This window comes from Dipteris shenzhenensis, chromosome 21 (genome assembly GCF_047967505.1).
Source record: "Dipteris shenzhenensis isolate YYH24624 ecotype China chromosome 21, Dip_SZ_1.0, whole genome shotgun sequence".
Taxonomy (NCBI): Eukaryota; Viridiplantae; Streptophyta; class Polypodiopsida; order Gleicheniales; family Dipteridaceae; genus Dipteris; species Dipteris shenzhenensis.
In genome coordinates, this window is record NC_141616.1 from 39,455,198 (window position 1) to 39,527,286 (window position 72,089).

General features: G+C 41.8%; 2 protein-coding genes and 1 pseudogene across 3 annotated transcripts; 2 read left to right on the forward strand and 1 right to left on the reverse strand.

The window, feature by feature from the left end:
* The first annotated feature begins 31,060 nt into the window (after positions 1-31,060).
* On the forward strand, positions 31,061-31,769 carry LOC147888841 (polyubiquitin 11-like; annotated as a pseudogene).
* A 7,897-nt stretch (positions 31,770-39,666) lies between these two features.
* On the reverse strand, positions 39,667-41,287 carry LOC147888842 (epoxide hydrolase 1-like). The gene is made up of 5 exons (XM_087392376.1): positions 41,218-41,287; positions 40,738-40,946; positions 40,484-40,654; positions 40,091-40,338; positions 39,667-39,946 (listed from the first exon to the last, which is right to left on the reverse strand). The coding sequence occupies exons 1-5, from the start codon at positions 41,285-41,287 to the stop codon at positions 39,667-39,669; spliced, it is 978 nt and encodes a 325-aa protein (XP_087248502.1).
* Positions 41,288-67,662: 26,375 nt separating this feature from the next.
* LOC147888843 (pentatricopeptide repeat-containing protein At3g16610-like) lies at positions 67,663-71,789 on the forward strand. Of its 2 annotated transcripts, XM_087392709.1 has the most exons (3): positions 67,663-68,240; positions 68,317-68,392; positions 68,476-71,789. In XM_087392709.1, the coding sequence occupies exon 3, from the start codon at positions 68,574-68,576 to the stop codon at positions 71,115-71,117; it is 2,544 nt and encodes an 847-aa protein (XP_087248835.1). In that variant the 5' UTR covers positions 67,663-68,240; positions 68,317-68,392; positions 68,476-68,573; the 3' UTR covers positions 71,118-71,789. The 2 variants fall into 2 exon arrangements, with proteins under 2 accessions (XP_087248835.1, XP_087248836.1); XM_087392710.1 differs by having other exon boundaries at positions 68,317-71,789.
* The last annotated feature ends 300 nt before the right edge of the window (positions 71,790-72,089 follow it).

The window sequence follows — 72,089 nt, forward strand, 5'->3', positions numbered from 1 at the left end:
TCAGGAAATCATGGTCCCACGATAATGACCGCTACTGAAAATAGAACCTGAGATGCCTCAAAACATCGGACTCGGCAAGAAAATTTGCAAATATCTCTCTTCTGCCAGAACTCCAAAATCCCAACCGATGAGTGAGAAATGGGAGTCAACACTTATCCACTGCCATGTGGCATAAATCTAAGGTTTCAAAACCTTAGAATGAAAAATGCATAACAGAGAGACGAAATCGAATACACAGAGATCTATAACTCTGAAAATCCTCCACCGAATCGCGCAAGAACTGACAGGTAGGGGTTTTTGGGCTTCTGGAACGCAATGGGACAGACGGTTTTGGAAACCGTGGTCTCAATCACTGGGTCCAACACACGGATTGAAAAACGTTTTTAGAAATAGAGCTGTTTGTAAACTCCACCGGAGTGCGAATGATGAGCAACATAGCAGTTTTAGGACTTCCTGAGTCCACTGGAACTGACAGATCTGCAAATGGTTGCTCCAAACTTGAGTTCCAACACCCGAGCAAAAAACGCAAAAACTGACACAGTGAGTCAGAAATCCAATGAAATGATCCCAGATTCAAGAATGAAGGTGTTTCCAAGCTCCTGAAGTGAAGTGGACACCAAAAGCAAGCAATAGTTGCCTCTACAAGTCAATACGGAGTCTCTGTCATTGAATGGAACAGGGAAAAGCTCAAAAAACGACTTTTTCTTTGAAAACTCTTAACAGGCTCTCAAAACCACTTCATAAAGCCAAAGTGACTTTTCCAAAGGTTCCTCCAAGGTCTCTGCACACTTGGATGCAAGTAAAGTCACCGAGAAAGCTTCCCACAGAGCTTCTCCTTCCTCCCACAAAGCTGCTGAGCTTCTAAGCATTCACGCACGCTCAGCTAGATCACCCGGGCTCTGATACCAGTTGAGAGTGCTCTCAACGGAAGCAAGAATGGAAGAGGGAGAGAGAGAAACAGAGAGCCACACAAGTTTGGTGGGTGCAGAACCACCCTAATCTTCTTTTTCATTCATTTATATATGTGTTTGAGTATTGTACATAACCGGGGTAAAGGCACAGTGACCTTTAACCCCCATACTGCAAACATGCACAAGGAATCCTAAACTCACATGTGCATTCTTCTATGTAGAGATCACTGTCTCTGCTGTGTAGAGATCATATGGAATTGTGTCAATCTCTTTTTAGGCCTTGGAATGTCAATCTATAGGTTTAGTTTGTCTAGACAACCACTAGTGGAGAATGGCAGTGATGCCAAACTCATGGTGGCACCTACATAATGATACTGAGATCATCAGACTCACATGTGGATTGGAATCAGACACCACTCTCCTATGATCACTGGAATACCCCTCCTAGAATAGTAGGGTAAACATTTGTACAAGTGAAGAATGGCAGTGGTGCCAATCTCTGATTAGGCCCTAAGAAATGTCATTGAGAAGCCTAAACTCACATGTGCAGAGATCATATGGAATTGTGCCAATCTCCGTGGAGAATGCCACCAGTGGAGAATGGTAGTGGTGCCAATCTCATACCATGACCTGAAAACATGCACAAGGAATCCTAAACTCACATGTGCATTGGCACTTTTGCCATTATCCTACTGCCATTCTCCGCTAGTGGTAATGTGCATTCTTCTTTGTAGTGATCACTCTCTCCGCTGTGTAGAGATCATATGGATTTGTGTCAATCTCTGTGGAGGATGCCACCAAAGGAGAATGGCAATGGTGCCAATCTCATACCATGACCTGAAGACATGCACAAGGAATCCTAAACTCACATGTGCATTGGCACTTTTGCCATTATCCTACTGCCATTCTCTGCTAGTGGTAATGTGCATTCTTCAATGTAGTGGAATGTCAATCTATAGGTTCAGTTTGTCTAGATTACCACTAGCGGAGAATGGCAGTGATGCCAATCTCATGCTTGCAACTACACTATGAAACTGAGATCATCAAACTCACATGTGGAATGGAAAAGGACAGCACTCTCCTATGATCACTGGAATACCCCTCCTAGAATAGTAGGGTAAACATTTGTACAAGTGGAGAATGGCAGTGGTGCCAATCTCTTATTAGGCCCTAAGAAATGGCATTGAGAAGCCTAAATTCACATGTGCAGAGATCACATGGAATTGTGTCAATCTCTGTGGAGAATGCCACTAGTGGAGAATGGCAGTGGTGCCAATCTCACATGTGCATTGGCACTTTTGCCATTATCCTACTGCCATTCTCTGCTAGTGGTAATGTGCATTCTTCTATGTAGTGGAATGTCAATCTATAGGTTTAGTTTGTCTAGGCAACCACTAGTGGAAAATGGTAGTGATGCCAAACTCATGGTGGCACCTACATAATGACACTGAGATCATCAGATTCACATGTGGATTGGAATCGGACACCACTCTCCTATGATGATTGGAATACCCCTCCTAGAATAGTAGGGTAAACATTTGTGCAAGTGGAGAATGGCAGTGGTGCCAATCTCTTATTAGGGCCTAAGAAATGGCCTTTGAGAAGCCTAAAATCACATGTGCATCCTTCTACGTAGTCATCACTGTCTCTGCTGTGTAGAGATCATATGGAATTGTCTCAATCTCTTTGGAGAATGCCACCAGTTGAGAATGGCAGTGGTGCCAATCTCATACCATGACCTGAAAACATGCACAAGGAATCCTAAACTCACATGTGCATTGGCACTTTTGCCATTATCCTACTGCAGCCAATAAAATTAGTGGAATGTCAATCTATAGGTTCAGTTTGTCTAGACTACAACTAGTGGAGAATGGCAGTGGTGCCAATCTCACATGTGCATTGGCACTTTTGCCATTATCCTATTGCCATTCTCCGCTAGTGGTAATGTGCATTCTTCTATGTAGTGGAATGTCAATCTATAGGATTAGTTTGTGTAGACAACCACTAGTGGAAAATGGCAGTGATGCCAAACTCATGGTGGCACCTACATAATGACACTGAGATCATCAGACTCACATGTGGATTGGAATCGGACATCACTCTCCTATGATGATTGGAATACCCCTCCTAGAATAGTAGGGTAAACATTTGTGCATGTGGAGAATGGCAGTGGCTCCAATCTCTTATTAGGGCCTAAGAAATGGCATTGAGAAGCCTAAAATCACATGTGCATCCTTCTATGTAGTCATCACTGTCTCTCCTGTGTAGAGATCATATGGAATTGTGTCAATCTCTTTGGAGAATGCCACCAGTTGAGAATGGCAGTGGTGCCAATCTCATACCATGACCTGAAAACATGCACAAGGAATCCTAAACTCACATGTGCATTGGCACTTTTGCCATTATCCTACTGTAGCCAATAAAACTAGTGGAATGTCAATCTATAGGTTCAGTTTGTCTAGACTACTACTAGCAGAGAATGGCAGTGGTGCCAATCTCATGCAACTACATAATGACACTGAGATCATCAAACTCACATGTGGAATGGAATAGGACACCACTGTCCTATGATCACTGGAATACCCCTCCTAGAATAGTAGGCTAAACATTTGTACAAGTGGAGAATGGCAGTGGTGACAATCTCTTATTAGGCCCTAAGAAATGGCATTGAGAAGCCTAAACTCACATGTGTAGAGATCATATGGAATTGTGTCAAACTCTGTGGAGAATGCCACTAGTGGAGAATGGCAGTGGTGCCAATCTCATACCATGACCTGAAAACATATAAAGGAATCCTAAACTCACATGTGCATTCTTCTATGTAGTGATCACTGTCTCCGCTGTGTAGAGATCATATGGAATTGTGTCAATCTCTGAGATCATCAGACTCACATGTGGAATGGAATAGGACACCACTCTCCTATGATCACTGGAATACCCCTCCTAGAATAGTAGGGTAAACATTTGTACAAGTGGAGAATGGCAGTGGTGCCAATCTATTATTAGGCCCTAAGAAATGGCATTGAGAAGCCTAAACTCGCATGTGCATTCTTCTATGTAGTGATCACTGTCTCCGCTGTGCAGAGATCATATGGAATGGTGTCAATCTCTGTGGAGAATGCCACCAGTGGAGAATGGCAGTGGTACCAATCTCATACCATGACCTGAAAACATGCACAAGGAATCCTAAACTCACATGTGCATTTTTATATGGAGTGATCACTGTCTCCCCTGTGTAGAGATCATATGGAATTGTGTCAATCTCTAAGATCATCATCACTCACATGTGGAATGGAATAGGACACCATTCTCCTATGGTCACTGGAATACCCCTCCTAGAATAGTAGGGTAAACATTTGTACAAGTGGACGATGGCAGTGGTGCCAATCTCTTATTAGGCCCTAAGAAATGGCATTGAGAAGCCTGAAGAAACATGTGCATTCTTCTATGTAGTGATCACTATCTCCGCTGTGTAGAGATCATATGGAATTGTGTCAATATTTGCAGAGAATGCCACCAGTGGAGAATGGCAGTGGTGCTAATCTCATACCATGACCTGAAAACATGCACAAGGAATCCTATACTCACATGTGCATTCTTCTATGTAGTGGTCACTGTCTCCCATGTGCAGAGATCATATGGAATTGTGCCAATCTCTGTGGAGAATGCCAACAGTGGAGAATGGTAGTGGTGCCAATCTCATACCATGATCTTATTAGGCCCTAAACATTCTTGTCTTTAGGCAAAGGCACCAATTCCCATGTAGCATTTGCTTCCAAGGCATCCGTTTCTTCATCCATGACTTTCTCCCATTTTTCATTTCCCATGGCTTGCTCAAAAGAAGTGGGTTCTGGTTCCTGTATCACTTTGACCATATAGGCATAGTGAATGGCTGTAAATCCATCATATTTTAGCCTATTCACAGGATACCTAACCCTGGTAGACCTGCGCAAAATAGGCTCACTTCCAGGTGCTCTCAAAACATCCCTGGTCTTCCTTACTCCAGGTGTAACAACAGAAGGAATACCCAACTCATCATCAATGCTCTGTTCTGAGCCACGTTCTGAGCCACTGGATTCACCATCCACATAAGAGTGACCTGCATTCACATCAAACATGGGCTGATCTACCTTCTCTTTTCCTTTTCGTGATACCTGCGTACCACTATGTGCATTGCTTTGAGGAGATTCTCCTGATCTCAATCTGCCTGTCCATGGCGAAGTATGTGAACCACTGCTAGAGGACACTGCAGGTCCACTGATATTTTGTGATTGCTGCTGTGAATTCTGTGCAGCATTACCATTTTGTGCATCTACATCAATCATCACATTTACTGGTTTATACCAGCTGCTCATCTCATAAAAAACAACATCTCTGCTCACTGTAAACTTACGAGTAGAAGGGTTATAGCATCTATACCCTTTCTGCTGCAGAGAATAACCAATAAAGACGCACTTCTCAGCTTTTGGATCCAACTTGGACCTCAACTCATTTGGCACATGGACATAGGCAATGCAACCAAAAATTTTCAAATGAGAAATATCTGGTTTCCTACCAGTATACATCTCCTCTGGCATCATGCCATGTATTGCTGCAGTGGGAGTCCTGTTCATTATGTAAACTGCTGTAGCAATTGCTTCAGCCCAATAATAATCTGGTAGATCTTTCTCATTTAGCATGGCCCGAGATACTTCTCCAATATGCCTATTTTTCCTTTCTGCAATTCCATTTTGCTGTGGGGTATGACTGCATGAATATTGCTGCTTTATACCATGCTCCTGCAAGAACCTTGCAAACTCATTTGAGAGGTACTCTCCCCCTCCATCTGACCTTAGGCATTTTATTTGCAGGCCTGTTTCTTTTTCAACCATAGCTTTAAAAGCTTTGAAGTGCCCAAACACTTCACTTTTCTTTTTCATAAAATACACCCAAACTTTTCTGCTGAAGTCATCAATAAAAGTGACAAAATAGTGACAGCCTTCAATAGATGCAGCTTTAGTAGTCCACACATCAGAGTGGATTAATTCCAATGGCTTTTAACTCTCTTGAACATGCCTAGGAAATGGTTTCCTTGCCTGTTTTCCAAATTGGCAGGCTTCACAAACCTTATGCATTTCTGCAACCTTGAATTTAGGCAATCCTGCAACAATATTTTGGGCTTGCATTGATTTGAGTCGCTGTATATTAACATGACCAATGCGTTTATGCCAGATATCAATATCTGCAACTACACCAGTCCCGTGTGCAAACATTGCTGCACTCAATTCAGGCATGTCCGCATCCAGCGTAAACATCCTGCCCTTCTTCTTTCCTTTTGCTATCAAGCGACCATTATTTTTCATATCCTCAACAAAGCATCCATGAGGATTGAATCTGACTTGCAAGACCTGCTCAACCATTTGACCAACAGAAACCAGGTTCTTGGTGATGTTTGGGACATGAAATACATCAGATAGGTATTTCTTTTTCCCATCCTGCATAGACAAAGGAATTTTACCAATCTGCACAATAGGATGTGCAGTATCATCACCAGTCTCCACAAATCCTGGTTTTTCCATTTTCCTTGCATCCTGCATCCATTCTGCATGACCTGTCATGTGGTTTGACGCACCTGAGTCAACATACCACACATCATTTCGTTCTTCTGCACTTGTCACAGAGTTGGTCATATGCTGCACCATAAATAGATGCTCATTTCTGTCATCCCCCTGGCTACTAGAAGATGCATAGTTGCCTTGCTGCAATTTTCCATTCATAATGTCATTCTGCTTTTTGTAGCAGTCTTTAGCCATATGTCCCATTTTACCACAATAGTAGCATTCAACATTGCTGTTTGCATTTTGGCCTCTCTGCCATCCACCACGGCCTCTTTGGCTCCCCCTGCCTCTAGAGTTACCACGTCCTCCTGCATAGGACTGGTTTTCTTGAGTTTGCTGCATATTCTGATTTCTACCATGGCCTGCAGATCGGCCTCCTCTACCTCTGCCTCTACCTCTTTCAGCATTTGAGTAGAAGACAGTTTCTTTTGAAGTTCCTCCTGAAGAAGATGCACCCCCATTTCTCTGATCTTCAAAAATTAGAAGAGCAAACAACTCTTCAAAATCAGGAAATTTTTCACGGACGGCAATGGATGTCCGGAACTGTGCATAATCCTTTCCTAGACCATTCAAGGTCACAGAAACTAGATCATCATCTTCCACTGGCGACCCAATGGAAGCAAGTGCATCTGCAATTTTCTTCACCTTCATGTGGTAGTCATTTATGCTCAAATTTTCTCTCTGCACATTGTGCAACTCTTGTTTGAGCTGCATTTTCCTGGCTTGCGTATTTGTGCTGTACATTTTTGCCAAAGTATCCCATGCCTCCTTGAGCGTACTTGCATCCTGAATATGCACAATCATAGAGTCCGAAATACTGATAGACAGCCAGTACATAACTTTTCTAGCTCTCTCATGCCATCCTTTAAATGCCTGCATTTCCTGTTGATTGGGAACATTAGGAAGAACAGGTTCTTCTTCATTTCCTGTAATGAACTCCCAATAGCCTTTTCCCATAAGGAAATTCGTCATTCTAAACTTCCATGCCTGGAAGTTGTTCTTGTCAAGCTTTTCAGTGACAATCTGTGAAAGAGAATCAGATGCCATTACAGAACACTGCAAAATATTCTGTCACTGCAAAAAACACAGCTTTTGCCTCACACGGGCAGATCTGCAAAACTGACGAAGGTAGTATTTGACCACACAGTCACTTTCCTGGTGACGATTTTGCATCAACAGGCAACAAGCATGATTCTGCAACTCCCAATATCTCTGCACACAGGCATACGATGCAATTTCTGCGGCAACTTTTCACCGACTAGCCGAGCAGTGGTCGCACAACAAAAACAGGGCCTTTTTCTGAGTGCCTGCGAAGAACTTCTGCCTTCAAAACGGGCCCCAAAATGGCCTCGAATCAGAAAAATAAAGTCAAAGCATATATTGTGCTCTCGCCACACCGCGAAGGGCGTCTCAATCTGAGACAATGCACTCTTGCACTTCTGGCTGTGCTACCTATAGAGATTTGCTCCCAAACTCGAAATAGGAAAGCAACACTAGTCCTCTTACCAGGACACCACGAACTTGGTTTGCTTTCTTGAGCTCCTTACCACGAACAAGGCTCTGATACCATGTGAAGATAGTGGGAGAGAGGGAAGGAGTCTCACTTACGGCTTTCTCACATACACAGTGGGGGAATACACACAAAGGTGGAGGCTGAAAACAGTTTTCCTCTTCTTAGTTGTGAAAGCCAAAAGAACTCTTGTACAAAGAAAATAGAAGAATCCTATATGTGGGTCTCAAACCAAACTCAACTAACTAAGGTGGCATACTAACTGAGCCACGAACTATAGTAGATAAGGATAGCTGTCATCCAGCTATTATTCGTGGGCGGTGTACCAACCGCATCTCTAGCTAACAAGTCGGTGACATAAATGCACAACGGTCACCCTGGCATATCGCAAGTGGAGCTCGATATCTCAACAGACCCTACTATGTACAGGCGCATAGTAGGAAGTTTGATTTATATGACTATTACCAGGCCAGATTTGAGTTATGTTGTTGGATTGGTAAGTCAGTTTATGTAGGCTCCAAGGAAACCGCATTTGGATGCGGCTAGATGCATACTCAGGTATGTGAAGTCCACATTGCAATATGGACTATTTTATGAGGCTGGGGTTCAAATACAGTTGCATGGATACACTGATGCTGATTGGGCTGGTAGTATTTCTGATAGACGACCTACCAGTGGATATGTGTTCTCTTTTGGGAGTGCTGCAGTCACTTGGAGCAGTAAGAAACAGCCTACAGTTGCCTTGTCGAGCACAGAGGCTGAGTACAAGGGTGTAGCAATGGCTGCATGTGAGGTAGCTTGGTTACATAAGCTACTTTATGATATGCATCAGTCTACAGATGGGCCAGTTGTCATTTATTGTGACAACATGAGTAGTATACACTTGGCAAATAACCCAGTCTATCATTCTAGAACAAAGCACATTGAGGTGCATTATCACTATTTGCAGGAGAAGGTTTTACTAGGTCTTATTGATCTAGTTTTTTTCATTGAATAGGTAGATTAGGTAGTAGCATCCGCCCATCACAAAAAATCATGAACAAAAACTACAAAATCTTTAGAAATCATCAAATCTCAGTCAGCGACACTGTGTGTGACTGTCTTGCTGAGTCGACGCTATAGCCTTATCGCATCGACTAGATACCTCGCCGATCAGCACGTTAGCCATATCTCACCGATCAACCTATGTTGGCTTGACGCCGTAGTGCTTCCACGCTGACCTAACGTTTGACTACGGTCACCCTGCCACCCTAAGTTAATGTGTGTCAGATTACTTCCATGCCGATCTGATAGTTGTTGACCTGTGCTGTAGTGTTACCCCATTGAGTGTTGCTATCCTACTACCCCATCGTCGATGTGGTGAACCCACACCCACGTCCATGGTCATATTCATTCCCCTCCATCCGTTGCTTTACTTCCATCACATCGCTCATCGTTGTTTGATCCCATCGTTCAATGTTTTACACTTACCCTGCCATTGTCACTATACGTGTATCCCACCGATCATTGTCATTTTGATCCCCACGCCTATCGCTATACTATCCCTCCAACTGGTGCGTTAGTAAGATCCCATCGATTCTCTATCTCGCCACCTGATGTTATCCTGTATCCCTATGCTTGTGGGGATATCCCTTGCAACCGTTCGTGTCACACATGGCAATCATTATCATGTCGATCGTTGCGATATATCCATCACACCGACTGGTGCTATATTCTTATTTTGCCGATCATTGCTGAAAGGTTACATCATTGCTTGTCGCCAAAACCATATTACACTGCTTGTTGCTATACCCATAGCCCTCTGACCGGTGCTATAGAGCTATTCTGCTAACCGGTGCGATAGCTCTAGGGTAGCCAAGGAATTAAAAGAAAATTCTAGGACCTTGGCTTAGCTTGGGTGTCCCCAGCTAGAGGCATCCCACAGGCACTTGAGGTCCAGAAGGATTTTTCCAAGGGATCCCGTGCCAGAAGAAGGCACTTCCAGCTACATTCCTCCATCCTAGCTTGGAACTAGGAAGCTCAATTCTGACCCTCCACTCATTTGTAGGTCCTTGTCCAGAAACTCTATCTAGTTCAGACGAAATAGAGAGTCTTGAAGGAGTGATGCAAGACCCCTCGGGTCCAAGGGCCTCCGAAGTCCCCTTCACAACTGTAGCCTCTCCCAACTCTCCTGCACTATCGATTGCATCTAGGCTTAGAGGTACGTTCTCTAACATGTTCGGCCCCTTAGGACAAACAAAGTTAGTGGACATGGAGAACCCCTTTGCCGGCATGTCCGTAGAAAGGGAAGGCCAGTAGCAGATAGTTCTCGAGCCCTAGACTGAGACAGAGACTACCTCGCCGATCCAGGTCCCTCCACCTATGGCAAACCCCCTCAGTGGGAGAACATGGATGATGGAGATCCATGGATGAGGGAACTCCATAGATAAGACCCGAGTCAAGGGAATACTAGGAACTTCCAAGGTGGAATGCCTTATGATCCCCTAATAGCCTCGGCCCCATCAACCTTCGTCAACTATGGGGCACCTCAGTTCCCACCCTACCGCCCACTGCATGGAACCAACGTTACCAGCAGGCCCTAGGATCCACCGCCTCCAGAAGTCTGTCCTTGTGAAGGGAGTGGGAGAGAAGGAAGTAGTCTCACTTCCAACTTTCTCACATACACAATGGGGGAATATACACAAAGGTGGAGGCTGAAAACAATTTTCCTCTTCTTGGTTGTGAAAGCCAAAAGAACTCTAAGTACAAAAGAATAGGTGAACCCTATATGTGGGTCTCACGGGGGATTCACTAGTAGTAATAAGGGGATGTCACTACGTGCACTAAATATATGAAAACTCCCCTTATCTACCCCCTATTTATGGTACCTTACCTTATAAAATGTACCTTCCTTCCCTTATATAACCCCCCTCCCGTACACTCACGTGGTACCATATGATAAATCCTAGTGGGCCCCCCGGGGTGGGTCTCAAACCAAACTCAGCTAACTAAGGTGGCATACTAATGGAGCCACTAACTATAGTACATAAAGATAGTTGTCATCTAGCTATTATTCATGGGCGGTGTACCAACCACATCTATAGCTAACAAGTCGGTGACATTAATGCACAACGGTCACCTTGGCATATCACAAGTGGAGCTCGACATCTCAACACTCCCCCTCGAGCTCAATCCCAATTCCTACACACCAAGTAGGTCTTTGAACTTGCGCAGCTTCTCTGCACCCAATGCCTTCGTGAATATGTCAGCTACCTAATCCTCTATGCTGACATAAACTAGATCAATAAAACTTACTAGAACCTTCTCCCACACATAGTGATAATGCACCTCAATATGCTTTGTTCTAGCATGATAGACTGGGTTATTTACCAAGTGTATACTGCTCATGTTGTCACAATAAATGATAACTGGCCCATCTGTAGATTGATGCATATCATAAAGTAGCTTATGCAACCAAGCTACCTCACATGTAGCCATTGTTGCTCTCCTGTACTGAGCCTCTTTGCTCGATATGGCAACTGTACGTTGTTTCTTACTACTCCAAGTGACTGCAGCACTCCCAAAAGAGAACATATATCCACTTGTAGATCGTTTATCAGAAATACCACCAGCCCAATCAGCATCAGTGTATCCATGCAACTGTATCTAAACCCCAGTCTCATAAAATAGTCCATACTGCAATGTGGACTTCACATACCTCAATATGCGTCTAGCTGCATCCAAATGCAGTTTCCTTGGAGCTTGCATAAATTGACTTACCAACCCAACAGCATAGCTCAAATTTGGCCTGGTAATAGTCATATAAATCAAACTTCCTACTATGCATCTGTACATAGTAGGGTCTTCCAGAAGCTCACCTGCATCAACGCTCAACTTCACATTCTGCTCCAAAGGAACTGAAATAGAATTACAACCTGTCATCCCATATTTGGATAGCATGTCCAATCCATACTGCCTCTGTAAGAGCCATATCCCACTTGTGAATCTGATCACCTCAATGCCCAAGAAGTAACACAACTCTCCCAAATCCTTCATCTCAAACTTCTGCTTCAATAGCATTTTCACATGAAAGATATCCTCATCACTATCACCTGTGATGATAAAATCATCAACGTAAATGACAAGCAACATAATGCCTTTCTCTATTTTTTTCACATAAAGTGAGAAATCTACCTTGGAAATCTGAAAGCCAATAGTGACAAGATACTGTCCTATCTTGTTAGACCATGCTCTAGGTGCTTGCTTCAAGCCATACAAGGCTTTCTTCAACCTGCAAACAAACTTAGGATGAATAGCATGAACATAACCTAGTGGGTGCTCCATATACACCTCTTCTTGCAAATCACCATGCAAGAAAGCATTCTTTACATCCATCTGATGTAAAGACCATCCCTTTGATATAGCCATAGCAATGATTGCTCTTACGGTTGCCATCCTTGCAACCGCATTGAATATCTCTTTATAATCAATGCCATATGTCTGTGCATACCCCTTGACAACTAATCTTGCCTTGTATCTGTTCATAGAACCATCTGCATTGTGCTTCACCTTATAAACCCACATGCAACCAATTGCATTCTTGTCTTTAGGCAAAGGCACCAATTCCCATGTAGCATTTTCTTCCAAGGCATCCATTTCTTCATCCATGGCTTTCTCCCATTTTTCTTTTCCAATGGCTTGCTCAAAAGAAGTGGGTTCTGGTTCATGTATCACTTTGACCATATAGGCATAGTGAATGGCTGTAAATCCATCATATTTTAGCCTATCCACAGGATACCTAGCTCTGGTAGACCTAGAAAAAGAGGCTAACTACAGGTGCTCTCAAAACATCCCTTATCTTCCTTACTCTAGGTGTAACAATAGAAGGAATACCCAACTCATCATCAAGGCTCTATTTTGAGCCACTGGATTCACCATCCACATAAGAGTGACCTGCATTCACATCAACCATGGGATAATCTACTTTCTATTTTCAATTTTGTGATACTTGCATACCACTATCTACATTGCTTTGAGGAGATCCTCCTGATCTCAATCTGCCTATCCATGGCAAAGTATGTGACCCACTGTTAGAGGACACTACAAGTCCACTAATATTTTGTGATTGCTACTGTGAATTCTATGCAGCATTACCATTTTGTGCATCTACATCATCAATCACATTTACTGGTTTATACCAAATGCTCATCTCGTCAAAAACAACATCTCTGATCACTGTAAACATACGAGTAGAAGGGTTATAGCAGCTATACCCTTTCTATTGCAAAGAATAATGAATAAAGATACACTTCTCAGCTTTTGGATCCAACTTGGATCTCAACTCATTTGGCACATGAGCATAGGCAATGCAACCAAAAACTTTCAAATGAGAAATATTTGGTTTCCTACCAGTATACCTCTCCTCTGGCATCATGCCATGTATTGCTGCAGTGGGAGTCCTGTTCATTATGTAGACTACTATAGCAACTGCTTCAGACCAATAATGATTTGGCAGGTCTTTTTCGTTGAGCATGGCACGAGATACCTCTCCAATATGCCTGTTTTTCCTTTCTGCAAGTCCATTTTGTTGTGGGGTATGACTGCATGAATATTGCTACTTTATGCCATGCTCCTGCAGGAAACTTGCAAACTCATTTGAGAGGTACTCTCCCCCTCCATCTGACCTTAGGCATTTTATTTGCAGGCTTGTTTCTTTTTCAACCATAGCTTTAAAAGCTTTGAAATGCCCAAACACTTCACTTTTCTTTTTCATAAAATACACCCAAACTTTTGTGCTGTAGTCATCAATAAAAGTGACAAAATAATGGCAGCCTCCAATAGATGCAGCTTTAATAGTCCACACATCAGAGTGGATTAATTCCAATGGCCTCTTACTCTCTTGAACATGTTTAGGAAATGGTTTCCTTGCCTGTTTTCCAAATTGACAGGCTTCACATGCCTTATGCCTTTCTGTAACCATGAACTTAGGCAATCCTGCAATAATATTTTGGGCATGCATTAATTTAAGTCAATGTACATTAACATGACCAATGCGTTCATGCCAGATATCAATATCTACAACTACACCGGTCCCATGTGCAAACATTGCTGCACTCAATTCAGGCATGTCCGCATCCAGCCCTTCTTCTTTCCTTTTGCTATCAAGTGATCTTTATTTTTCATATCCTCATTAAAGCATCCATGAGGATTAAATTTGACCTGCAAGCACTGCTCAACCATTTGACCAACAGAAACTAGGTTCTTGGTGATATTCAGGACATGAAATACGTCAAACATGTATTTCTTTTTTCCATCCTGCATAGACAAAGGAATTTTACCAATCTGCACAATAAGATGTGTAGTATCATCGATGACCAGTCTCCACAAATCCTGGTCTTTCCATTTTCCTTGCATCCTGCATCCATTCTACATGAGCTATCATGTGGTTTGATGCACTTGAGTCAACATACCACACATCATTGCTTTCTTCTGCACTTGTCACAGAATTGGTCATGTGTTGCATCATAAACAGATGCTCATTTCTATCATCACCCTGTCTACTAGAGGATGCATAATTGCCTTGCTGCAATTTTTTAGTCATGATGTCATTCTACTTTTTATAGCAGTCTTTAACCATATGACCCATTTTACCACAGTAGTAGCATTCAACATTGTTGTTTGCATTTTGGCCTCTCTGCCATCCACCACAACCTCTTTGGCTCCCCTTGCCTCTAAAGTTACCACGTCTTCCTCCATAGGACTGGTTTTCTTGAATTTGATGCATATTCTAATTTCTGCCATGGCCTCCAAATCAATCGGCCTGCTCTACCTCTGCCTCTACCTCTTCTAGCATTTGAATAGAAGATAGCTTCTTTTGAAGTTCCTCCTGAAGAAGATGCACCACCATTTCTCTGCTCTTCAGAGATTAGAAAAGCAATCAACTCCTCAAAATTAGGAAGATTCTCAAGACGGCAATGGATGTCTAGAATTGTGCATAATCCTTTCCTAGACCATTCAAGGTCATAGAAACTAAATCATCATCTTCCACTGGCGACCCAATAGAAGCAAGCGCATTTGCAATCTTCTTCACCTTCATGTGGTAATCATTGATGCTCATATTTTCTCTCTGCACATTATGCAACTCCTGCTTGAGCTGTATTTTCTTAGCTTGTGTATTTGTGTTATACATTTTTGTCAAAGTATCCCATGCCTCCTTTGTCGTGCTTGCATCCTAAATATGCACAATCATAGAATTTTAAATACTGATAGACAGCTAGTACATAATTTTTTTGGCTCTCTAATGCCAGCCTTTAAATGCCTGCAACTCCTGTTGATTGGGAACATTAGACTCCCAATAGTCTTTTCCCTTAAGGAAATTCGTCATTCTAAACTTCCATGCTTGGAAGTTGTTCTTGTCAAGCTTTTTAGTGACAATCTGTGAAAGAGCATCAGATGCCATTACAAAACACTGCAAAATATTCTATCACTGCAAAAAAACACAACTTTTGCCTCACAAGGAAAAATCTACAAAACTGAGGAGAGTGGTATTTGACCACACAGTCACTTCCTAGTGACGATTATGCATCAACAAGCAATAAGAATGATTTTGTCACTCCCAATATCTCTATGCACAAGCATACACTGTAATTTCTGCGATAACTTTTCACCAACCCGCAGAACAGTGGTCGCACAACAAAAATAGGGCGCTTTTCTGAGTGCCTATGGAAAACTTCCGCCACCAAAATGGGCGTTGAAATGGCCTCAAATGAAAAACATAATTTCACCAAGGGCTTTGCCCTTACTCGTAGCATATATTGCCCTCTCGCCACACTACAAAGGGTGTCCCAATCTGAGACAGTGCACTCTTGCACTTTTCGGCTGTACTACCTGTAGAGATTTGCTCCCAAACTCAAAAAAAAAGGCAAGCAACACTGATCCTCTTACTAGGACACTACAAACTTGGTTTGCTTCTTGAGCTCCTTACCATGAACCAAGCTCTGATACCATGTGAAGAGAGTGGGAGAGAAGGAAGGAGTCTCACTTGCAGCCTTCTCACATACACAATGGGGGAATATACACAAAGGTGGAGGCTGAAAACAGTTTTCCTCTTCTTAGTTGTGAAAGCCAAAAGAACTCTAAGTACAAAAGAATAGGTGAACCCTATATATGGGTCTCAAACCAAACTCAGCTAACTAAGGTGGCATACTAACTGCGCCACTAACTAGAGTACATAAAGATAGCTATCATCCAGCTATCATCCACAGCTATTATTCATGGGTGGTGTACCAACCGCATTTGTCAGTGACATAAATGCACAACGGTCACCCTGGCATATCACGAGTGGAGCTCGATATCTCAACAGTCCCTTCCCATCTATACTGGTTGCACCAATGAATGCAAGCATGGGTACTTTTTTCCCAATGCTGGCACTAGCAACTACATAAACACCACCACCTGGGCCAGGCCTAAGGCCAACCTTGCTACTCGTCAGGCTTGCAGCAACACCACCTCCGCTAGCTACTCAAATAGTGTTGACTAACGAGGCAAGGCGTATTTTGGTGAACGCCCTAGGAAGGGGGAAAACACCACCTCCACCCACCTAGTGTTCCCTGCAGGGATAGCAAATCCCTCAAGAAGCCATCCCATAGCCATTTCCAAGCCAATGGCCAAGTTCCTAGGAGAAGGAGACCCAGTCTCCCATGTGGAACCGTTCGAACAGATTTGTGAAGCCTTTGGTGTGCCAGGTGACCTCGAGATGGCCAATGCATTTGGCCTTAGCCTACTAGATGGCAAGGCAGGCCAATGGTATAGGGTTCTCACCCCAGAAGAAAATATCAATTGGGAGACATTGAGAAAGGCTTTTATTGTGGGATTTGCCCCCATCGGCCATAAATGGAACCAATCAACCAATTTTCTGGGGTAAAACAGAACGACAAGGAATCCTTGAGAGATTACATTGCAAGGATTAAGCACCTCGATGCCTGTTTGTAAATCATATTAGTGGATAAGCGACGAATGACTATTGCCTCGCTTCCTTAATGGATTAGTCGACCCAAAGCTGCATGACCACCTCATGGTGATGAAACCCACCTCCTTTATCTATGTAGCATGGTGGCCATCCGTATACGTGACAACATGATGGACAAAGTGGATTCAGACAAGGCCTCGGCCCCTCCAAAATAGCTCCATTAGCAAGAAGGAGGCTAACAAGCCTAAAAGCTTAGATGTGAGTGAGCTGGCCTCCAATCTACTGTTGGTATATCTAGGCCAGCAATGGAGAACAGGAACCTCCAAGGAGGTGCCAAGCAACCCCCACTTATTTCATGGAGAAACAGTGTCTGGTGTGGGGTATGCAATGGCAACCACCTCTCCAATTAGTGCCCGCACCTAAAGGCAAGGCCGGCACTCTATTGTGCACACTAAGAAACCATGATACCTCCCAATGCTAATTTCTGAGGTCTCTTCCCTAGCCCATGTATCAAATGAGACCCCCATTAGCCCTAACAACCTAACACCCAGATCTCGCAAGGTGGTCCTATGGCTAGCTCTAGTCTCAGTACCAAGCTTAGCTAGCAGCTCTACTACCACCACCCATACTAGGTTCGCAACCCTCGCTACCTCGCATCACCCTAGTCAATCAAGTGTTGGTTGAAGAATTGCCCAACGACTAGGAGGAAATGGATCCTGATCATGGTCCTCATGATTACTACCCCTATGAGGAGGCGTGTGGTACCTTGATCCACTACCTCTCGCCAGAGGATGATCAAGTCCTCGTATTCCAGATTGCCCTCATAAATGCAAGGGCAAGAGATCTAAACTCAATCGGCTCGAAAACCCCTGCTCCAATGTTACACCTGCCAAGGTCCCCATAGAGCAAGTGAATGCCCCTACTGAGGCACTTCAAACCCTCTGGTGTCCTGTTTCAAATGCCAGGGCCCACACTTCTTGAAATACTGTCCATATAGGGATCGTATGCCCACCACCCCAACCACAACCAATCCCACCCCTTTGTGTGCGGGATGTGGAACAGAGCATCTATTCCAAGACTGTCCCATGAGGAGACCAACCACTCCACTCACCCCGGCGAAGAGCACCAACCTAAATCTGCTTAGCATCGAACAAGGCCATGTGGCCATAGTGCCACTACAAGTCATTATGATGATGCAAGCAAAGGCACTAGGCAATGCAATGAGGAAGCTCAAAAAGAAGGGTAAGGTATCCCCATTGCCCGGTCCCGAGATTCCCCCATAGCCTCTAACTCAATCCAAGAAGGCCATTCAAGTAGTGACGGTTCTGACTAGGTCCTCATCCATCCAGGACGGTTCCGATGAGGAGACAACTACCCTTGCCACCTCCTCTACTTCCAAACAACCTTCCACTGAGGGTGACCCTGAGGTACCCCTAATCCCAGAAGTGAACAAACCAGTGCAGGCCCAAGGCCTAGCACCCGCACCCACCTATAAGAAGACCTACCCTGACCCGATCTTAGAAAATCAATACATAAAGGATGCCCAGAACTTGGTACGAGATTGCCAAGATAAGTTTGAGCATCGACTAAAGGCAAGTAGGGGGTTAGATGCTATTCATCCCAGCTCACCTCTGATGGGCCATCAAGGGGCAAAATCGCTCAAGGTTCTAGAAAGGGTGGAGGAAGAGGAACACCTCATCTTGGAGTAGGCCAAAGCTTCGAATCTGATGCACAAGATGTTCCAAGAAGACCCAGTGTTGCATAACCTCCAAGATGAAGGAGACCTACATGGCTTCGATGATGTTTTGTCCATGGAAGAAGAAGCTTCACTAGAACCTTGTGACAGTGCTGGGTTGGCTGCTTTCCTATTAACAGAGGTGAAAATGCCAATCGCTTCTCTGAAAAGAGGAAATCCCATCCTATGATGTGATCTGTCCAATTGGATGAATAGACCGTTCCTACCTCCAACCCCTACCAGCCCTAAGCCCAACCAATCAACGCTAGAAAAGGGGTAGAACCTACCCAAGATTCCCATCAACAAGCTAGGCCAGTATTTCGAGGGTGATGACACAAACGCCTCTATCCCCATAGTCTACCAAAACCAGAAGGTGGAAGCCATCCTGGATGGGGGAGCAGGAGTGAGTGTTTGCACCAAGGAATACTAGGAGAAATGGGGAGAACCCGCACTCAAGCAGACTCATCTGGTAGTAAAGCTAGCCGATGGAGGAACTATTGAACCCCTTGGTGTGTTGATTGGCATATACATTAAGGTGTTCGGATTTACGTACCCCGTCAGGTTCGTGGTCATGGACTTCACTCGATAGCCAAGTTATGAAGCTCTCCTAGGCAGACCCTTTTTGCAAATGTCCGAACTCATGCATGACTAGCGCAATGATAATATCTACTTATGACGTGAGTAGCAAACCATGAGAGTGGACCTACACACCTACAAGGCCCACCCATTGTCAGGACACCTCTTTGCTGTGGAGTCCGACACCACCTCCGTAAAACTATTCCAACAAGGAAGAGGACGTGAAGGAGTCCGACAACTTCTGGTATGCACCTCTCCCCGAGCCTGAATTCTCATAGAATTGGATGCACATCTTAGCCAACATAGATGTCCCAGAAAGAGTAGGGTTTTAGATTACCACCCTAGAGCTTGCGGGTCGAACCTCGGTGGTTCCCCTAAGGATGTTTAACATGCTCAAACCCTAAGAGGTAAGTAAGGGAACCGTAAGGGTAAAATCAGATCTCTACTAGCTATCCTCTATAGGCGTCATGAATTGCTCACCATGAGTTCTCTTCTAACTGGGGAAACAGGGTAAGTAGGGTATGGAATCTCTATGGACCACAATAAAATCAAAGTCATCTTGGAGTTACCGCCCCCCACCAATGCCAAGGGAGTCTAACGATTTACTAGCCATACGGGCTATTACCAGAGATTCATCTTGTTCTATGTGAACATAGCTTGCCCATTATACAAACTGCTAGTATCCTTTGAGTGGACTAAAGAATGCCAAACATCCTTTGAAACCCTCAAACTAGCTCTAGCCACCGCACTAGTATTGAGGTCACCTGAGTGGAATTTGATATTCCATGTCCACATTGATGCCTCTAACTTTGCCAGTGGATGTGTGTTAGCCCAACCCGGGGAGCATAATTTGGATTACCCGGTATACTTTGTGAGCCATCAACTAAATGAGGCTGAGGTTAACTACACTACCATCGAGAGAGAGGGTCTTGCCATGGTCTATGCAGTAAAGAAGTTCAGGCACTACTTGTTAGCTAACAAGTTTGTCTTCTTCATGGACCGTCAAGCATTGTTATACTTGGTCAACAATCCCTGCATGATGGGATGCATCACTAAGTGGATGCTCATCCTGCTAGAATTCGACTTCATAGTCATTGTGTGCAAGGGCAAAACCCATGTTTGAGGATCCCAAACGGTGAGGCTCCCACAAGAGTAGAAGATGATCTCCTCGATGCTTCCCTCTTCTTTGTCGACGTCATTCCCGAACGGGCCACCAAAATCAGCCACTACTTGGCCAATGGACTACCCCTGGGCTAGGACATTAAGAAGGATAGAGCCTATAAACTCATTAAGGATGCATCACCATATCAGCTGATGGCAGGCCAACTATACCGCATGGACAAGGATGGCATACTGCAAAGATGCGTGTGCGAACACGAATACATCAAGGTGCTTGAATGTTGTGCTACCTCAAACCTCGAGGGCTTCTGCTGTGATAATCCACCTGACCATGGATTCCCTTCTCTTGGAGCCCCCTAAACATCCTTTCTTTTTTTGGCTCCCTCTAGAATCCTCCCTCCTAGCCCACAACACTTGCCACTTGGCCTCCAACTTTGGTGCCACATGTCCCACAAGGGACTCCTCTCTTTATAGCCCTCTCTAGGACTCCTTATGCACCACCTTATAAATGCCTAGACCTAGGCGTGACCCTAGATCTAAGCCCTTTAGGCTCTATTAATGCAAGTGCTATCAAGCCCTTTGGCTTCCTGCCTTATACTGTGGTCACACGGTATTATAGTTGATGTAACATTCCCTTCCCCTTAAGAATTATTTACATCCTTGAAAACAAAATTGGGAAACATCCTCTAGAGACTGCTTACCTTTTCCCATGTTGAGCTCTCTTCAGATCTATCTTTCCACTTAACCAGACATTCTTTCCATATAGTATGTCATGTTCTTTTTTCTTGTGTATCTAAAATTTTTTCTGGTTCATGTGGTAAAGATGCGGGTTCAATAAGTTCAACTAGGACTTCATTTCCTATGAGATTATCATCATCTCCTAATTTTCTTTTTAGCCTACTAACATGAAAAACTGGATGTACTCTACATCCCTCAGGTAAGGCTAATTTGTAAGAAAGTTCTCCAATCCTCTTAAGTATTGTGAATGGTCCACAATACCTAGGAGACAACTTAGGACATTTACCTGTTTTTAGAGATTCTGAAGATTCAGGTACCTTAAGGTGGACTCTCATTTACTTCAAACTCCAACTTTCTATGGTGGGGGTTTGCATAACTTCGTGCTCTATCTTGAGCTCTTCTTATGCTATCTTTAGCTAACTTAAGCATTTGATTCATATCCTCAAGAAAGTCTTTGGCCACTTGAACCTTCTCTTTTTCAAGTCCCACTGTCATTGGGGCTCTAGGTTGAAATCCATACATCATCATGAATGGACTGAGACCTGTAGCTGAATGTTTGGCACTGTTATATGTAAATTCTAATATGGGCAAATACTGTTCCCAATTAGTTTGCCATTTACTTACATATGCTCGAAGCATATCCTCAATGATTTGATTGACCCTTTCAGTTTGACCATCACTCTGTGGATGATCCACGGTGCTCATATTCAATGAAGTTTCCAACCTCTTAAACACAGCCCTCCAAAAATGGCTGTTAAATTTGCTATCCCGATCACTAACAATACCAATGGGTAGCCCATACAGTCTATAGATATGCTCCACAAATAGCCTAGCTAATTCGAGAGTTTTAACATCCTCACTGACAGGAATAAAATGAGCCATCTTGGTCAACCGATCCACAATTACCCACATAGAGTTGTGCCCCCTCTGTGTTCTGGTAGTCCCACAATGAAATTCATGGAGATGCTTTCCCATTTGCTAGATGGAATCTCCAATGGGTGTAGGAGACCTCCTACCTTAAGGCGTTCAGCCTTATTAACCTAGCATTTTTGGCACTTCAATACATAATCTTGGACGTCCTTACCTATTCTAGGCCAAAAGAATTGTCTTTTCAGAAACACATATGTCTTCTGAATTCCTGGGTGTCCAGCACTCGGACTATCATGACATTCAAAAAGGATTTGGCGCCTAATGTCATTATCATCCGGGACACATACTTTGCCCTTGTAGAGTAGGTAGCCATCGTCAATAGTATATTTTCTCCACTTGAGTCCTTTATCACCAATCTATGGTGTGTCGCCATTTCCATGCGACTCCTCAATGAAAGTCTCTCGATTAGTTGGATCCCTGTTTTAAATTGCTTTCCATATTTCAGAGAAGTGAGGATCAAACTCACATTTCCCTTTTAAGGACTCTAGGAAATCATTCTGAAATTGAGTAAAACTCAATTCATTAACAATTGGCATTCGGCTAAGAGAGTTTGCTACCATATTAAACTTCCCTTTCCTATATGTCAATTGTATATCAAACTCTTGCATTAACTCAGCCCATCTAGCTTTTCTACCTTTAAGCTTTGGCTGATTACAAATCCATTTAATGCTTTCTTGATCAAAGATGATCTCAAATTTTGCACCATATAAATAGTGCCTCCACTTCTTTAAAGCATAAACTATCGCATATAGTTCCTTCTCATTAGGGACATCTTTTTCCCTAATTCTTACTAGATGATATCCTGATCTCAAATCAAATTTAGTAAAGTATTTTGCCCCTTCCAATTGATCAAAGAGCTCATCAATGCGAGGCATAGGATACTTATTTTTTATGGTGATTTTATTTAGTGCTCGGTAATCTATGCATAAACGCACAGTACCATCCTTTTTCTTTACCAGTAAAACTGGTGCAGACCAAGGTGAACTACTTGTTTGGATTTGGCCCTTTTTAAGATATTCCATTAACTATTTTTCGACCTCATGTTCCTCCGTTTGACTAAGCCTATATGGGGGTTTACAAACAGGGGTAGATCTAGGAATTAAATCTATTTTATGATCTACTTCTCTCTTAGGAGGTAAACCATCAAGTAAATTAGACGAAAAAACATCTTTAAATTCAAACATTAAATCCTTTAAAGAAGATTTATACTTTTTAACATTGCAAAAAACAACATTACTTCTTTCCAATGCAGAAGACATAAATTCACCAATAAAAGTAAGTTCACAAAGATATACCTCGCATTCTTCTTGGTGTAGTAGTCGTTCTAATTCCATCGAACAAATAAGAGGAGAGTTAGGCACATCATGTTCTCCTTGAATCTGAAACACTCTACCCTCTTTTTCAAACATAATGGAGTTATTAAGATAACTCCTTTGTAAGCTATGCCAAAGACTATACAACCATTCTCGACCAAGCACTACATCTGTTCGGTCGAGATGCATGATTTGGAAATCCAAGGCATCCTGATAGCCTTGAATATCCATCTCTACACCATATATCATGGTGTCCCAAACATTTTTATCACTGCCCTTCGCCAAAGAGACACATATTTATGGGCACTGGGACTCTCAGACAATTTTAATTTCTTAACTAACGAGTAGTTTAAGAAATTATGTGTTGCACTATCATCGACCATCACTCTTACTCTTTGCCCCTTAATTTTTCCATGCTCTTACAAAGGTCAAGGACCACCTTGCCACCAGTGAATCCCTGGTCCATACACTCATGGACCAGGTGGACAAGGCAGAGTCAACCCTATGCACAATGCTGGAGCAGTAGGCATAGGCAGAGCAATGGTATGCTCGCTTACAGGAGTCCCATGACCAATAGATCCACTCCTTACAAGATCTCTTGGCACAAGAGAGGAGCCTACTCCAAGAAGAAATCGAAATCTAGTGCGCCATTGGCCAATCTAAGGAGTTAGGGTTGGAAGACTGCGAGCAATAGGAGTTCTAGATGTACAGGGAGGTGTCTGCACAATTAGCCACATACACACTTGCACCACGCACCATCGCCCAAACCCTTCAAATGCACTTTGATGCACTCCACACACAAAATCTTATCTTCCACCTAGACCTCACTACTCCACTTCCTCCGAATGCCCTCCAGACTATTCTCCACCGTAATCCTGACCATTGTCGCCCCATCTTAGCCATGTCATATTTCTCTCTTGACCTTTAGCCCACTTCTCTATCTCTTCTCCGCCCCTCCAATCTCAAAACCCTATCCACCCATCCCATTCTTCTTAATTTTCAAGCCTGGTGCGGCGTAATCATCACTGAGTCCCTTAATTATCCTATGGATGATGAAGTGATGCAACTCGCAAAGCCCAAGGAACTCACACCATGGGTTTGTACTCCCGAAAGTTTGCATGCAAACATAAGTTGGATGCAAACCTAACGCCGAGCCTCAATAGTCCAATATCAAGGACACCTTGCGGCCTACCAGTCCACAACCAACCAACCCCTCGGAATAATAATCTTCTTTAATAGGGTGTTGCAGGCTCTCTAAGACTCACTTGAGTCCTTGGTGAGTAATTTTGAAACAATTCACGTAGCCTACCCAAAGGAAGTAACCAAGGAAGAGGGAAAGAATGCAGTCACCCTCTTTAATACCACTATCCCCTTGCAGATATTCTATTACCACCTCCCCTAGATCCTACCCAACCCACCCAACAAGTTGCCCAACATCTCCGTCCTCAAAAAACATTGCCTGAAAACTTATCTAATGCCTCTAACACCACCACGGCATAGCACGGACCCTCCTAGTCCATCTCCTCCAATGCTCCAATAGACCTTCCTGATGAAGCCTTCAACACACTAATCAAAGCAGTAAATTTTGTACAAAGCACCGACGCCACAACTTCTACAGGCCCAATGAAGCCTCACCAGTTTCTCCCCCTGAAGATGTTCATTGGCGTTCAGACTTACAGTCCTTTCAGGAGCTACTAGATAGCATGCTAATGCACCATTAGAAGCGCTAGCTCGAGGGCTCATACCTCCACCTCTATGAAATTCTTGAGGTGCGCCCCCTCACACAGTTCATAGTTTAGTCATTCAACGACTGGCGTTGTGTGCATCCCAAGTGTACAAGAGGAGGATATAGCCTCACCCCCGATGCCCCCATCCCCGTGACTGATGTAGATGATGGTCTACAACCAAATTGGTGGCTCCCCTTCTTAAAGCTAGAGAAATTTTGGTGCTACTACTGTAGCGCGCCCATGGATTATTGGGTCCACCCCCACTCTACATGCCCATGGAATGATGTTGGACTTGGGCCGCCTTTCGAGTTCTCAAGCAACAAGACCCCAATGTGTTGTAAAATTTTCCTAAGTACAACTTTCCCAAAGAAATGACACACGAGGGTTTTTGCTTCTGCCTCCAGTCATGCAATGATACATATAGTTCAGTGCCAGATCCTATCATCGTCACCGCCGTCCATTTCAATCACCTCATTCTCTTACTCCTTCACGATCTTCCCACCCACAGCCGCCCCATTGATGACTGCATCCACAATTTGAACAACCAGATTGTCTTCAACCCTGACATTGGTCTGTTCCAGGACCTCTGCCTCTACCTCCGCGTCCACAATCTCCACGTGCATCACCTCCACACTTACGAGGATATGGGCCACACATTTTTGGAAGTACTGCACGTACCTCACTCGCCTCACGTTAAGGCAACTGGACCGCTACGCCATCCTGTAGTCATTCCTCACCACTAACCTCCTCCAGCGCGGCTGATCGAGGATGGGATCAGCAACATGAAAGAGGGCATGTTAACATGCACAGAGTACAACCACCAAATGCAGGGTAATCAGTGAGTAAAGGTGACCAGGCCGAATGATCTACTTCAACGGACAAGCTCAAGGGAGTTTTATACTCAAATACACCAAGGCCAGTGATTATAAGCAATATGCACACGAAAGGAGGATAGCTTAAACTCAGGGAGTTTGATCCCCAAATACCCAAAGTCTGCTCCAAAGTCCAAGGATTCAAGGATTCCATGCACAAGTTGTATGTTCCAACTACCATCGCCAGGAACAAGGAGATGCATACTTTAGGTCGACGTTCATAGAAGCACAAGGAGTGCAAGCGCCTTGCACTTTTTAGCTCCACATCGATGAAAATAGCCATGCCAATGAAAATAGCCATGAAAGTAGTATAGCTCAAACTCAGGGAGTTTGTTCCCCAAATATCCCAAGACAGGGTTACCATTGAGTGTCTCGTGGAAGCTAAGCTTGCCACTCTAGGTTTGAGCCTCATGCATCATGCATGACCACAAACAGGTTAAGGTGTGAGGGCGCTCAGGGAGATTGAGCCCCAAATCACCTAAGCCTAGGAGTGGCATGGCTAACACAAGCGCTATTTGGGAGTCGGTTAGGAACACCTCCTAATGTCAAGCTTGTCCCAAGTGCCTTAATATGCTTAACACAAGCGCCATTTTTGCTAGTAGGGAGAGACAGTCTCGGGGGATTCACGCATCATTGAAGGGGGATGTCACCTGTGTGCATGAACTTCAAGAAAACCCCTTGTTTAAGATCCACATAGGATGATTAAACACCCCTATTTAAGCTTATAAGATACCATATAATTCTATTATGTCCCCCCCTTTCCTTAAATCTACGTTCTTTCTCAAGAATTTAGATTACACAATAAGAAAATTTAGATTCCTATGACTATTTAAAACTATCCCACTAACTTAAATTCAATATTGGGAAAAAACAAAAAGGGCCCCCACCCCTAATGTATAAGCTTATGCCTCATTTCAAAAAAAACCCCTATTGTACACTCACGTGATATCATAAGTTTCCCCCTGTGAATCCCCCGGGGAGATGGTAAGAATAGCAATATGCCTTGGCACCCTACGGGCCCAAGAGCCCTTGGTTGTAAAGTGAGGGAGAGTGCTAAAAAGGAAAAGGGTTGGCCCTCCCTTCAAAAGGTGACTTGTATAAAAGACCAAATGATAGACTTTGGTCTTCATTGTTGTTTGCACCAAGTTGAATACAAGCTCCCTCTTCTCTTCCAAGAGAGTGTTTTGGGTGTTCTCTTGTTTCCTTCATAGTGCCTTTGTGGTTGTCACTCTATCCCCCTTCACTCCCTTTGCCTTCTTCCCTTCCTCCTCTTTTCTTCTCCCCTCCTTCTCCCTCTCCCCTCCCCTCTTCCTCTTCCCTCTTCCTTGTGTGAAACAACATTGCAACAATCTGGAGGCCGCTTGCATAACACTTGCGAACGACTCGTGCTATGCATTTCTTTTACAAGGCGTAGCTAGAGTGGAGACTCTATCAACATATCTTCAACAACCCCATGACACATGAGTCACCGCTGCTGAGACTCACTACATGGTGCTAAAATTCAAGACAAATGCACCAATTGGCAAAGCAAATGAGAGAAAGGCAACCTCTTAGAATCAAGTAACAAAATTCTTCCCAAGCTTCAAAGCTTATGCTTGCAAGAGACTCTCTTGTCCCAAGGTATATGTGTTGGCAAGAAAAATCCCCAAAGGCAACACGAGGCCTTTCCAAAATGCAAATAAAGAAAAAATTGGAAAGAACCAATGCAACAACAGATTACCCAATGATGTAGCCCAAAAGGACACCAGTGAAAGCTCTAAATATGAGCAAATGAGGGCTAGAAATGAGAATTACAGCAAAAGAAAGTGCTCCCACAAGGAGGAGAACACTTAGAAATGGGAGGAACTCACAACCGGAGGCAAAGGGATGCCAAATGAGGAAGAATGGGCTCAAAGAGTAGACTCCAGATCACTTCCACATGCTCCAAAGAACTTCAACAGTCAGCATGCAACTTGAGGCAGTAAGAAAATTGCTCCAAAGGGCTTCAACAGATGGCAAACAGCACGAGGCAGCTCCAAAATGCTGGTATGCACCATGAAATAGCTTCAAAATACTGGAAAGCTTCAAATTTGCTTGGCACGCACCTTGAGGTAGATCCATATAGCAAAGTAGCAGCATAAAATGATTCGTATAGTCCCAAAATGACCCGTACAGGTCACACATGTGAGCGAAATGATTTCGTACAATCTCAAAATGCTCCATACATCACTGCACTTGCCTTAAATGTGTCCGTACAGGTGCATAGATTTTGTACAACAGGCCGTACAGTTGTACGGATTCCATACAACAACAAAAACCTCACATGTGTGGTCGAATTTATTACAGCAGGCTGGAAGATGCTCTGAAATGCAACTCCCTTCACGGTGGTTGCTCCAAAGTGCAGTCTTCTCACGTTAGAATGAGGGTTTTTGTGATAGAAGTGCTTGGAGAGGCCTCAAACACTCTTGGGTTTGTAAAAACCAACAAGACCAGTAGGAATGAGGGCTCAAGAGGCTGCCAAATAGCTTGGGAAAGCTGTCAACGGTGGCTGAGGGAATGGATTCCCGATCTGCTCTGATACTACTATTGGCTGTGACAAGCAATGGAAGCTCAAAAAATGGAAGCAAGAAGGAGAAAAACGAGATGTAGTAATAGATTGCTGCAAAATTGAGAGTGGAGGCTCAAGGGGGAGCCAACATAACAAAACCCTAGGACTAACTACCCTAATTGGACTGTCCTAATAACTATAACTGACCTAGGTGGTATTTGGAGTAAGCTGCTATTAGATTGTCTCTTCCTGAAATTCTTCCACAGATCCATGAAAACAGATCGATCCCATGATCAAATTTGTATCTTCATGGCGTTATGCAGATCACGCAACACTAGGCAGAACTTTGAACATTTTGATGGTATCTCGATATTGCATATAGTCCACTGATGGCGACGCTACTGGCAAATAAATTGAAACAATGGCTCTCTTTGCTCCTAGTGCACCGCTACTCCAAAATCCATGACCACCTACAGTGACTCTGCTTCTACCATTACTTGGTAATCACTGTGAGCAGAATCGCGTGAACTGAGCATATTTCCAACAACCAAAGTCTACAAAGAAAAATCTTGGCTAGAGAACTGAACCCTTCATGAACTGTGAACTGGAGTTAGCAATTCTCTGTTATCACAAAGGCTTCTTGAACCTCCCTCAACGTCGACTTAGATGAGTGACAAACTTGGTGGTAGAGCAATTGGCTTCTCTTCCTTACTGATGAGCCATGTAAACCCAAACAAAACAATAATTTACTACTGAAACAAAATCGACCTCCTGTGATCACCCACAAACCATTGGAGCATTCAAACTCCCCTTATTGACTTGGCCACCTTCGTAGATCTAATGGTGCACCATAGCAAATCATATGAATAAAACCGTGCACAGGCGAGTAGATTGCTGCCTTTTCTCATACACTATAACTCATAAAAACTTCTACAAGCTATTAACAAGAGCCCACACATAGGGCTATCAAAATCAACAACTGTGATCATCCACTAGTCAAACTTTGAATAAGAATCGGCCACTCCCCTGACCTCTGAGTCAACACTAATAACCAAGCTGGGCAACTCCCACTATGAACTGAATTGAGCACAAGGCTCATGGAGAACATGATCAACTACCCTCTCAATCCGAGATGAGCTAGAAGATACTTGTGAACCAGCCTGGCTGCCTCTACTTATAGATGGTCATCTTGGTAGTACTTTTCATCCCTTGCTTTTCCATGCAAAAATCCATGGCCATCGATTGGCTCCTTTCATCCACCAATAAGAGCCATCCTTTCTTTAGGCAGGCAGCATAGTGGGATCATTTCAAAATCCAAGCCTTGGTTGAGCCATGTGGCAGCCTAATCTAAGATGTGAGCCACGTGTCATTCTAATGAAACTAATCCATGGCCATCGATTGGCTCCTTTCATCCACCAATAAGAGCCATCCTTTCTTTAGGCAGGCAGCGGAGTGGGATCATTTCAAAATCCAAGCCTTGGTTGAGCCATGTGGCAGCCTAATTTAAGATGTGAGCCACGTGTCATTCTAATGAAACTGACTAAAAATAGTACATCAATTGTTTCCTTAGAGCTCTCATTCGATCCCGTTGATCTTTCAACTTGGTATAATCCAATCTTTCCCAGACAATGGCATCATGCACGGTTGTTTGATTTCACAAAGATCTGAGAGTGGAGGATAACCCTACCCTCGTTGCAGCTGCGAGAGTGGGAACTATAATCCCCATTTTCATATGGTTTCCTGAAGATGAAGGGCAATTTCTTCCCAGGCGGGTCTCCAGATGTGGCTGAAGTAGAGCCTAATTCACCTCGATGAGTCGCTGAGGAGTCTAAAAGTGCCTTTGTTGACATGACGAGCCAGGGATGCTCTGTCTGCACTTCTAGAGATTATCAAGGACATAGGAGCAACTCAAGTGTTCTACAATCACCTGTATGGTAAGTTGTATTGTGTAATTTTGTGATTGTTTCCTGCAGGATTGAAGACTTTAGAAGGAGCTAAGTGGCAGAGAAGATTAACCTTGTGCAAGTTCTGGAACTGTAGCACTGCGAGATAGCACTGAGCAAATGCTTGATGGGAAGGAGAGAAGGCCTCGGGCCTCAGGAGTGAGTTGCTCGTTGAGGCATGCATTTAAATTAGCATGAAAGCTTGCAGGCGTAAAGGCTAGCTAATGCCAAACTCTTTCGTAACTAAATGAGTTCAAAGATGATATTCACTCCACGTTCTCCGCCAGGCCGAGATGATGGGATCTGAGTCAAAAATTGAATCTCGAAAACTAGCAGTGGATCTTTCACAGTTTAGATGACGAGTCCTGCATAAAGATCCTGAAAAACTGCTGCAAGGCAGTACGAGAGATTGGCAAATCGATAATTGTGGACATGATTTTACGGATGGATAAAGAGCAAACAAGCACGATGGAGAAGCTAAAGACAACGTTCGATTTGATGATGATAACAGTAGAAATTTGATCCAAAGCCACTAGGCATGACAAGAGGCAAGGAGAGAACGGAAGAGCAGCGGGGAATCCTTTAGGCAAGCAACATAGTGCCAAGCGAGGCAACATGCAGATCTTTGTCAAGTCCTTGACCCGTAAGACCATCACTCTGGAAGTTGAGAGCTTTGATACCATCGATAATATCAAGACCAAGATTCAGGACAAGGAAGGAATTCCTCCTTCCTCCAAACTAGCAGAGGCTCATCTTTGCTGGTAAGCAGCTAGAAGACGGTCGAACACTTGCCAACTATAACATTCAGAAGGAATCCACTCTCTATCTCGTTCTGCGCTTGAGAGGTGGGATGCAGATTTTTGTGAAGACATTGACGGGGAACATGATAACCTTGGAAGTCGAAAGCTCTGATACAATTGATAATGTGAAGACCAAGATTCAAGACAAGGAAGGGATTCCTTCGGATTAGTAGAGGCTGATCTTCACCGGCAAGCAGTTGGAGGATGGCGGTCGCACCTTGGCCGATTACAATATTAAGAAAGAAACCACTCTGCACCTCGTGCTTTGACTGAAAGGTGGCATGCAAATCTTCGTAAAGACTCTCGCTAGCAAGACCATTACATTGGAAGTGGAAAGCTCCGACACGATTCATAACATCAAGACTATGATTCAGGATAAGGAGGGTATAGACCTTGACTAGTAGAGGCTTATTTTTGCTAGGAAGCAGCTCGAAGATGGACGAACTCTTGCAGACTACAATATTCAGAAGGATTTTAACTTGCACTTGGTTCTTCGTCTTCATGGCGGACAATACTGTTGTTAGTGTCTCTCTTTATAGGTTGTGTCAAGACTCTGAAGGACTCTGGGTTCTTCTATTGGATCTTGATTAGTGTTAACCCAAAACAACAACTAGTTTTTTTAGAGTTGGATTTGCTATTAGTAGTTTGCAACTATGAGAGTCAACAGCTTCCTTTTGTGACGATGGTCACAGTCCATGTTGGATACCATGTTGACCTTCCTCATCAAAATTTCTTTAAAAAAAGACATTATGCAATGTGCAAAATACATTATGTGATTTGCAAAATACATGATGCAAGATCCCAAGGAATGCACATACATTATGCGATTTGCAAAATACATGATACAAGATCCCAAGGAACAGCACATTCCTTGGTCTTATAATTTTTGGAGAGAAAGTATGCCAACTCTCCCCCCACATAAACGTGTAGTTACACGAACATGTGGTTATATATATAATGTGAAATTTGTGCCCATATGATCATGTTTTCACATGATTATATGGTTATATATACTGCCAACTTTCTATCCACATGCCAACTCTCTATCCACATCAATGTGTGGTCATATACAACATGTGAACAATGCTATGTAATTATACATAACAATAAGAAAGCATTTCAAGTGTTCTTCGTTTCTTGAATACCTTCATGACATATCTTTTTACATTTGCAATGTAGGCGGGAGACGTGACTTATGATCAATTACACAGCTTGTCATCTACACCAATATCACCTGAATTGCAAGCAATTTATATGGGTAGTTATCTTCAAGCACATCTAAAGACCAAGAACTTTTATATTCTAATTTGTTGTCATTCATAGAAATGAAGTGACCATTTACTGAAAAGCAAGCATGTGCTTATCATAATAGTATTCGAAATAAGAAAAGACAATTATACACTAGTGTTCCATCATGGCCATTCATCGATTATATATACAATACAAAATTTCATCTCAAAATTATATATACAATACAAAATTTCATCTCAAAAAAATAGGAAAGGTTACTACCATGCTATTCACTAGATATCATCTCCTACTCTATTCGTGTGAGCTACATGTGAGTCTATTCGTGCTAGTTTCTCCTAAACATGAGTGCTCTTATCTATGATCTACATGGCATTTTCATTTGATATACAAAAAGATATTAGATGCACAAAAAAAGCCCATCACATGCTCAGTAGCAAGCGCATGTCTTATTCTCTTCTTGTCATCCTGGATCAAAAGGAAAAGATCCACTCGACCATTGCATTAGCCGAATAGAGGAGGTGGACCCTCCAGGATGAAAGACCTGCTCACTTTCCTTAACACCTTATCCTACTTCCAACTCTTTCCTTCATGATGCCATAGCCTATCATGCTTCCTCTCAACTTCAATTAGTGTATCCCCACTAGGTAACCACTTGTATCTTTCTTCCCAACAACATCAAGATATTTCTTTTTATCTACTACAATGTCTTCCTTAGTGTCATCCTTTGGAAAATAATCGTACTTTTAAGCAACTTGCCTATGTTCATCCTCTATTTCCTCCAGTAGCTACATGAAGTCAAACCATGAATCCTCTTTACCCTCCAATTGTCCCACATCATCCTCAACTTCATTGTCACTCTCTGGTAATACTGGCCTACTTCATCTCCACTTGAGTCTGTGATCTCACTTTCGCATTCACTCCCACTGGAGCTGATCTCTCCTCTTTTTCTTGTTCCTCTTCCTCAAGCAACTTCCTATCCACTATGCTAATTTTTTTCTTTAACCCTCTTTTATCCAAGAGAGTGAGTGTTCCCTTCCCCTAGTCCTGTACTGCTTTTACCAATCTCAACCAAGGCCTCCCCAAAATGAGAGGAAAGGCTCCCATCCCAAGTGGCATAACACGACAATCAATCTTTAAATCAACCCCAAATACCCTCACATCCAAATCATTGAAAATCCCCAAACATTTTACCTTGGCATGATTTGCTAGTTGGATCTTGTACCCTAATACTACACTTAGTTCGTAGCCTAGCCTTTCAACACAAGAAAGTGTAATTACACACACCTGGGCTCCACCATCACAAAATTTTGTATTTCATGCCACAACTTTTTCGAATCTTCTACCCTCCTGTAGTGCTATAAGAAAGCATGCCTTGCTAATTCAAATGTTACCTCTACTGGTGGATTATTCACCACCTGAGTGGCTTCGTAGGAATGAAACCATGTCCTAGCTTCATCATGCACACAATAAGGAAAGATCTGTAACATGAAGGGTGGTTCTTGTCGATTCTTGATCAAACACGTAATTTCCAACTGTTCCATGAATTTCTTAGCATCTTCGCTCGACGTCACATGAAACAACCGAAAGTCCTGAGTCATGACTTCTAATGATCAAACACCAATTATCTCAGTATTATAAATTGAAGGTTCATCCGATCCTCCACAGACGCACCAAAAACGTGATGAGACTAACAGAGCAACTCAGAAATGCCTTTATAGCTGGGACAACAGTCACGTTTGCAAACACACCGAGAAGAAATGCAATCCCAACACAAACTCAAATCACCATAAACTGGGAAAACAATGAGAAAACACCATGTACCAATAGATTCTAATAACTGTCGGAAACATAAAGATCACTGAAGCATATAGAAATCACATCCTTCTATGAACCATGAAGTCATAGATAGAACCCAGACTGTGGGATCAGATAGAAGAACTTTGTTGCCAAGATGATCGGCTGGATGCCAAGAAGCCTCAATGGGATCTTGGACCATCACATCCATTTCTTACTAGGCCTTATAAATCCACACAATCTTATGAAGCAAGCAAGTAATGTGAACTAGTATGAGTTTCTTCCACTATCACCCACAGCTTAACAAATACCTTTAACACTTCACACCAACTAAGACCAACTCTTGGAACTGATGGCAAGCTCACAACCAAAAATAATTTCTTCTTGTTGATGGAGCACTTTGCCTTGCTGCAATCCCCTAGAACCAAGAGCGAGCCTTCTGTGATCTCACAAGAAACCAACTTGCCATGCCCTCGCCATTCTCATGGCCCAACCTTTGGCCAGACTGTGTACCTCCTTCCTCCACAACCTTAGTGGATCACGGACGTAGCTCAATCAACTTGCAATGTCATGGACTGATCAGAACGAATGGTGCTGGAATGGAGGTCTCTCTTTACCAACCGTGACACCGACAGCAGGCTGTCAAGAGTTTCCACAAGCTCTCTCAATGCCACGAACCTTTTAGTAAGAAGAGTTGGTACACAAGAGACCACAGCCTCTTTCACAATTCCTCCGATCCCACAACCAGGGTCGCTAGTCTTCCACTCACGTAGTCTCCTTGCTCTTTGGTAGATCTACTACAAGACTGACTCTACTTGTGACACCAAACAGCACTCAAGCTGTCAAAACTATGTAGAGCTGCGCCAGATCGAACCAATTCCACGCTGAGCCTAGAAATTTACCTGGTCTCCTTTGATGCACTATTAATCGAGTCACCTCTTGTCAGTTTCTAAGCGTGTCACGACACCTCTACAATTTGGAGTAAGCTTCTATTAGATCGTCTTCTTGAACTCCTTCCATAGATCCGTGAAAACAGGTTGATCCCATGATCAAATTCATAGCTTCATGGCGTTATGCAGATCACGCAACACTAGGAAGAACTTTGAACATTCTGATGGTATCCCGAGATTGCATCTAGTCCATTGATGACGATGCTACTGGTGGCAAATAAATTGAAACAACAGCTTTCCCTGCTCCTAGTGCACCGCTACTCCAAAATCTACGACCAACTGCATCGACTCTGCTTCTACAATCGCTTGCTAATCAATCTACAAGCTACACCTTCTGTATTGTGAGCAGAATCACGTGCACTGAGCATATTTCCAACAAGCAAAGTCCACAGAGAAAACTCTTGGCCAGAGAACTGACCCTTCATGAACTGGAGTCAGTAATTCTATGTGATCACTAAGGCTTCTTGAACCTCCCTCAACGTCGACTGAGATGAGTGACAAACTCGGTGGTAGAGCAATCGGTTGCTCTTCCTTACTGATGATCCATGTAAGCACAAACGAAACAAATAATTTACTACTGAAACAAAATCGACTTCCTGTGATCATCCACAAACCACTGGAGCATTCAAAATCCCCTTATTGACTTGGCCACCTTTGTAGATATGATGGCGCACCACAGCAAAGCATATGAATAAAATCGGCAAGCAGACTGTTGCCTTTTTTATAGACTATAACTCACAAAAACTTCTACAAGCTATTAACAAGAGCCCACACGTAGGGCTATCAATCAACAACTGTGATCTTCCATCAACTAGTCAAACTCTGAATAAGAATCGGCCAGGTCCCCTGACCTCTGAGTAAACACTAACAACCAATGTGAGCAACTCCCACTATGAACTGAAATTAGCGCAAGGCTCATGAAGAACGTGATCAACTTCCCTCTTCAATCCAACGATCTAGAAGATACCAGTCTTCACTTAGGTCACCATTTAAATTTGTCTCATGCGCCCATGCAAGATCCAAGGTCCACATCCAAATTTTGATGGCCATCCAATCATCTCATCGGTGACAAGGTTCTCCTCATCATTCCCTACAATCAGGGTTCTCTATACGAGTAACATTTATTCATAAAATATATATACAATACAAAATTTCATCTCAAAAAAATAGGAAAGGTCACTATCATGCTATTCATTAAAAATATCATCTCCTACTCTATGCGTGTGAGCTACATGTGAGCCTATCCATGGTAGTTTAAAAAGTCCATCAACATGCCCTCAAATGCATGCATAGAATTGCAACGCAGTGTTTGGACAACCCCTAAACCATAGCAAAGGTACTGAATTGGTTGCTCATTTGGTTTGTGAGAATCTCAAGTAGTGCACTTTCAAATGAACAATCGATTACATATATATGTAGAACATTTATTTGATCTTTTTAAAAATATTTTGGATGACCTATAGAGTCCAAGATAATATGCCATAAGCATAATAGTTTTAATGATCTCATAATGTTTTTTATCTTAGGTCTAAGTTCAGAATGTGTATATTAGTTTAGACACAAAGGTTTTCAAATATCATTGATCAATGCACAAGTTACAAATTGAGCAAGTTATCCACATGCAATATATTCCCTCAATTTCACAGAAAATAGCTATACCCAATCATGCATTGTCCTACCTAGGGTATTCATTATGTAAGCATGTGCTTCAATGGGCATTTAAGAAGCCTAATACTTACAAATTCTTATAACCTATACCCTATGCCCCTTTATAAGAAAATTTCACTTTTTGCATTTAAAACCCGTCGATTTTTGTAACTCTCTAAGAAAATAGAACCTCTTTTGTTGTTATCTTACATATGTCATAATGAACGATACTCATTCTTTGCATGCTCTATGGTCTTATTCATAAGTGTAATACTCACCCTCTCTAACTTTTGACTTTGCACTCATCTAACTTTATGATGAATACTAACTTATTAACTCTAGCCTTTGTAAAATTATATAGTAAAAATGACAATTAGGGAGATTTGAGATCACGAAAGGACCTCTTATGGAGAAGGTAAAAGAAAAGTGCACATCCTAGAAATATTCCTCAAGCCAATACATGCATGTAAAATGACACACCAGCTCCAATGCCTTACAAAGGTTAAATTTTGAACTTTAAGGTGAAAATTAAAACTCTAATACACCTTGTCCATACTATATCAATATATATATATCACTAGAAAGCTCTTGATGAGAGGATTTTAAGGATAAAAAATCTAACAAAATTTGGGTAATTCTAGTTATAGGTTCCATGGCCACCAAAACTTTGCTCCAACATGCCTATAAATTTTTTTTGAATTTTTACAACCTCCTTAGGAGACCCTTTTGAGACCCCATATCTCCCCTAATACTAGTGGAAATTTTAGATTAATAGAATAAAAGAAATCATACCTGGACATTAGTTTCAAATTGTAAAGTTGCACATTTTTAACTTGGACTTTTATTTTGAGAGAGAGAGAGAGAGAGAGAGAGAGAGAGAGAGAGAGAGAGAGAGAGAGAGAGAGAGAGAGAGAGACGAGGAGAGACAGAGAGAGAGGGGGGGGGAGGGAGAGGGAGAGGGAGAGGGAGAGGGAGAGGGAGGGAGGGAGGGAGAGAGAGAGAGAGAGAGAGAGAGAGAGAGAGAGAGGGGGGGGGGACGGGGGGAGAGAGAAAGAGAGAGAGAGAGAGAGAGAGAGAGAGAGAGAGAGAGAGAGAGAGAGAGAGAGAGAGAGAATACTATTTGGGAAAAAGGGATTATAAGAGAAACAAGGTGGGGATCCCACTAAGCTCGGAGCATCATTAGCTCTATAAATATTTCCAAATTGTAAAAGGGAAACCATAGGTGTAAATTGGAAGTAAAGGAAAAGAGAAAAAGCAAGTGAAGGTGAAGGAATATGGGCAAAGCTAGATGAGTGACAAAGGGGAGAGAAAATAGGTGAAATAGAGGAGAGAAAAGAGGGGAGAAGCTAGATGTGTGTGGATGGGTGGTGGATGGACCATTAAATAAAAGTGGGGACTTGCTTATTTTGAGCCTATTTTGGTAAGAGTAATATAAAGGTAGTGTCATACAAGAGACAAAGAGAGAAATACCTAACAAAAGACAAAAGCATTTAGGATCTCCACAAGAGGACAAACAAAAGACAAGAACATTTAGGACATCCACAACTAAACAAAAACCTTAAACCCTAAACACATTAAAAGCCCTTAAACTACTACTAACCCACACTTAAACCTCATACTAGTGCAATTTTCATGGTCAAATTGATCAAATGAACTAACTTCAAAGCTATGAACCTAATTAACAACTCACTAACCAAGACATCCCTTAGGACCCTTGCAGAGCCAAAAAAAGAGGTTGTATTATTTGGCTTGAATATCCTTTCTTTCATTGTAGATGGGACCTTAGTTACATTGGAAAACACATTATTAAACTCATATGTGAATGGAGTTTAATTTGATTTGTCTTGATTGTGCCATATCAGTGTTTCTTCTTTCTCTTTTGTGACTCTATAAGCAGATGTGTGGATCCTCCAAAAATTTATCATTGAAGAAGGCTACACATCAAACAACATCTTATTACATCTCCACTGTGAACAACATGGCATGCCTGTGTTGATGTATGCTATTTAATGGGGATAGTGTGTAGCCCATGGCAAGCCACGGAATATTGTGCCATGCCATTTGGCCATTACAACCACAATCACATCGTCTCCAACCATATCAATGGGCACCTATAATTGTGATAGACTTTATAGTGGGTTATTTTGAGATCACACAACTAGACATCAAAGAAATAGAAATATTATAACTTACAAACCCCATGAGTATACAAATTCGGATGTTTGGGAGCTAAACGCACTTGACCTATTGCCTGCAAGTGCTATTTAAAGGGATTGAGAAAAGAACTATTGTAATTTTTACCTATGTCCACCCATTATGTTCAACTATGCTCTCCACCACTTAAAAACAAATAAAACTCTCCACCACACCTAGCAGTAGAATAGCTATTGGCAATTGTCCTCATGTCTTGTTAATTATCATCTCTGGTGAGAGTTCTTGCAAGGCTTACAAATTCAAGTTCCAAAAAGGTACGGTACATAGAATCAAAAACCCTGCACGGCCGATGTGCGTAAGCCAAGACCATGAACAGTCCGAACGATTCTTTGGCTAAGCGCATTGTTTTCCTCGTGTGAAACAATCAACGCCAACAACAAATTGACTATGGATGATTTGAGAGAAAGAGGGAGCAAGGCGGTTGATACTCATTGCATTTCACAAGGCTGTTGAGAAAGGGGGAAGGACTGCATGGAAACTGAGTCTCGAGAGAAAGTGTGAGACATGGGAGGATAGACGCTCGTAACTGTTTTGAATCCACTGGTCTACATTCATGAATTTAGATCTAAAGGCTCGCATTCATTCCATGGTCATGCATGAGGAAATCGAGGATGAGCTTGTTGACTCGTTGTGGGCATTGCTCCTGCATGAAGTGTGACCCTTCTTCTACTGACTCCAACTGCAGTTTCGGCACATCCGCCTTCATCACGGTCTCCACTGCTTCCTTGAAATGCGGGATGGCCGTGGCGTAATCACGTCCTCCCACTACCAGCAGCACTGGAGCCTTGATTGTGTAATCTTCCTCCCCGTTGTCCTCAGATTTTTTGCTCCCTTCTTGTGTAACTCTGCAGAATCACGTTTAACGCAACATTTCATGCTCCAATCTTGTCCAAAATTAGATAAAGTTTGCATGAAATTCTTAAGCTGCAGCTCCAAAATCCTAATGTCGGTGTAATATTTGGGGGGATTACAGAATTGGGTAAATATACCTTCCTATGTATAGATAGGGAACTGCAATCGGATAGGAGAATCCAGACTTCTGGTAGAGAGAAGCATATGCTTCCAAATCTTCCTCCGCGAGCCACTTTGGCAAGGGGCTTGATGCATCCACGAGGTCGAGCGTTTCCTGATCGCTGGCGGCCAAGGGCATCTCGCTTTTGCTAAATAATATGTAGATTCGCCTGAATGTAGTCTTCACATCGAACCTTCCAAAATCTGCCTCCGCTCTTCCGGGCTCCTGAAGAATTCAACAGCGGGCGGGGAGCATCAACATTTTTCAGTCACAGTACATAGCCAGCAAGGGAGAAGTTGCTAACGGCAGACCTTCAGAACCGAGGACGGAGAGAGAGAGAGAGAGAGAGAGAGAGAGAGAAAGAGCGCACCCCCCAGCGTTTTATATAATGGCCATCAGGTAAGCCAGTCATAGCCTTATTTCTCATTGTTGGCCTGAAGTGCGGAGCTCCCAACACCACAAGATGCTTGACTCGTTCAGGATGCAAGACCGCAAGATGATAAGCAAGGGCACCCCCAAAATCTTTCGCTACTACGAACACCTGCGTAATGACACCTTTTTTTAAGGAAAAGTGTTACTAGCAAGAGAGCAACGAGCGCAAAGAATAAACGTGTCTCTTAGCACCTTCTCCTCTCCGATTGCAGCAAGCAATCCGACGAGGTCATCCACCAGATCGCCAAACGTGGTTTTACTGGGATCAGTATTCTCAGTGAGGCCATAACCGCGAAAGTCAGGAGCGATGGCGCAGAATCCAGCATCTGCCAAGGCAAGGATCTGGTAGCGCCAACAGTACCAGACTTCGGGGAATCCATGAAGAAGCAAAACTACGGGACCTGAGAGCACAAAATGGTGGTACGAATTCAGAGAACATTAATGCACACAACTTAAACTTTGTGCGTAGGAACAGGAAGACGACCGATCCACGAAGCAGCAAAAAACAAACGAGACCTGAGCGCAAAAGGATGCTACGAATTCAGAGAACATCCGACGTCGTGCTTGCGTTTGAAAAGGAATTAGACGACTGCCTAAACGAAGAAGCGGGAGGCAACCCAAAATCACGCAATAGTTACTGATCCTCAGGGAGTGATTCGAAACAATCAGGACCTGAACCGAGCTGGGCGACATGCATGTTGATGCCATTTGCCGGAAAGAATTTGTGAGCGATACGATCCATATTCAAGTTTTGAGGCTTCACGTTGGACTTACGTCCTTAAAGCTCTAATAATGTCCTCCCAATAAGCTTTACTTTGTTATAGCTGTGTCTTTTGGACTTTTGTACCGTCTCTAGAGTTCCTCCAAGATGCCCAAGATGCGCTTCTATTCAAATATTTTTGGCCTGCCTTTAGGTAGTGAAGCTTCAACTTTGAGATGCCAAAAATAATTTCTATCATTTGTTTTTTTTCAAATTTCGTGATTAGACACGTAGCATTGTGGAATGAAAATAATTTCTAGCTTGTCGTTGAGCCACTTGTCACATTTAAAATTTTAAATCTCAATATTTTATTTATTATTAATGAAGGACAAGAAAATGCTCTAGCCCTATAGCTGCTTTTGCTTCCTTTGTGTTTTGTCTTGTGTGTTTGTTTTGCTGTTGTAGACGCCAATGTGAGGTTGTGCAATGGCTATGGCCTAACGCGGACTCGCAGCCACCTTCAAGATGAATTCATAGCTCGTTTTTGGGATTTGTTGACTGATTCCTAGCATCTTTCGTGTCCCTCGATCACTGGTTCTTGGCAACATTCGTGTTGCCCAATCACTAATCCCTAACAAGTTTTGCATCAACTTTAGAATCAATTTCGTTGCTTTGCCTCTCATCACCATTTCCCTGATGATTATCGTCCACCTTGGAGATCCCTTGCTTGCTGCTCAACCCCACTGGATTACTCTTGCCTCAACAAAACCCAACAATTGCTTCTCATGCCTCCCAGAAGGCTTTTGCACATTCCTACTGGGCTTGTGCAGGAATGGAAGAGTTACGAACAGCTTCACAAGTAGTACGCTAACGAACGGTAAAAATTGGATGTAATTATTATCAAAAGGTTTCAGACAAGACAGTACCAGGTATATGATTTTCTTGGAAAAATATGTCGGATTAGAGAAATAATTTATGGCTTTGGCATCAGCATGGGTGTACCCTATGGCAATGCATCGTGTCCTCTTGATTGACGATAGGAAAAGACTTGGTCATTTGCTTTGTGAGCGTTTTGTGAGATTGAGTTGGGCTCTAACAATCTCCCATACTCACAAATAGAAGATGGTTTGGATCTCTCCAAATTTATCACTTCTCAACCAAATTCAAGCATCATAAAGTTTAGTCTCTACACTGCGCCGAATGCAAACAAAATCGACCTATTTTGTGAAGAAACCTATGGCTCTCTTATGAAGGTATGGATCATAGGTTGGAGGAGCAACCTGATACTATACCCAATCTCTTCCTAGTGTTGTCCTTCTGGCAACGCATGTCTTTGGTTCTGAGGATCCAGAAGAGGTCATTAGTCGTTTCCTACTTTTCCTACCAATGAGATATGGGCAATCATACTCAAAGAGAATCAAAGCTACCGGTCACACTCCAAGATACGGGTGGGAATTTAGATTTGTCTTCACACGGTTCCAAATCTTATAGCTTTCAAATAGTATCAGCTGATTGAGTCAATCAGCCATGACGTTGAACCTTCTGGAGTTGCCAGCCCAAACAAGTACGTCATGGAAGGACTATCAGAGAAATTTTATGACATGGAGCATTTTGATATAATCTAGGATAGTCAGCAAAGCTCACCGCTAGAGGTATCTACTACTGAAGGAAATACTAGTGTCAAATACACACTGTCGTTAACAATTTTGGATCCTAAAGCCATATTTTTTGTGAGCACAGTTGTCTTGATTACCGCATAGATCTTGGTGCTACAAAGTCCACAACTTGTCCCTTTTCAAAGAGTCAAAACTCATAAGATTATAAGTCTAGTATTCCCAGTTGGGGAATGAAATCTACGGCTCAGTGTGTATCAATTGTTTGTCAATGCCATTGAATATGTATCCATGTGCTTGGAAATCTAAAGGATACAGAAAGTCTGCTCCATTGGAACGAAGTTATTGGTGTCTCTTTTGAATGTCTATAACTAAAACAAAAGCCAAGACTAAATCACATGCATAGAACCTCGTATGGCTGGTTGCTGCAGATACCAAAAGTGGTGACAATAACAGTCTTAGTTGGAATGATTACATGAAAATGTCAGATTTTGTAGCACCAGAGATGGGGATTTTGTAGCACCAGAGATGGGATACCTTCTTGATGACACTACAATATTGAGTGCAGCTCATTTCATGTTATCAAAGAGTCTAGCAAGTTCTCTAAGAATATGGTGTGAGTCACAAGAGCCAAAACGTCTAACGGGCATCAAGGGAAATTCATTTGGAAAATCAAAAAATTTAAAAGGTTAAAGGATCTTCTCAAGAAGCAAAAATTCTCACATTTATGTATCAAGAATCAAGAGCAAGCAATTTCAAGTTAGCAATCGAGATTGCTGACTCATTGTCTATTCGAGAGGTATGCATTATATTACATATTATTGGATCCTTATATAACATATTCTTAAATCCTAGCATTGCATAGCATATCTCTAAACTCTCTATGTGAGGCCCATTTTGCTGCACTACGATCATTGAATAACATACAAAGGTCTTTTCTAATTTATCGTTGGTTGTTGTTTCTTTGCTTTGCCAGAGAGAGAGAGAGAGAGAGAGAGAGAGAGAGAGAGAGAGAGAGAGAGAGAGAGGAGGTTAGATTTAGATGAAATCATCGACTATTGTGTTTTATTGTTGTTTTCTCTTTCTTATACTAAATGCAGCATGCTATGTGTCAAATTCAAATTGCTCAAAGGTAAGTTTTCTTTCATAATAGTGGTTTTTCTTTTAATTGAGTAGACTAGCCAATTGCATATACTATGGATGCCAAGTTCTATTTGTTGAACGCAAATGCAAAATTATCTATGCTAATTGCCAACTACAAATTGTTATTTACCCACTTCAAATTGCTATATGCTATATGCAAATTTCTATGTGCTAAATGCAAATCTATATGAGACCCAAGGAAGGGCACATTCCTTGGTCTTACAATTTTTGGAGAGGAAGTGTTCCAACTCTCATCCCACACAACTATGTGGTTATGTGATAAATGCAAAGTACTATAATCCAATGCAAAGGAGATGCAAAGGTGCTATGTGCCAAATTAAAATTGCTATGTTTAAAATTCAAATTGCTTTGTGCAAAATGCAAATTAAACTGAACCCAAGGAAGGGCACGTTCCTTGGTCTTGTAATTTTTGGAGAGGAAATGTGCCAACTCTCCCCCCACCCAAATGTGTGGTTATATGCTGAATGCAAAGTTCTATAATCCAAATGCAAAGTGCTATGTGCCAAATTCAATTTGCTCAAAATTTAAATTGCTTTATGCTAAATGCAAACTAAAATGAACCCTAAGAAAGGGTGCACTTTGGGTAGGCCCATTGAATACTATTCACCTTTTTCTCCCCCCCCCCCCTCTCTCTCTCTCTCTCTCTCTCTCTCTTCTTCTTCTTCTTCTCTCTCTCTTGGCAAGCCACATGAATGAAATTCATCTTGTATTCCTTTTCACTTTTCTTATTCTTGTTCCAATTCACACTCCCTAGAGTCTCTCTCTTTTCCCCAATTACATATATATAGAGGGGTGAAGAGATGGGTGAACAAGGTGGAAAACGTCGAGTCACAGCCTGCCCCCATGCCTCTCAAACATATGAGTGAAAACCCCATGCCCCCCGAACATAGGTGCACATTTGTCAAATCTGGCTAGTGTCAAAGGACCTATATATGGATCAATCTTTTATAGATATCAGTCCCCATGCCTTCACCTACTATACTTGATTGCCTGACTCCTAGGCCATCTATAGCCCCCTGCTTAGAAATCATGTAAGTTGATGTATGGCAAGGGTTGTGCAAGAAACCATCAAGCCATTAGTTGGCAAAGTTGCTAATTGACTACCTCTAAAAATATCTAGTTCTAGGGGTGGTGGGGGATACCCACAGAACCCCCTAGTTGAGGAGGGCATAGTTATATGTGGCCATCCTCAAGGTATCCTCTCATTGCATGGGGATGAGCTTTAACCCTCCAAATGGATCACCAAGACATTGGGACACACTAAGGACACACTCAATGGGGGGGACATTGAAAAGGGAAGGGGGGGAGAATGTCACTCCTTTTAGGTGAGGGATACAGGTAGGTACATGTTATGGTGGGGGGAGGGGTGAAGGTACACATTAATGAAAAGAGGGGTAAATCCCATGTCCTTTTTACCTAAGAGATGAAGCTACTTTCAATGCCCGAATTTCCCTGTTGTAGTAAGAAAGTCAAGGAATGTACCATTTGCCATGTCATTCATATTTTCCCCAATTTGAGGCCTATTCATTTATATTTGTATTTATGTTTTTAAACTTGCCCATAGCACACTCACAGACACAAGGAAGGGAGGCACAACCCAAGAAATAGCAAACACTATTATATAGTAAGTGAGAATTATTGTGTATTACCCATTTTCAAGATTTGCTCTAAATAGTGCTAGATTTTACCTAAATTTTAGCACTACGGTGAAATTTGTGTGTATCTATAAACAAAGAGAACAGTTTGACACAAAATACATTTTGGAGCTAATTTTAGACATCCTAATATCAAAAAAACTATTGCTTAAAAACGAAACATAATTTTAAAATTCTTCATGATTTTGGGGTCCTAAATTTTGATAGGATTTACTTTGTGATGCATGTTTGCTTATTGGGAAAATATATGGCAATGATTTTTCTTATAGATGGCAATGATTCTTTGCTTGACAATACTTATTGTCATTGAATCCATGAGCTTCTATACAAGCTGGAAAAAACACTTTAATGAATATAGAACGTGATACATAAAAAGCAAGTATATCTTCTTTTTTAAAAATACAATTTACTACCTTCATCTCAAGTCTATCATAGGAATTCAACTATGCATGAGTAAAAATTAAATCTTCCACTTCACATGTATTAAAACTAAGCTTTCCCAAGTGGCAACAGCATGCGGTTGCATTGATGACACTACACCTCTTTGCTCCCAATCATGTGGGAAGAATTTCCATATGAAGACTTTCCTCTCTCTCTCTCTCTCTATAGATAGATAGATATAGATATGTATAGATATATATATATATATATATATGTATGTATGTATGTATGTATGTATGTATGTATGTATGTATGTATGTATGTATGTATGTATGTACATGCATGTATGTATGTATGTATGTCTGTATATACACACACACACACATATACATATATACATACACATATATACATATACATATATACATATACATATATACATACATGTATATATATATATGTATGTATGTATGTATGTACTCTCTCTCTCTCTCTTAGACACACACACCCACTACAAATAAGGAAAGAGATATTGTATATGGGATAATCTATGGTAATTGAAATCCTTCATTCAATTGGATCTATTAATTATTTGTCCTAAACCTTAAGGCATCAAATCATGCTATACTTTTAAACACATAACCTCATACTTCTATATATACCAGTTTATGAAAAATGATATGCAAGATGCTATGAAATTATACCGATGTCTATGGATAAACATTCTTAGTTTATAAAATATAGTTTTAAAAGCATATAATAAATAAAAATAAAGCCATTTTTTGAGTGTAGATTCAAGGTTGAGTGTAGCCATTTTTTGTGAGGTTTAGGGAATTTATTGGATATAGGTAACTTGTATGGCCCATAACTTACCATTATCCAATGGAATTTGATAAACTTGGTCTCCTTGGAATTGTACACATTCCAAACTTAAATTTGAGACTAAAAAAAGTTAGAATTAATGTTTTTAATAAGATCATTAAATAATTGGAATTAACATTTTAAATGAGACCATTAAATCATTACAAGTGTTATTTTGCATGTGAAGCATGTGTCCTAAACAATATAGGATACAACAATTTATTCAAAAGCATCAATGTTGTCCTAAAAATTATGCACACCTATTCGATGACACACTCTGTAACTTTTCCTTGATATGGTGAAAACTAACAGGGATTGAAGAAATGGAACCCACACTCATGGAACTAGTGAATGGTGGTCTTAAAACATTCAAGTTCAAATGTGTTAGTGTATTTATTCACCCTATAATTAATGAATTAGAAAATCAATGCATACATGTGTAGAGGTCTTTGAATAAATCCAACAGTATTTATAATTTTGCATTGTTTCTTTTTTCATGCACTTCCTTGCTATATGGCCCATAAGCATATCAAAGTCCATTGGATTTCATACACCATAGCATCATACATGATAGCACACCCTTTGGCCTATTTGTTTTTTTGAAACATTTAAGGTCACATAGCACTTTCTTTGGGGGAAATTGGTATATCCAATTTGTTGTTGTGTATCATCAAAGGAGGGAAACACGATGGCTAAAATTTCACATCTCTTGCATGGGCTTTCAAACTTTCATGCCTCTCACTTTGACAAATCTCGGATACAGGACATGAAAAGTTGCATCTTCTTGCATCTTGCTATAGTGCAGTGTACCTCCTTCTAGCACACATTGTCATTTGATATTATGAGGATATTATCTCCCTCATTTATTAGGTAAGCTAGGCTTACTATCTTCATTTTTTGTCTCTCTTCACAAGCTAGATGGCATCTATTATATTTGTTGTCTCACTGATCATTGTCACAATATGCAACTTGTCATTGCTTACAAGAGATCCAGATAGAGGCTAAAAGATAGGACACATGAAAATGTTGGTCAAGGCATAAGGAGAAAATTCCAAGGCAAGGAAAGAAATGGCATAATATGAAACTGGAAATAGAAGGCATGTTAGCAACATTTACAAAGGGAGAAACAACATGAAGAAAAAAGACTCCTTGTAGAGGAGTAGATACACACATTCAAACACTGCTATCAAAGCGACATTCCATAGTTGGTGGGAGCATTTGAGGAAGCAACATCAAGCCATTCTGATGACTACTACTCTCGAGTATTCAAAAGCTTTAGCCTTTTAGCATTTGTAGAGTGATAACTAAATCAACACCTTGGGAGCACAAACCCAGGTGAGTTTAGTCTCTAGCTTGAGAGAAGACCTATGCAAAGTAAAATGGGTACATAGCTTAGATAAACTAGATGCAAAGAGGGTGACATTAGCTATGTTGGTGTCCCCTAAAATAAAAAAGAAATGATGGGTGCACGACATTAAATACATTATCAATAAGAAGGACCAAAGTGGGGATTACCAGAATTCGAGCGACTGCATTCGAGTGAGGTGAAAGTTTGAGTGAGGACTCTTGTTGATTTTCATATTCCAATGCCTGATTTATGTTGCAAAAGTATCATGCATTCTTATCTTTTATGTTTGATGTTTTCCCCATTAAATTCTCCCTAAATATTGAGAAATTATTGTTCCCCTTCAAGAGGTTAAAGTGGGAATGGAAGAGGAATGGAAATATTAGGTGGCAACTCAAATAATAGACCAAAAAAAAAATTGGTTCATAACAGACCATGAAGATGGGAGAGGGGGTGTTGCTTGGGAGTTGTTGATCATTTGAGCCAGGCTATTGGTAGAATTCATCCTCAATTTCAAAACAATGAGATGGGGCTATAATCCATCTATGCCCCTAACTCATCTTGGGAAAGAAACTATACTCTGGGATGACAAAAGGGTGCAAGTAAACATTGATTTTACTAGGGGATTTTTAATTTGGCGAAGTCTAGAAGAGACAGTCAGCAATGTCATTAGGAGTAGCAAGTTGACTGTGTGGAACTCACTCAAAGAATCCTTTGAGTTAGTTGATGTGTCAAAAGACGCTTCTTTCACTTGGTCCAACAATTAAATAGGTCAAAACCATAGAAAAGCTAGAATAGACAGAGCCTCCATCTTAAGAGCAATGTTAGATGAAGCTCTAACATGCAAAAGCAGTGCCCTATCTTCTCTCCCTTTCTTGAACCACAAACCCATCTTGGTTATTCTAGATAAAGGGGATGTGGGAAGAACAAGATCCTAGTTTAAAACCCTTTTTTCTTCTAGCTTCCTTACGTTCAAAACAAAGTTAGTATCTGGAAAAAGGCCTTTGGGGGATCTGTTAGTATTACTGACAAGTGGATTATAGCCCCATAAAGAACCAAGATCTTTCTCAGAGCCATTAAAAAGAGAGAAGACAAAGAAAGGGTCAAGAGGATCCAGGATCTCAAAGATCAAATTAGATCTCTTGAGGAAGAGCCCTCCAAGCAAGGGCCAAAGTCATCTAAAGAACTATAAGGAGTCACTCCTAGTGGAAGCATTGATAGAAGCATCGCAAGACAAATTTTATTTGAGGGAATGGAGAGCCAAAAAGGGAGACCGTGCTAATGAGGACATGTTCAAGATCCTCAAGAAGAAGCACGCATAGGAGAATTTGAAATGTCTCAAACAGAATAATTAAATAATTTCAAGCTCAGAGGAGATCATCTATTGTATCCCAAAAAACGTGATAAAATTCAAATGGTAAGTCATCTTCCCCTAGGATTTTGCCTTTTGCCATATTTTCAATAGCTCCCTTAAGTTCCTCTAAAGTCAGCTCTCTGTCTAGAAAGTGTGCATTAAAACTAGCTACGTTTTTTTCCCTAACATTGTGGCAAAAGCCTCTGGCCCTATCATTTTCTATAGTGATTATCTTTGGTTCTCCAAGCAAGCATTGAAAATGTAATCTTGATATCCTATGCTTAGAATGGATGCAAGGATTTGGTTGGGGTTATGCCGAATACATTTTTCATCGCCTCTTTTAGGATGGTAGTGAACGATATCCTCCTACGGGCATCATAGTTTTGTATAATAATATCCTTGAATCCCTTGAGAATATGATTCAAATGGACATAATCTAGTTTGATGATTCTCATATGGCGTACCCCATCAACTTACAAACAAAGGATATGGATGTGGCATGGAATCTATTTAGCTCCACCACCCCCTCCATCATAGCCTAACACCGCACTTGGCACCAGACCTAGCTCCAGAATTGCATCACAAACATAGGCACATGCCCCACCTCACAACCCTCCACTTCCTAGCATGGCACTATGGATATGCAACAATAACCAATTGAGGAGGAGGGAACCAAAGACATGGATACCACTCAATGGTACAAGATACTACAGCCCATCCTCTTCTCCAATATAGAGGGGCCATATGAAGAGTAAGGCCAAGAAGAGGTGGACGAGCACCATCATGAGGAAGAAGACTAGTAGCTGCAAGAAAAAACTCCCAACCATGACATGTGGTATGATGCACTCACTTATTACATGTATCTCTCATTCATTTATGTAAAATGACATGTCCGCATTATTTTATTGAATACAAATAAATCCATACACATGTAGAAGCAAGGGTCTTTAGAATGTATACCCAATATCAAAAGTACCAATTTTATTTATTTAGACATAAATGCTTCTATATGTTTCCAAAATTACATTGTATATATATCACTACTACATCATTTTGTTTTTCTCTAAAAACATCTTCAAAAGGCAGTGAAAGAATCCTCATACCAATCCCACAATCCAACCAAGTGGTGGCAAATACTTGGTTGGTTTCTACGAGAAGTGAGTGCTTGGAACAATTCTATCTTTGTCAAAGTTGCTTGGTGCATAAACTCATGTACTTTTTCACTCAATCCAAAAACACCAATGGAGATAAAGTAGGTGTGTTTGCATGGAATAAACATCCCTTTCTTTGTATCTCCTTGCATGAAGTCCTTGTGGGAGCAGAATGGAAATTGTGATATTTTCATTGTGAATGTCAGAGCCTTTGCCATACAACTTTTGGTACACACATGGAAAAGATGCATTTCATTTTGGAGTTATTGTTTTCTCTTGGACCACTTTAATTTCATTCAAACATTCAGCCTTTTGAATCCTCTCTTGAAAATCTTTACTTAGCTTGGATCTCCACTTCACTATTATATTATCCCTTTGAGCAGCCTGAACATGAATCAATAATCATGGTGCACTCCTCTGCATTTTTAATTCTTGCACATGCAAAATTTCATCTTCCTGGAGCATAAAAACTACTTGTTGAATTTATTTATTTTCATATCTTATAATAGAAGTCCAAATGGAAACCTTCCACACCCCATGTGAATGGCCAAGCACACCAAGGATAGATTGATCAACACTCCATGTATGGGCTACAGAGTAATTGCAAAACCACACAAACTGTTATTTAATACCATTAGGATGTTTTCTTCTACCCTTGAAGAAAGGTGCAAGGCACAGGGGACTCACTAGTAGTAATAAGGAGACGTCACCTGCATGCAATAAATATATGAAAATTCCCCTTATCTACCCCCTATTTACGGGACCTTACCTTATAAAATGTACCTTCCTTCCCTTATATAACCCCCCTCCCTTACACTCACGTGGTACCATATGATAAACCCTAGTGGACCCCCCGGGGTGCAAGGACACCCTTGGTTGCACTTTGACCCAATGTATTTATGAGTGCTCCATATCAAGCCTTTATGGTAGTAATGAACCCAAAGCATGTTTGTGATGGAAAATGCTCATGGAACCTGCAAATCCTTAAAAAATAGAGTAAATACTATACGAAAATATGCACAAACTTTCAAAACTCACAAATAGAAGAGACAAAACAAGTGTGCTGGGTGCAATCTCCCCCCATAGGAGTGGTCCTCTCCTTTGACCTCCTATTTATTGAATCTTGATTAATTGAATAGCTTTCGAGAAAAATCATACGAGCTTTATTTACTCTTTCCTATGGATAAACTAAGTAAATCCGCACAAGGAACTTCCAAAATAGCTTGCTTTTTCTAAAATAAAGCTTCTCACTTTAGTTTATATGCTTAGGATGAGCCTCTAATGTTCAAAATTTGAATACATGAGTATTTTGTAATATCAAATATTAGGCTTAGCCTAGTTCATCCCCACATCATTGGAGTTGCAAAAATATGGCAAATCATGCTCATCTAGTTCATCCCTATATCACTGGAGCTGGACCTATATGCCAAAAATATGGCAAATGATGCTTGCCAAATGCCATCGCCCGATCAATTACTCTTCCCCTAAATTCACAATAATAAAAAATAATGGAATATTTGAAGCATAGAATATCTTTGGAACACACAATTAATTAACCTTTCAATATTTTGATGACACAAAATCAATAAATCATAGATGGATGGTGCACACATGTGATACATGCCATCAGATGGTGCACACATGCAACACATACATAAAATCGCATGGATGATGCACACATCCTACATGTACCATCATCATGTAAGTGGTGCACACAATGCCACACACTCATAAAGCCATAGTTGGATATCCAACCATGTGGGAGCACACATGCATCACTACAAACAACGAGCACACATGCATCAGCTAACGTGACAAAAGTGCTAAGTCTCCCTCACCTAAATACTAGAGGATTAAATTAATGGGATAACTCCAATTATGATAGCATCCCTCTTGCTTAAAATCACAATTTCCCTCAATTGCATGACAAAATGGTAGTCAATAAATCAAGGTGTCAGAAAAATTAGCGCTCGGGCATCCACTTAGCATTCTCAATGGGGTGATTCTTGAATGTAATAAGATAAATGGGATAGGAATTTCCATGTCTCGTCTAGGTTTTTTTTCTATCAATGATATGGTCTTGCTCTAACAACTCAGTCTCTCCTTGGAGAAAAGTTGCATCCCCTACGATGCGTTGAGTCGGTGGGTCTCCATGGAAAGGTGTCAAGAGGTGCACATGAAAAGAATTGTGAATGTGTCAATGTGGGGGTGATTCTAGCCAATAGACATTGTCGTTAATACGCTCCAAAATCTTAAAGGAACCATACGATCTATTGACAATCTTAATTGTAGGATGGGTCTCAACACTCGAGTCAATGCTTCTCAATACATATCATGACTAAGTTACTTTCAGCAAACTCTCTTTTTACCCTTGTTTGCTCTTTTAGTGTAGACTACTTGAGTGCTTGATGTTTAAATAGAAAGTAGTCAAAATGCTAGAGAAATCCTCAATGAATTGGTCAGCAGCTTCTACTCGATGCCTAAGATGGGTCTATGGAGTAGGAATGGCCTTGCCATAGACAATTTGAAATGGAGATTTGCCTATAGTGGAGTTCTTAGTGTTAAATATAGCGATTTGCCTTGCCATATACAAATTGAAATAGAGATTTGCCTATAGCGGAGTGCTTAGTGTTGTTGTATGAAAATTGTTAAATATGTAAAAATTTGCCCCATTTTCTTGGCTGACTAGGTACGTGACAATGTAACATGTCACAAAGAGTATTTTGTGTGACCTCTGTTTGACAATTGGACTCAAGATGAAAATTGGTGGATAAGTCTAACTTCATACAAAGATTGTAAAAGAGTGCGATCTAAAAGTTACTATAGAATTTACTATCTCAATCTGACAAGATTGCTTTTAAAAGGCCATGGTGTACAAAGACGTGCCTGATGAATAGATGAGCAGGGTGATGGGTAGTCAAAGTCTTGTTGCAAGAGATACAGTAATAGTGTTTGCAAATTTTATTAATGATAGTCCAAATCATATCGAAACTTGAGCTAGTCGTAGGGAATCCAATAACAAATTCCATAGCGATATATTCCCATGAATCGTTAAGGATCAGTAGAGGCATAAGCAAACCTTGATATTTGCCTTGTAGCTCTTGAATTTCTAGCAACAAAATAAGACATTGTGCAACAAAAGATGCAACATCAACTTTAAGCTTAGGCCCAAAAAATCTTGAATTATAGTCCAAAATGTCATAGCAACACCCCTATGCCCCATGTAGGGTGGTAGATGCACCTCTTCTAGTACCAAGTGACAAAACAGTGTAGTGATGCAAAGCACTTTTTGTAGAATAGGTAACCATCATGAATGGAATACAAGGGAAAAGGGATTCCATTGGCTTGCATAATTGTACGCCAAATTATTGATAAGTCTCAATCCACTATGGCATAGGTCTCCTTTAGAGTCTCAAAAGGTTGCCCTCGATGATAGAGATATTATGTACACTAGGTCGTTCTCTTAGTGCAAGCAGTTGCCTTTGCTTGGCTAATACTAAATCATTGGTTTAAAGCCATCAATAAAGGCAACCCATTTACTGTGTCTTAATGAGTAACTTGGAACCCATAAGATGGTGCTTCCAGTGTTAAGGGCATGAAGCACAATGGCTAACTCTTTGCCATATGTGGAATAGTTTATCTCTATTGGTTTTAACTTATGTGACCGAATGCAATTGGATGGTTGTCTTGCATGACCAAAACTTCAAAACAGTGCCTAGTAGCATTTGTAGTAGTGACCATGACAAAGAAAGATTTTGTGAAGTTCAGCATGGTCAAAATTGGTGTTTGGGTTGGTTTCTCTTTAAGTCCTTGAAAATCTAAAGTGTGTTGCTGACCCTAAGAAAAAACATGAGTGTTATGTAGGAGTTTGTTCAATGAATGTTCCTTACACAGGAAGTTCATAATGAACCTATGATAGAAACTACACAGACATAGGAAAGATCATAACTCATGGATGTCTTTAGGCTATGGCTAGTGCACTACTATCATCCCTACCTTCTTGCGATCTACTCAAATGGCTTTAGCTGAAACAATGTGACTAAGATATTCAATTTTAGGCTGGAAAAATGAACTTTTCTCTAGGTTGGAATATTGTTGGTTCTCGCATAAGAGAAAGAAAATTAGATCCATGTGTTTCTCGTGTTTCTCTCATCTCTTGCTATAGGCCATGATGCCATCAAAGAAAACTACCACGATGTCCTGATATGGTAGGAATATATGTTTCATTATACAACTAAATGTGGCAGGTGTGTTGGTCACTCCCAAAGACATAACAAGGAATTCATAGAGGCCTTTTTGAGTCCTAATTTAAGCAGTCTTGAAAATATCAAGCTTTGACTCTCTCACCTGATGGTACCCGAATGGAGATTGATCTTGCCAAATATTGTGGCTCCTTTCAACTTATCAAGAAGTTCATCAACTCTCAAAATGAGGTATCAATTCTTCACCATGATTTTATTCAAGGCATGATGATTGATGGACATTCAACAAATTCCATTTTTCTTTTTGACAAGAAGAATGGGTGCCCCAAATGGTGAACTGATAGGTCAAACTAATCCTCGAGTTAAAATATCTTCTATTTGGGATTGGATCTCTTGCTGCTTGGTAGGATTGTGTCTATACGGCAATGCACTACCTGGCATAAGGTCAATTTTATGGTCCTTGGGGAAAGATTGAGGAAGACCAGGGGGTAAGTCTTCCACAAAGGAGTCAATGTAGGTAGCTAGGATGTTTCTTAGTCTGGGGACTAGTCGCAATCTTGTTGACCATAATAAGATATGTCTTCTCACATTTATGCAAAGCTCTTTTAGCTTGGTTATGTGACAATAAAGGCTAAGAGGGAAGGTTCTTATCGCATTCTAAAGTCATGGTCTTAGTTCCCTAAGTCACAGTAATGGTGTCCTCAAGATGGTTAGGATTGGCATTGTGATTGACATACCACGGCATCCCGAGAATGAGATCTTGCTAGCATAAAGGAGCTATTAGGAAATCACACCTCTCGACTAATGGCCCTAAAGTCACCTCAAGATTCTTAACCATTTGCAAACAATTATAATGCAATCCTTGAATATATAATTTGACTTTATATTTCATTTTGATGGGATGAAAGCCCTAGTTTTTCAACTAAACGATGCGAAATGAATTCATGGGTGCTTCTATCATCAAACAAGACATTATGTTCTTTTCTGTGCAAGAATGCAGTCATGCATAACAAAGAGGTACAGAAAAGAGATGCACTTTTATCTAAAGAACACTTACTTGAAGGGGTGTAGTCGGCATCTTTGGTGTCATTGCCCTCTTCTCCACCCTCTTGCTTAAAAGATTCATCCTGGAATCCTTCAGCAATATCATCAATGTACTTGATCCATGCAAAGTTGTTGTGCTAACCATTTCCATTGGTATGGCCACTGGTTCATCCTCCATTGCCTTTGTTTGCTGTTGGTGGCATCCTTTTCTTGAGTACATGGCTTGCGTGAAGTAAGTGGATATTTTGGGCATTCACAACAGTAGTGACCCTTCTCTTTGCAATTTTAACTTGTGAGTGGTAAATTATTTCTTCAATTTACATGTGAATTAATAGGTTTCCAATTAGACTTGTCATCATAACTACCAACTTTACCAGTTATGCCCTCCTTCTTGAAGAATGGAATATGTTTCTTTGCTCAGGGGTGTGAGTAGCAAAGCTTCTTCCATAGTTTCTTTTCGACTCTAATGCTAAATCCATAGCATCATAAGCTACAGATGGTTGAATCATATGCACATCTACGTGAATAGGGCATAAACCGTCACTACAGGTATGGCATTTCTCCTTCCATGGCACTAATGGTTTGCAATTGAAGTAGTGCCAAAAGTTTCAATACATACATCCATACTTTCATTGACCATCTACCTCATTCTTTTCCATTTCTTGCGAGTATCCTCTTTGAATTGTGTAGATAGTAAGTGCTTCTTAATTTTATCTTTGAATTCTTCCCATATCTTTCATTGTCCATTTGCCTTATTCTTTGCCATTTCCTGCAAGTAAATTCTTTGAAGTGTGTAGGTAGGAAGTGCTTCTTAATTTTACCTTTGAATGCTTCCCATGTCTTTGGAATGTATCCACCATAATTGTGCACTACTTGTAATGTGACTCACAATAAGTTCCACATTCTCAATCTCTTGGTATCATTCCCTCAAAAAGTATTGGTTGGAAGAACTAACCCAAGAAAGTAGAGCCTATCCATCTCTTTTACCATCATATTTTGGAAAAGTAAAAGTTGTGCGGTTAATCTTACTTGACTTCTTTTTATCACATAACTTGAGTGTTTTCAAGATGGCCTTTCCCACATTGTCTTCATCACTAGACTTGTGCAAAGGAGTAGTGTCATGGTATCACCGTTGTGAAGTCTTCACATGACGCTTCTTCTTTCCATCATGTCTAGTCCTACTTCTTCCACACTCACTACGGTGGTGTCCAATGGTTCACTGCTTCCACTTTATGTGAAGAGAGTGGGAGAGAAGGAAGGAGTCTCACTTGCAGCTTTCTCACATACACAATGGGGGAATATACACAAATGTGGAGGCTGAAAATAGTTTTCCTCTTCTTAGTTGTGAAAGCCAAAAGAACTCTACGTACAAAAGAATAGGTGAACCCTACATGTGGGTCTCAAACCAAACTCAGCTAACTAAGGTGGCATACTAACTGAGCCACCTCCTCTGCCCCCTTTGTTCTAGCATTTGCGACCCTTGTAAGAATCTGGGTCCAAATCCATCCCCATAGGATTGTCTATCATCAAAGAATTTGTACAATGGGGTTTGATTGCCAGTAGGTATCGTGGGACTTGGTTCCCTGAGTATTGCTTGTGATATCGGTGGTTGGGCCAGCATTTGAGGCTTTATCATTGCCCTAGTCTACTTAGCAAATGGGTATAGCAATTCTGCTGGGTCTGTCAATCCAAACCTTCCCATGATATTGGAAAAGGTTTCCCTTAATCTAGCTACTGCTGTAGATAGGGTAGGAAAGTGGAGATCATTGGGCATGGAGTTTAGAGCCATTGAGGCTCTAATATTAGAGGGTTCACCTGTGTCTCTATCGTGACTCATGGACTCTTCCTTGCATGGATTGAGAATCAACTTTTGCACTTGCTGACCCTGAGGATGCTAAGCTAGGTATGGAGGTCGACAAGATGGTATTTGAGGCACTGCTTCAAGCTCAGGGTGAGCTTGTAGGACTCCTCCTAATCTCAAGATCATGTGTTCATTGGTGTAGTTGAGGCCCCAATTCTAGGTTGGTTCACCTCGATGCGGTGTCAAGGGGCGGTAAATTTATTTCAAAATGGGGTTTATTTCAATGCATATTTCATGCAAATTTCATCATTTCTCGATTCTTAGGGTCCCAACTTTCAGGTTCTAGATTACACTTATATCCTTGCTTTTTTCTGATTTTTGTGTTCCTAGAGCTATCCCTCTGGACGGGGGGATAGAGGCCTACATCTGGCGAGATATAGATAAAGCACCGACCCAATGGGATAGCACTAACACACTGACTTGGCATGATAGCATGTCGGCGGGACGATCAGTATGGCTCCGATCGATGGGATAGATGAAGGGCACCAGTCGATAGGTTACACAGCTATGCCTCTGGGTCGGCAGCTTAAGGCCTTATGGCATCGAGTCAACGCCTATTAGGTTGGCAAGATAGCTAGCTGACAGAAATTAATTAGGGCGACAAGTTAGGTAACTGACATGTGTCAATTGGTGGGATAGGGGGCTATCCCTCCGGTTGGAGGGTTTGGGGGGGCTAAGCAGCTGGGTCAGTGGGATAGGGACTGATAGAGAACTCGTAGTTTTGCCACCTAGTTTTTGTTGGTTTTTGATAATTTTGAAGTTTTTGTTTAGGTTTTTTATGCTAAACTACCTAGTCTACCTACTCAGTGCAAAAAACAAAAAAAAAAGAACAACATTTGAATGGCAAATGGGGTGTTTTGCAAAAAGTGACAGTTTCTTCTTCCAAACCACTTCAAAAATCACTTCAAGCATCCCTTTTGGATGTTTTTGATGGAGTTTGCTATCTCACACACACACCTTAGCAATCCTCTAAACTATCTTTCTATCAATTCAAAACACTAAAAAACAAGCTTAAAATGATCCAAAATGCTTTCCAAAAGAAAATGAAAGCTTCTTTTCCCTTCCAAAACTCACACTTCTCCACTCATTCTTCTCCTACAACTCCACTATCAATGCTCCTAGTTAAGCTTGAAAGCAAGTGCAATGCAAAAGCATACCTTGAACTCCCCGACAACGGCACCAAAGATGTGTAATCTCGACGGTGACTCACTTGTCGTGGGGGTCTTGAAGGAATACCGATGGAGCCTCCACTCCAAGATACTCCTTGTGAGAGCAATGCAAAAAGAGGGGAGAGGAGAAGATGGAGATGAGAAGAGAGGGCACAGCTAGAGAGCACACCACAAATGACTAATTGTACACTAGATTTAGTTGAAAATGTAGAATATATACAAACCCATTTAGGGTTAGGGTTAGGGGATCTAACCCTTTCCTTTATAGAACTCTATTGGGTTAGTGCTATGCACATATGATCACGTGATGGTGCTATGCACACATAATAACATGATGTTGAGCGTGAACTCTCAACACTTTCCCTCAAGATCAACATCATGAAGTAGGCCTTCCATCAAGATGATGATTCTGGGGAATCGAAGAAGGAATGAGCATTACATTCCATCACACCCTTTTAATGGGAGTGTCCTTCCTCTGCGTCAAACCAAGAGCTAGTCGGTGTTTCTCAAAAAGCTCTTTACCGAGTGGTTTGGTAAAGATGTCTGCAACATTCTCTTTGCTATCACAATGTTGCAGTGTGATGTCACCAAGTAACACTCTTTCTCTAATGAAGTGCTCTCTAACATCAATGTGCTTTGTCCTGGAGTGATATAGTGGATTCTTGGCCAATGCTTGAGCCGATTGATTATCACATTCTATTGTTGTTGGCTTTGACTCATGAAAGTAATCTATTTCTGACAATAGTCTTCTGAGCCATATAGCCTCACATGCACTTGTAGTGAGTGCTCTATATTCTACTTCAATCGAAGACAAAGAAACAGTTGGCTATTTGTTTGACAACCATGATATAGCACCCTGACCAAGGAAAAATGCATATCCTTTTGTCAATCTCTTGGTCTCATGATCTACGGCATAGTCACTATCACAATATCCATGCAACCGTGGATGACTTTCTCTGTATTCTATCTCAAACTGTCTTGTACCTCTGATGTATCTCAAGACTCTTTTGGCTACATTCCAGTGAGTCTGTTTTGGATTTGCCATAAACTGTGCTAGTGAGCTTACTGCATAACAAATATCTGGCCATGTGATAGTCAGATATATAACAGATCCGATGAGCTACCTGTAGTATTTGTCATTGACTGTAGGCTTTTCTGAATCTTTAGTAAGTTTCAAACTCTATTCCATGGGAGTGGCTGCAATCTTGCAATCTGCCATATGAAACTTCTTCAGGAGACTATCAACATACTTGAGCTGAATCTCTCCAGAACTCAATACCAAGACAATAGTGCATAAGTCCAAGATCTTTCATGTTGAACTTTGCAACAGATCAGTCTTGTTTTAGTTTTCTGATGAAGCTATCCTTGCTTCCGGTTACAATCAGATCATCTACATACAAAAGTGCAATAGTAATGTCTTCCCCTGAACTTTGTAGTAGAGAGTATGATCTGCATTGGACTTCATGTATCCCAGATCAGCAAAATACTTGTCAAATTTGATGTACGTTGCTTCTGGGTGCTTGCTTTAAGACGTAGAGACTTTTCTTGAGATGGCAAACCTTATTCTCCTTTCTTGGTTCAACATAACCTACTGGTTGTTGCATGTAGACTTCCTCGTCTAGGTAACCATTGAGAAATGCATTCTTGACATTGAGTTGATACATATTCCATCTATTGAGTGTCACTAGTGATATCAAGAATAGTATGGAATCCCATCTTTGCTACTGGAGCATAAGTCTCATCATAGTCTTGACCATATTGCTGTGCAAATCCTTTTGCAACTAGTCTGGCTTTGTATCTTTGAATACTTCCATCTGGATTGTACTTCACTTTGTATACCCATTTGTTTTGCTATGGCCTTCTTTCCTGGTGGAAGGTCACGTAATTCCCAAGTGTTATTCTTATACAAAGCATCCATTTCTTCGAAGATTCATAGCAGTTTGCCATTCTGGCTTGTCTACTGCATCTTCGAAGTACACTGGCTCTTCTATAGCCATGACGGTAGTCATACGAGCATAGTTGGTGGTTTCCACCTAATCGCTTTGCCTTTCTGAGCGTATGTCAATCTGGCTGGAGGTCTGCTTTCCCTAGTAGACCGTCTGAGCTGCTGTGGCTCTGCCTAGGGTGTTTCTGGCAATTCTTGCTCTTCTTCATCAACCTGTTCTGTAGATGACTATGAAGTCGATGCTTCTATCTCGTATGTAGGTGAGGTTTTCCATTCTGATTCCTTATCAAAGATTACATCTCTGGAGATAATGACCTTGTGGTTGATGGGATCATACAATTTGTATGCTTTGCTTTCTTCAGTGTAGCCAACCATGATGCATTTGCATGACTTCACATCCAATTTCCTGCAATGATCATCATGTATGTGGGCATATGCTATGCAACCAAATATGCGGAGATGCCCACTGTGTGGCTTATGTACAGTGAATGCTTCATAAGGAGTCATACCTTGTATCAGTTCGGTAGGAAGCCAATTAAGCAAATAGTTTGCAGTGGCTATTGCTTCTACCCAATACTGATTCGAAAGATGCTTTTCACTAAGCATTGCTCTAACACTGTCTGCTAAAGTACCATTCTTCCTTTTAGCTCTTGCATTCTGCTGAGGAGTATCTGCACAAGTGAATTGTCTTCGAATGCCGTGATTTCTAGAAAATTTCATGAATGTTGAAGACATGTATTCAGCTCCTCGATCTGATCTCATGGCTTTGATCTTTCTGCCTGCCTGGTTTTCTACCATGGCTTTGAATTCTTGAAATCTAGAAAACACTTCAGATTTCTCTTTCAGAAAGTAGACCCAACAATATATGCTGTAGTCATCGATGAAAGTCAAGTAGTAAAGTGAACCATTGATGCTGCGGGTCTGCGGGTCTAGGCATAACCCCATTTATCTATATGTATCAAATCAAGAATACCTCGTGCACGAGAGGTACTTCTGCCAAAATTGGTTCGCTTTTGTTTGCCAAAGCAGCATGCTTTGCAAACTTTTCCAAGAAACTGTAGCTTCGGAATCCCAATTGCCATATTCTGATTCCTGAGATCTAACAAGTACTTGAAATTGACATGAATGGATCTCTTGTGCCATTTTGCAGATAGTGGCATCTATTGTGGTTGAGATGACATGGCATGCTTATCTGGTACTATAGCTAGCATTCTATATAAGCGTCCTTCCTTGACACCTTTTGCTACTACTAAGCTGACATCTTTTGTATGTATCTCTAATAGTGCATTCATCTCCATCGAAGATGACTGTTGCGGTTGAGACGACATGGCGTGCTTATCTAGTACTATAGCTAGCATTCTGTATAAGCGTCCTTCCTTGACACCTTTTGCTACTACTAAGCTGACATCTTTTGTATGTATCTCTAATAGTGCATTCATCTCCATCGAAGATGACTCAATAGTTGTGTTCCATCATTTGACCTATTGACAAAAGGTTCTTGCTAAGCTTCGGAACATAGAGCACATCTTTTACCAATCCTTTCGTATCAGTGAAATTGTTCATAGGGATAACACCTGTCCCTTGAACTAGATTCGGTGTATTATCTGCTGTGTAGATGACATTTTTCTGACCTTCTAATGGTTTAATCTCTGTGAACCATTCCTGATGATTTGTCATGTGAGATGATGCACCACTGTCGATATACCAAGGATCCTATTCTGTTTGGTCGACTTGATAGTTGAAACCCTCTTTGGGATTGCAATGAGTGTCTAGGTACACTGTATCAGTTTGCTACATTTCCTTGCTTGCAAGAAACATATTCCTATGTTCATTTGCAAAAATGACTGTGACTAGAATGTCCACCACAATAATTTCCTCTGTCGTGAAAATTCCCTCGATTACTACTGGATTGACCGCCTTGGTCATACTATTTCTTGCGGCAATCTCTTTCATAGTGTCCAAACTTGTGACAGTAGTTGCATTGAATGTTTGACACGTTGGTGGATGCATTCCCTCGTCCTTGGAATCTTCCTCAATTGGAATGATTTGCTCTTTGATGATTCTGATGTTACTGAGGATGATGCCGATGTTGATTCTGACTTTGTTGATGACTCTGTTGCTAATGATGACCACTTTTCTGGAATGATCTACCTCTGCCTCTGCCTCTACTTCTGTTTGAAGCTGTGAATGCCTGATCATTAGAATGACCTTTTCATGCTTGAATAGCCGGAGTCCTAAGTTCTTCACCAAGTAGGACTAACTGAAGTTCTTCCACTATCAGAATTTGCCGTTGGATGACAATACTTAGGACTAGATTCTTGTATCCCTCTCCTAGTCCATTCAAGATTACTTGAACCATTTTTGTGGGGTTCATAGTCTCTCCTATTGCTGCGAGTTGATTGTTGTAGTCTTTTATCTGGAGTACATAAGCATGACCAGTTTCACTGCTGTTGTGGAGACTCTGGTTGATCTGATTTCTCAGTGTGAGAATCCTAGATGTGTTCTTGGACTCATAGAGAGCTGCAAACATATCCCATGCTTCTTTCGATGTCTTGACTGTGTTGAGTTGTCCTAGCATGACATCTTGCACATTTTGCTTAATTAGATTATAGGCATACTTGTCTTTCTTATCCCATTCTGCTTGAGCTCGGGCAATGGCAGGATCTGCTACTAGTGCGAAAACTAGTGGCAAATAATGTGCCACGTCTCCAAAAAAAGGACCAAGCACTAACCAAGTAGTGAGGTGACCTAGAGTGGTGAGGTATGTGATAAGGCCACGTGTCACAAGCAGGGCTACCAAAATCTTGAAGATTCCAACTCGAATTCCGTTGAGGCCATGCAGAAGTAGCCTATGGGATACTGTGTGGTGAGTAGCCCGTTTGCTATGTCGCGTCCACCTCAAATTAGTCGGCTGTGAGCTTGGGGCTCTTGGCGCTACACGGGAGTAGTGTGCTAGACACAAGGGAGGTCATCTGTAGAGCTTCTCATGGTGGAGAGGAGCTGGAGCCACGTCACTGGTGTTTTGTCATAGGAGCCGAGTGGTGACAAGGAGCGCTTGGAAGATAGAAGCTGTGTTAGCAGTCGACGTCCGTGTTGGGAGCTCGTGTGAAGGTGCAGCTAGGCCATGTTCAATGTAGAAGACGAGGCTAGAGGTCGAGTCTGCTGGTCGTTGTAGAGGCTGGGACTACTTGTGGTCGTAGGAGGCTATCCGTCGATGTTGTAGAGCCTTGGAGGCACTTCAGCGAGGCTGAGAGCGTCGATTGAGGGACTTGGAGACATTGTGTTGAGGTGACCTAGTAGTAGGAGCGTTGGCTTCTAAAAGAAGCTCCAGAAGGTCCATCGATGGAGAAATGTTTGCTAAGGAGACCATAGCCGAGCTCGAAGAAGTGGACTAAGAGATTTAGTCATCAGTTCTTCTAAATCCTTGTTGTGGAGGTGCGAAAACTGCTTTTGGAGGAGCACAATTTATGGTAGGAGTTGGGTCGAGACAGGAGCTTGTTTGTTGGGTTGCAGCCTTGTAGCCTTTCCAACCCGTGGATACTATGGAGACCTTATAGCCCGTGCAGACCGTTGAGCCCTTGCAGGTGATGGGGACCTTGCAAGCGATGGCGATGGCAACCTTCCAGGCGCCTTGTAGATGTGACTTGAGAGCTATTGCTTCTGGGTAGCCGCTTAAGTCCTCTTGGAAAGAGACTGAAATCCTCTAAACCTCAGACAATACACCAAATCACAACAGAAGATAAGAAACCTCTCTGTGTCTCTCTCAAAATGAATAGAGTAAGTAGGAATGAACAAAACTCTCTATCTCCCACTCTGTCTAAAGAGAAGGATTCCTCTCACTTGAATCCTCACAAGATGAATGGAAATTTCTTCAAGATATCTCAAGAAGATCAATGGAAATCTCTCACAAACACTCAAGAAAGTGACGATGGAAAATTTGCTCAAACGGACGAAAATTCTATCACTCAACGAGAGTGAAAGAAGAACTCACAAATCTCTCTCTCACTCAATGGAATAAGCAGAAATGAATTCTCACGAAGTCTCTCAAGAATGGAGATGTATGGATGGAAATTTCTCTAATGAACGAAAAATTTTCTCTCAACGGAAGAGAATAGAACACTCAATCTCTCTCGATCTCTCAATCTCTCAATCACTCTCACAAGAAGGATGGCACCTCAGTGGAAGGTAGAACCTTGCTCTGATACCATGACAAAATATGAAGAGGGAAGAAGAGAAGAGTGGAGATGAGGAGAGAGGGTACAGCTAGAGAGTACACCACAAATGACTAACTGTACACTAGATTTAGTTGAAAATGTAGAATACATCATTAGAAAAAAAGGGAGCTATTTTGGGGCCTTTTAGAAGAGAGAGAAAATAGGCTCTCAACCAATCAGGAGTGGGCCAACGTAACGTTGAAAATTCAACAAAAGAAGATGAAAATAAGAAAAAGAAATAGTACTATATGTTCGTAGAAGCATGTCACATTAATGAGGTGATCTAATTTGAATCTTTAAAAATTTTATTTTCTGTGCAGAATTTGGTGATTCTGACATCGTAGACGCATCCGAAACGGCCCAAAACCCTAAGAACGGCACTAGAAACGCTGGGATCGGACATCCGGAGGCCCGGAAACGGCCAAAAAAGGCCGAAAAGTGAGATTTGCGAAAACGAAAAGTGAGACTTGCAGAAAATTCTGCAAATCTCACTTTTTGGCCTTTTTTGGCCGTTTCCGGGCCTCCGGATGTCCGATCCTAGCATCGAATTTTCTGCAAATCTCACTTTTCGGCCTTTTTTGGCCGTTTTCGGGCCTCCGGATGTTTGATCCCAGCGTCGCGTTTTTCTGCAAATCTCACTTTTTGGCCTTTTTTGGCCATTTCCGGGCCTCCGGATGTCCGATCCCAGCGTTTCCAGTGCCGTTCTTGAGGTTTTGGGCCGTTCCGGACACGTCTGCGGTGTCAGAATCACCAAATTCTGCACAGAAAAGTGTTGCTCTTATATGAACATTGAATGTAAAGCATGTGAAAGAATATATTTATTCCTTTTCACACTGACATTTCTCACGCAAGTATCCATATTTTCTTGCTTTTGTAGAGAGAGAAAAGAGAAAATAGTGAATTTCTTACAAGGCCCCAAAATGAGCTCCCCAAACCCATTTAGGGTTAGGGTTAGGGAATCTAACCCTTTCCTTTATAGCACTCTATTGGGTTAGTGCTATGCACATATGATCATGTGATGGTGCTATGCACACATGATCACATGATGTTGAGCGTGAACTCTCAACAGATTGCTCCTAATTTCGTGTTTGGATTAGTGAAGGGCGTGGTGATGGAGGTTTCGATAGTCATGGAGCTGATTTGTGTTGATTTCACGTCTAGATTGATGAAGGGTGTGGCGATGGAGCTTTCGACAGTCATCGTTGTGTGACTTCCAGAGCACAGAATTGGCATATGCATCTTCTCTTCTTTCGCTCCTTCCAGTTGTTATACCTCCACTACCAAGCAAACAATGGTGGGATTCCAAGCTGGTGATGTTGATGCATGTTGTGACTCTATCGAGATAGAAAGCTCTGACTTCTAGAACGGTCTCTAATTCTTGATGATACAAAAGAGCAGCCTTCTAGTCTCTTTTATATTCTTATTTTTGGCTCACAGATTCTGATAATCGAATTTGCATGGTGCAAAGCTTCTGAAGTTTGCTACTTGGTTGACGTTGAGAAGCAACTCAAGATAGCCAAGGGAAAGGCTATAGCGCAAGAGAAGCCTGCAGACCGGAAGGGTGAAGCTATGGTTGTTAAAAACGAAGGCTGACAACATATATGTTCAGATTGCGGTTGTTGTTTAGATTAGGATGATATTCAAAGAATTAGTTGATGTATGCGAAGACGTTGTGTAGCCCAAAGTCATAATAACTGCTTTAAGAACATGTTCTATCCAGACATTGGTTTCTCCAACAAAGCTAACCTTCCCCTTGACGCTCGTGGATCCGAAAGAATCAGTGAAGGATGAGGGATTGTTGAAGAGGTCCGGCGTACACAAGAGTCCGAACTTTCGAGCCTGAGGCAAAGGAAGTCTATGCTGAGCGTGAGGTTTTATTGGTTTTCCTTCTTTTAATGCTTGGTTTGTTCAACCAGTTCTAAGGGCGTCTGCTCGATCCTCCAGTTTGTAAGGTAATGCTTGACAAAGATAGGAGCAGCAAAGTGACAGTTCTCATGACAATTTGCCTAAGCAGAGAACTCACACATTGTCATACAGATTGAACAATTGTTAACTACATTAGGTGGCAATGTCATTTGATGGTGGATATTGACAAGTGCATAGAGCTAGGATTGTGTCTTGGAGCCATATGGGCGCAACTAGTTGTAACAAAAGAGAGAGAGAGAGAGAGAGAGAGAGAGAGGTAGAAGGAATAGGGTTGGCCCTCCCTTCAAAAGGTGACATGTTTGACTTTGGTCTTCATTGTTGGATGCACAAGTTTGGAAAACAAGCTCCCTCTACTCTTCCAAGAGTGTTTTTGGGTGTTCTCTTATTTCCTTTGTGTTTGCCACTCCATCCCCCTTCATTCCCTTCTCCTTCCCTTGCCCCCTCTTCTCCCCTCTCCTCTTTCTATCCACTTGAGTGACACTTGCAGGCAGAACACATCATGCAAAGGATACCTGACACATGCTCCAACGAACATGCTATTCCATGTGGACGAAATCTTTGATTTTCAGAAATACATTCCACTTCTTGGAACACCCAACGTCCATGAAGACCTGGAATTTGGAAAAATCAACATTTTTAGCTTCCCAAAGTGCAAGCAGAGCAAAGCTTCCGTCCCGCGTATCATTAAAGCTAACAATCAGCTCTGAATACGATAGCTATTCCGGATGCATGTGAGTTAGAGGCTTGGAAATTTTACTGAAAACAAATGAAGCCCCGAAATGCCCCGGTGGAGAGGAAGAAATTCAGTCTCCACCGGAGCACCTGCAATGCCAAAAAGCTGTCAGCGCATACTTTGGTGCTGAGGTGGGAACGCAGCGTTTGCTTCCTGTGCATGTCACTCTTGAGTTAGTTGGTGTAGTCGTCCTCTCATTTTCTTCAAGGAGCAGATCAAAGTTCATTGCACTCAAGGAGTGAATCAAACGTCCTGCCTCACGTTGGACGAGACCAACTCGCGGATGGCGTTGTCTCCAAGCAGTAGAGCGATACTTGCTGTGGTGGATAGTTCTTCTGTTGCCCCGACTCCGATTTCTTCGAAAACTTCTTGTCCAGGTACAATCCTCAAATTTCAGTCTGAAGCACCTACACTTTTCCGGCAAATTGGTCTTCATGGTTGTCTTCATTTCAGGTAGGTTAAGCATAGAGCGCTTATGGCAGGAGCACTCCATGGATCCTGCCCGTGGTGGGACAAGCGAAAGAACAATGTAAGTTTGGACAAAGTGATTTGGACAGGTGGAGCGGTAGAAGTATTGGGTGATATTGGCTAATCTGCTGTGAGTTTTAACAGACAAACCGAAGGACTCCAGATTGCCCTCACAAGATTACCAAGAACTTTCTGAACTTTCTATCGGTAGACGGCTGGTACAATCCAGGTTGGTCTCAGACATGTGCGAGAAAAAAGAGACCGGAAGCATGGGAATGCATGGGGGTAAAACATCGGCTGGTCAGGCCCGGTCAGCTTTTGCACACCGTGATTCCTTGGTGGAGGTTAGCTCAGTGGGGCAGCAATTGGAAGGGTTTAGGGTACAGATGACTGCATCTACAGTGCAACAAGCAAACAGCGTCCGGGAGATGCTTAGCGTAGAGGAGGCACTCACTTCTTTGGAACGCATGGCCCAACTGCCTTCGGTCGAGAATTTTATATGCATCTTGCAGAAGTGCAGACAAAAGAAAAATATAGTGTATGCCAAGCGCTTGCATGCTTGCATGTGTAAAAGTGGGCTGGGAGCTCATACATATCTAGGGAACTACCTTGTCCCGATGTTGGTGGAATGTGAAAGCATGTGCGATGCTGTGCAGGTTTTTAACAGGTTGATTGATCGGAATGAGTATTCTTGGACTTCTCTTATCACAGGTTATATTAAATGTGGCAAATTGCAGCATGCTTTGAACCTGTACAAGCAGATGCAGGAGGATTGTGCAGATCCGAGCAAGTATACGTTTTTGGCCCTACTGAAGGCTTGTGCTAGGCTGAAGGATGCAGAAAGAGGCGAAAAAGTACACGCTGAGATATCTAAAAAGGGGTTGGAAAAAGATCCCTTTGTTGGAAGCACTTTGATCGATATGTATGCCAAATGTGGCTGGCTTGCAAAAGCACAGGAAGTGTTTGACAGGCTACCATTTCGAGTTGTAGTGTCATGGAATGCACTTTTGGCTGGATATGCAGAACATGGGTTTGGTGAGGAAGCGCTCAACTGTTTTCAACAAATGCAATGGGACGGCATGTCTCCGGATGCTGTCACGTTTGTTTGCAGCTTGAAAGCTTGTTGCAGCATACGAGCCATAGACAAGGGTCAGGACATACACGCTGAGATTGCCAGAAAGGAGTTAGAAAGTAATCCTTTTGTTGGCAACACATTGGTCGATATGTATGCCAAATGTGGCTCACCTGCAAAAGCACGGGAAGTGTTTGACAAGCTACCAGTTCGAGATGTAGTCTCATGGAATGCTTTAATTGCAGGATATGCCGAACATGGGCTTGGTAAGGAAGCACTGAACTGTTTTGAACAGATGCAACTTGCAGGTGTGACTTTGGATGCTGTCACATTTGTTTGCAGCTTGAAAGCTTGTAGCAGCATAGGAGCCATAGACAAGGGCCAAGATATACATGCTGAGATTGCCAGAAAGGGGTTGGAAACAGATCCTTTTGTTGGCAACACCTTGGTAGATATGTATGCCAAATATGGCTCGCTTGCAAGAGCACAGGAAGTTTTTCATGAGCTTCCAGTTCGAGATGTAGTCTCATGGAATACGATGATCGCAGGGTATGCAGAACATGGGTTGGGTGAGGAAGCCCTGAACTGTTTCAAACAGATGGAGGAGGAGGGTGTGTCTCCGGCTGCTGTTACGTTTGTTTGCTCCTTGAAAGCTTGTGGCAGCGTAGGAGCCATAGACATCGGGCGAGAAATACACACAGAGGTTGCCAGATGGGGGTTTGACAGGCATCCTTTTGTTGGCAACACCTTGGTCGACATGTATGCCAAATGTGGTTTGCTTGTAAAAGCACAGGAAGTCTTTGATGAGCTTCGAGTTCAAGATGTAGCCTCGTGGAATGCACTGATTGCAGGATACGCTGAGCATGGGCTGGGCGAGGAAGCACTGAACTGTTTTGAACAGATGAAGCTGGAGGGTGTATCTCAGGATGCTGTCACGTTTATGGGCAGCTTAAAGGCTTGTGGCAGCATAGGAGCCACAGAAAAGGGGCAAGAAATCCATGCTGAGATCGCCATAAAGGAGTTGGAAAGGGAAACTTGTGTTGGCAGCACCTTGGTTGATATGTATGCCAAATGTGGTTCTCTTGCAAAAGCACAGGAAGTATTTGACAAGCTGCCAGTTCAAAATGTGGTCTCGTGTACAGCACTAATTGCAGGGTATGCCAAGCTAGGAAAAAATGAGATTGTTTTCCATATGCTTGAGAAAATGAGAACAGAAAGCATAAAGCCCGACCAGGTTACATTCCTTAGTATTCTTACTGCATGCAGTCATGCGGGTCTAGTGGATCAGGGTCAGAAGTACTTTGAGGCAATGAGCAAAGACTACAGTATCGCTCCAGCTATTGGGCACTACATTTGCATGGTTGATATCCTTGGCCGTGCAGGCCAGTTAGCTGAGGCGGTAGCAATGGTGGACAAGATGCCTTTCCAACCTAATCTTTTGGTGTGGCATACCTTATTGGGTGCTTGTCGAAAGTGGGGAAATGTGGAGCTTGGAAAGCAGGCCTTTGAACATGCAATGCGATTGGATGAAAAGGATGATGCAGTTTATGTCTTGATGTCTAACATGTATGCAGATGCTCAAATGAAGGAGAATGAGAAGAAGGTTGAGGCAATGAGAAAAAGCACAAGCATGAAGCCAGGACAGAGTTGGAGTAAAAGTGGAGAGTATGCAGATGCTCAAATGAAGGAGGATGAGAAGAGTTTGAGGCAATGAGAAAGAGAACAAGCATGAAGCCAGGACAGAATTGCAGTAAAAGTGGGAGAGTTGTGCATACATTTAAGGTGGGGATTACCCGAAGCAAAGATAATATATACAAGGGCTAGAATAACTCTCTCAAAATGAGGAGGCATGCCCAAAGAGAGATGGCTTATTTGGGAAGAGTGAGAAGCTGCCGAAGTGTCTTCCCTTACTGATAGACCCACGGCAACACCGCTGCTGCAAAAGGTCTCCAGGTTTGTGGTGAGTCACCATCGTTACGTAAACAAGAGAGCACATTTGCTCAAAAGCACTGTCTCTTGGGGCTTTCGAACAAAGTTTCCTCTGCAAAGCAAGATGATGGGCAGGACGTGGAACCACTACACAGACACGAAGCATTTATATTAAATTTACACCACCTAACATTGCAACCTAAAAGGCTTTGAAGTCGATGCTATGACACTGCCTCTATGTGCTGAAAATGAAGCCAGGTACTATGCTTTAAGGTCTTCTGTGGGTGACGCCTTGGCATCCACACTAGCCAGGGTCTCTCTAATTCAGATGTTCATGCCAGTATAATTGAAATGGGTGGGCTGTACCCGTAGGAGGATGGCATGAGTCAGTATTACGATTTGTGCTTGCATATATTCACATGTTTAGAAATCTGTTCTGCAAATTTCAAAAAGAAAATTACAGGCTTCCAAATCCTTGTGATTTCTGCAGATTGAAATTTCTTGCTTTTAAAAAAAATTTGTAGGAGTATACTCTTAAAATTCTCTTATTATTTCAGATCTATGTCATTGGGTTTAATCCCCTCGGGATTTTCATGATTAGCCTTTTGCATTTTTATACATAATTAATTTAGTTCTAACTAAAGAATAAGTAATGGACCGCAGTATCAACATACCAAAGGCGAGTGCAGGGCTTTGCTAAAAGATCCTTACAAATACCGGGTTGTCATGTCTTTCCTTACTTTCAAGGCATGCTTGC

What these genes read in the sequence shown, in the direction of transcription:
- LOC147888842 (XM_087392376.1), bottom strand. Translation starts at nt 41,287, where the DNA reads ATGGATCGTATCGCTCACAAATTCTTTCCGGCAAATGGCATCAACATG. An exon ending in TGTCGCCCAGCTCGGTTCAG is followed by an intron (nt 40,947 to 41,217) that starts GTCCTGATTGTT and finishes TTGTGCTCTCAG; the next exon opens with GTCCCGTAGTTTTGCTTCTT. An exon ending in ATTATATAAAACGCTGGGGG is followed by an intron (nt 40,339 to 40,483) that starts GTGCGCTCTTTC and finishes TGAATTCTTCAG; the next exon opens with GAGCCCGGAAGAGCGGAGGC.
- LOC147888843 (XM_087392710.1), top strand. Translation starts at nt 68,574, where the DNA reads ATGTGCGAGAAAAAAGAGACCGGAAGCATGGGAATGCATGGGGGTAAA.